At 44.0% G+C, this 72,089-nt stretch overlaps 1 protein-coding gene across 1 annotated transcript; it reads right to left on the bottom strand.

Annotated features, from left to right (window-relative positions):
• Positions 1-32,850: 32,850 nt before the first annotated feature.
• On the bottom strand, positions 32,851-60,734 carry CXXC5 (CXXC finger protein 5). Its single transcript, XM_033154177.1, has 4 exons — positions 60,636-60,734; positions 49,612-49,741; positions 42,318-43,292; positions 32,851-33,805 (listed from the first exon to the last, which is right to left on the bottom strand). The coding sequence occupies exons 3-4, from the start codon at positions 43,098-43,100 to the stop codon at positions 33,761-33,763; spliced, it is 828 nt and encodes a 275-aa protein (XP_033010068.1). The 5' UTR covers positions 43,101-43,292; positions 49,612-49,741; positions 60,636-60,734; the 3' UTR covers positions 32,851-33,760.
• Between the last annotated feature and the right edge of the window lie 11,355 nt (positions 60,735-72,089).

Genomic DNA, 72,089 nt, shown 5'->3' with positions numbered 1-72,089 from the left:
ACAGAAGAACAGCTAAAGGAAGGAGACTTTATTTCACTGCTGTGTAAAGAAACTAAAATAAACTTGGATATATACAGTGGTACCTCGCAAGACGAAATTAATTCGTTCCGCGAGTCCTTTCGTTTTGCGATAATTTCGCCTTGCGAAGCACGGTTTTCCATAGGAATGCATTGAAATTTAATTAATGCATTCCTATGGGCTGACTGGGCTTGAGCTGTGCCTGAGGGGAAGCAGGAGGGGGAGTGTTGTTGCCGGGCAGGCTGCTCTCCCGCCGCCCGCTCTCCCTGCTTGCTCTCCCCGCTCTCCTGCCGCCGCCGCTCTCCTCGCAGCAGGGTTCAGGCTCCCGCGCTTACACGTATGCCTCGTGGATGAATGCCTCGCAGAACGAAACGCCTTCGTTTTGCGAGTCACGGCCATAGAAAATGACGTCTTGCGAGTCACCTAAAAAATCGCAAAACCCTTTCGTCTAGCGAGTTTTTCGTTGCGTGAGGCATTCGTCTTGCAAGGTACTACTGTATTCATATCCAAGAAGGGAGAGAAAGAAGAAAAAGCAAAGGAAATGTGTGGCCACACCCCACCTTTGTGTCACTTTGACCCAGCAGCTCAGTGGCAGCCAGTTGAAGTGCTTTCAGGACTGGTGACACAGGGTTCCATTGGCCTACCACACCTACCAACCTAGCAGATGCTTGGACAGTCTCATTTTGACAGCATAAATTTTACCAAGAAAGGAAAGGAAAGGAAAGATTTAAATGGGCCTACTCCGAGTATGATGTTGGAGATTATCCTTTATAATTAAAACCGTATTAGAGATACAGTCGAAAGATGCTACTGTAGATCTTTCTCTATCTCATTTAGTTGTGAAAGCAATGCAGACAGCCTAAGACCAAATCTGAGGTGGTTTCCTGAAACGTATCACAAGAACGGCATGCCTAACTGCTGTGAGGGGTTTTCTCACATATAACTTTTATGAAAGGAAGAAGGAAAGAAAATGTGTTGCTGTGGGGGTAGGTTGTTTGTTGATAGCAAAATAGCAGAGAAAGTGGTTTTACTCCAAGTTAAAGAACATTTGGGTTTGGGAGGCTGTTGTCTTTAGTCATTGCAATTGCTTCATGAATCTTTTGGGCAGCAATAGGTGCATCATTAGATAGATAGATAGATAGATAGATAGATAGATTTTATTACGGCCATTGGCCCATCGCGCACAATTTTTCAAACAACATATATATACTTAGCCTTTCAACTTAAAACTTTGAGAGAACTTTAAAGTAACAGACTACACAGTAAATTTACAACATAAAGCATCACCCCCTATTCATAAATTTATAAAAACATCAATTAGGGTATCATGTAATTACATCTTGAGTCATGATTTAAAAGGATTGTCCAAGCCGCACAGAAGTCCGTTTTTCTTCTTTTGGGATAGGACGATGATCAGAAATCTGGCAACCGTAAGTGATCTTGGAGGGTCTTCATCATTCAGTAGGTATCTCAGTTTGGCTTCGTTCGAATCATCAGCAATTCCCTTTAAATATGGAGCAAGAAACGTACTCCTGGACGATGAGTGAAGAGCACAATCAAAGATTATGTGATACAACGATTCTGGTGCTCCGCAATTACAGTCACATAAGAGTGATATTTGTCCATTGGAGAATCTATTTCCAAACACATTGGATGGGAAGGTGTTGAATCTTGCCTTTATAAAGGCATATCTATGAGCTGAGGAAGTTAAGGAATTCAAATAATTTGGGAGTTTTAAGGGGGGTAGTAAACCAAGGTTTAGAGGTGAATAGGTACCATTACCCAACACCATTTTCTGCTGCAAGTCCATCACCTCTAATCTACACGTTACTGTTCTTTTAGCAGGAACTATATCCTGCTCCAATAGTTTGAATGGGGAGATACCCATTTCCATGATTTTCAGTTGTAATGTTTTTACCCATGGGCTCTGGAAATCATCCCTCCACATACATTGTATCAAATACAGGTTTGGGAGATTGTGCCATAATGATAACGGTGCATCATTAAAAGTTTTGTGTTAATGTGTTAACTGGGCAGCGTTCATTTAAGAAACGTGTGCAATTTTCCACCCATTTGGATCTTGCGGTGTGAATATCTGTTTGCTTATTCCTTTAAAATGCTTATATCCTTCCTTGCCATATGGTAACAACACGAAATACACAAATTAAAAATAATTGTAAAGCCAACTAACTAAAACAATGACCACTTGACATTGAACAAGCTCTTTATGAAGTTAACTAATTTGTCCAGCAATACTTTATGGCACTGTCTGTGCGGCAGAAACTGAGCAACAGCACTTGCCTCTCAAACCTTGCAGTTGATCCAGCAGAATATATGCACATCTATCTCCGCACCCACCCCACAAGTAGAAAAGCACTTGTGGGGATGGGGGGGTGCAATTTTGAATGGGGGGAAATGGCCAGAGGGAAAGGGGTTGAGCAGGCCCTGCAATACTATTCCTTTGTGGAAACTGGCATCTTTCTATGGTTGATACTGATTTTTAAAAGTTATCTACATGTAATATCTATCATCCCCTGTGTAAATGCATGGTGTGTGTCCTTCTGTTTATATACAACACAAACTCAGTCCTGACCATTCTCGGTATCATGGGTCTGGGGGTGCAAGTGTCCAGTTTATTCAAAATATATGACTGTATATTATACTTTGGAATAATTCCATTGTCTGTTCCTCACACATATGTGGCACAAAAAATTTCCTGTCCTTGTGCTCTGTGTAAAGCTTGAAAATATTGATTGTTTCAGAGAGAGTGGACTAATTAAAAACCTCCTGACTTTTTTTTAAGGCTGTAATTGATTAATAGGGGCGACCAAGGCTGCAATCCTATACACAGAGAGGCTGCTTAAACCCCACTTAAGTCAGTAAGAATTAAGCGGACTAATGGTGTACAGGATCGCGAAATAGTTTTATTTTTAGACTAGAATTGTTTAATTGTGTAATTTATGTCTATTGTAAACCACCCCAGGATCTGCTATGGCTGAAAGGCACTCTAGGAACAGAGTAAAAAATAATTTGTTTCATTGGAATGTGTGTGGTTTTAATTGAGAAAACATGGTGGGAGGAGTCAAACCACCTTCACCTCCAGTCTTGGGGACCTATGACAACTATTTTTAAATGTACACACACATGCATGTGAAGACACGTTTAATGTAATGTGCAGTGCCTGCTCCTCTCATCTTTTCCACTGAGCCAGTGTGGTGTAGTGGTTAAGAGCGGTAGACTCGTAATCTGGTGAACCGGGTTCGCGTCTCCACTCCTCCACATGCAGCTGCTGGGTGACCTTGGGCTAGTCACACTTCTCTGAAGTCTCTCAGCCCCACTCACCTCACAGAGTGTTTGTTGTGGGGGAGGAAGGGAAAGGAGAATGTGAGCCGCTTGGAGACTCCTTCGGGTAGTGATAAAGCGGGATATCAAATCCAAACTCTTCTTCTTCTTCTTCTACCCCTCTCCTGAGAATAGAGGTGATGACCAGGGCTGTTACACCACTGTTGGCTTGTAGCTCCAGGGCACTCCCAATATTGGCTCTGAACCATTGTGCACATGGTTTTACCAATGATGCCGAGATATCCTGTAGTTTCTTGAGAAATACTGCTGTTTGATGCATTCCCCCCTCAAACCAGCTTCAGTCTGAAAAGAAAACTTAAGCCACATTCACTTCACAGTCAAGGTGTTTACACTTCAGACGGACATTGCCCATGCACAGATGACGGCTTCGTGAATAGGAGTTCGATGGGCTGCAGAAGCAGGAGAACCAAGCAGGCAATGTGCATCCAGGTGGAGACATTCCTGCCCCCTCAAATGCAACTTGAAACACAGGGTGGGGTGGGGAGGTCCCACTGCACTTTAAGCTGCTAATGTCTGACTATTTTTCACCAACAAAAATAATTCCTCCCCGTTATTCCAAAAGGGAAGAGGCATTTGAGGGTAATGTGAGTGGCTGCCTGGAAAAGAACAGAAGAATTTGCAAATCTGATTTCCTTCCCCCCCCCCCCTTCTGGTTGCCCATTCTCTCATCTGAGCAGCTTCCACAAACTGACCTTGCTTCTGCTATCCCCCCTCCCCACGCTTGTAAGTTGTTTTAGTTGGTGTTGTTTACCCCCAAAGCAGACACCACATGCACTCTCTCTCTCTCTCTCTCTCTCTCTCTCTCTCTCTCTCTCTCTCTCTCTCTCGCACACACACACACACACACCCCAGTACACAGCACAGATGGCTGCAGAAATGTCACGCTATGCACAGCCTTCCACAGAAAGGGCAGAATTTGCTGGTAAGTGATTATGCACCAATCGCAGACGCTCTCGTAGGAAATTTTTAGCAAGGAGAGCACCAGGGAAAGGTGAAATCGGTGAAGCTGAGGGTGGCAATGATAAACCTCTCAGAGCGCTTGGCAATTAATCTTGTGCTATGAGTCAGAGGAACCCAGAGCCACAACCCAGTCACTGGCAATGAGAGACACACTACCGGATCCAGCTCCAAGGAGTTAATCTCAGCTTTGGGAGCTTTCAAATGCCATCAGGCTTAGAAAGATATTAATTCTGAGGAGGAACAAATGAAGGAGGCACGTTTGAGGGGCACCCTTGGCAATGAGATGTGCACACACGCTGACAGCAGCTTGTTCGCCTGTTGGAAAAGCTGCCTGGGTGTATCAACAAAATATACAGAAGCGGGCCTGTTCCTCCTTTACCTTGGGAACATGAAAAAGAGATTTTGGGTGGAAATGGCAGGTCACAAAAGTGACACTTAGGGGCATATTAGCAGTGAGCAAAGAGATGGCACACTTGGACTTAATTCACAACTTGGGGGGTGACTGTTTCCATATAATTCCTCTTCTCTCTTTCCCTCAATACCAGCAATACTCCCTTAAGAATGACTGTTGCTGCTCAAAACAAACAAACAAACAAAAAATTCTTCCAGTAGCACCTTAGAGACCAACTAAGTTTGTTCTCTAAGGTGCTACTGGAAGGAATTTTTTTATTTTTTATTTTGTTTTGACTATGGCAGACCAACACGGCTACCTACCTGTAACTGTTGCTGCTCAGTTATCTTTCACATGCACTAAGGACAGGAGCGAATGCAGTTTGCACATTTTAACAGCAGATGTCTCTCCTATTATGATTTATCCAAATGTTTAGAATTAATAATACTAATGTATTTATAGGAACAAAATCCCATTCCTCGACAGGCTTGCCCCTTGGGGACTCCCGCGTGGGTCTGTGTCACTGTTGAGCATGCTTCGGGTTTGATATTTCAGGAGTATAAAACTCAAAAAATCCCAGTCAGATATTTGAGCAAAACAGCAGAGTCCAAACAGCGTTAACACACAAAATGTGTTAAATGTTCCAAATGGTGAGAAACTTACTATGGGAGCCTGATTCTACATATCTTGACACCGCAATGGCCTTGCACTTCCATGCAAACATTAGCAGGTTATTTGGAGCCTATTTCTTACAAGGCGGGGGAAGGAGAGAATGTGCAGCCTCTTAAACACTCCCTTCTTTCCCTCTCCTCTTGAACAGGCTATGTCTAATTCTGATACACTCCAAGTGTATTTTCCAGGGAGAGTCCCGGAATTACTAAAGCCAGCTTCTGATTTGACTCTGGAATGTCCCTATTTCTCCTGCCAGCTCCTCTGAGCTCAGAGAGGAGAATGCAGGGGCATCACAAGGGGGCAAGGGGGGCGGTGTGACCCAGGTGCCATGTCGGGGGGGGGGGTGACAAGAAGACAGCCATCGAGCCACCGCAGCTGCATGTGGAGGATCCTCCGTTCGTGGCTGCAGCCATGAGCAGAGAATCCTGCCACCGTCTGTACGGTGTTCAAGCAGTGCCGGCGGCAAACCGCTATGTACAACGCATGTGCGGTTCCGCCGCATGCACTGTATGTAGCAATACCGCACATGCGCTGTACATAGCGGTTTGCCGCCGGCGCCGCTTGAGCGCTGTACGGACGGCAGTGGGATCCCTACGTCGCCACTACAGCCACAAGCGGAGGATCCCGCAGCAGTGAGCAGAGGATCCCTCCACCATCCATACGGCGCTTGGGGGGCGCCGGGTGGCAAACCTCTACGTACAACACATGCATGGTGTCGCACGCATGCGCTGTACATACTGATGCCGTACATGTGCCCTACGTAGCGCCGCCACGCATCATACGTAGCGGTGCAACGTGTGCACAGCCGATGATTTGCCCCGCCCCGGGTGATGGTTAGCTTTCGTTTGCCTCCGGGAGGATGAGCTGGTACTTGTCCCGATCGATGATGATGTGAGTGAGCACCCCGTTGCTTCTTCATGGATGCTCCCATTCTTGGTGGGATGATTCAGGGGAGGACCTTTACAACTGCAATGGTTTTTTTTTCCTTAGTTCAGCAGCAATGTTGCACTGCCAGCCACTGTGGCCATTCACTTTTCTTAGAGTGCTTCGTGAAGAATGCTTGGGGGAGGCACTCTGAGAAGGAAGAATGGCAGCAGGGATCTGCTGCTCTGCCGGCAACTTTTTAAAGTGGGAATACGTTTCTTTTAAAAATGAAACTGAAACAGCTACTCCCATTACAACATCTGTGGATGACGTGGCAAATTGGGGGTGGCTATTTTGGCTCACCCCAACACAGGCATGGCTAAGGGGGAAGCAGCCATCCTTTTCAGATACTATCCACTAACTGCTGACCGCAGTGTCACCACCCAGATACCCATCACTTGTCTCACTCGCTGGATCATCACCTTGTCGTGGTGAGTGGGCTTGCATGTTCCTTGTGAGCGAAGCCACCGGGAGTCTTGTACTCCCAGCAGGGTCACCGAAGGCGGTAAGGTCAAAGGGGAGGAGCTAGACAAAGAATGATCTAAGAAGTCCTCAACAGAAGAACAGGCGGAAGATAACAAGTGGTATGTTAAAACAGCTGTGAAGGTGGATGAAGGCTGCAGCAGATAAGAATCTACTGGTCGTCTTGATACTCATGCCATCGGAATAGAGCCTTACTGCGAAGACTGCGTTGGTCAACATGCACTGATCTACGCACACAAAACAAATTTACACACACGAGTCTTCCCAAAATGCATCCCAAACCCTAAAAAGTCCCATGACAATCAGGAAATGGTAGCGGGGGCAGGACCATGAAATCTGGAAGCCCCCAGTCATGAACCAGCACATGGGCAGTAGATACAGATCCAGTCGTTCTGACTCAAGGAATGAGGCAGTTGAGTAGCTTGGCAGCTGTATCCATGACTGAGCAGTCCTATTTAGGATCTACTGTGCTCACCCCAAAAGGGGAAGGGCTAGAAAAGGTGCCCTAAAGGTAATCCTGACTGGATTACCGTGTCCAGTGGGGTCATCACCCAGCGGTCATAAAAGACAATTTAACTTTGGAACATGGAATATATGGACTTTGTTGGATAACCCAGATAATGAGTGTCCCAAAAGCAGGACTGCCATCATTGCAAGAGAGTTGTGACATTTTAACATCAATATTGCAGCACTTCAAGAAACTCAGAGCGGGAAAGGACCAACTGAAGGAAGAAAAAGGAGGCTACACATCCTTCTGGACAAGAATGTCGAATACATGGAGTAGGCTTGGCTATCTAAAACAATATTGTGAAGCGCTTGTCAGAAGTCCCTACCAGCATTAATGAGCGACTTTCAACCCTTCAAGTAAAACTCTCCAAAAACCAGGCTACTATTCTAAGCGCTTATGCACCAATGCTGGATGCCGATGAAGACATTAAAGAATTTTTTTATTTTCAGCTGGATGCCATCCTATCAGAGGCACCTAAGGGGGATAAAATTACCCCCCCGGGTGATTTTAATGCAAGAGTTGGGCAAGATTTTGATCTGTGGCCTAGGACTATTGGGAAAGAAGGAATTGGCAACAGCAACCAGAACAGAATGTTACTTTTGACTATATGTGCAGCGCACAACCTTGTTATTGCCAACACACTCTTTTGACAAAAAATAAAAATAAAACATCATGGAGGCACCCTTGGTCAAACCACTGGCACCTCTTAGACTATGCAATTGTTTGAGCTGAAGATTGTTGTGATGGGCTCCTTACCAGAGCTATGATGAGTGCCAACAACTTCTGGACAGATTACCGATTAATACGTTCCACGATGGCTATCTAGATTATACCTCAACGCAGGCTTCAAGGGAGGAAACCAAGGAGCAAAATGAACTCTCAAGCCCTTCAAGATCCTATTAAGTGGGATTGCTTCCAAACGACTCTTAAGGACCATCTGCTTTCGGAGTTCCATGATAACATTGGGGAATACTGGACCAAGCTAAAAACATCCATTATTGCAGTCTGTGAACAAACTATTGGATACCAAACCAAGAAACACCAGGACTGGTTTGATGAGAATGATAGTGAGATTGAACGCAGTATTGACAAGAAAAGGAAGGCCTTTCAGATGTGGCAAAGAGATAGAAATTGGTTGTACTACCAACCATCCTGTATGCTTGTGAAACATTGACCACTTGTAAACACCATCTCCAATTCCTTGAAAGATTCCATCAATTTTCGGTGTCTCTGAAAAATTTTACATATCACTTGGGAAGACAGGAGAACTAATGCCAGTGCACTGGAAAAAACAAATATCACCAATGATTCAACATCAACTTTGTTGGACTGGTCACGTTATTCGGATGTCTGATTATCTTCTGCCAAAGCAACTACTCTATTCTGAACTTAAAAATGGAAAGGGTAATGCTGGTGGTCAACAAAAGAGGTTTAAAGAATCTCTCAATGCAATTTTTTTAAAAAGTAGGATAAACACCGACAACTGGGAGACACTGGCCTGCGAGCGCTCCAACTGGAGGACAGTCTTTACCAAAGATGTCATGGACTTTGAAGACACTCAAGCTCAGAACGAAAGGGAGAAACGTGCTAAGAGGAAGGCACGCTTGGCAAGCCCTCACTTTGATCAACACCTGCCCAGAAACCTATGTCCCCACTGTAGAAGGACGTGTGGATCCAGAAATGGCCTCCACAGTCACTTACGGACTCACTGTTAAAACCGTGTTCATGGAAGACAATCTTACTCAGCTATGAGTGATCGCCAAAGAAGAAGAAGAAGACACATCACTTTTTGTCACACTTTTCAGGGCTATCTACTTGAAGCACTGTGAAAACCTCCCAAACCTGTTTAATCAGAATGCGCGGCAGGACATAAACAAAGGAGTGCCCGTAAGGCAGGCAGTGATCTTACAGGCACTCCTTTGAGCACATGCCAACTTGAATAAAATGTCAGAGGAGGGGCCCCACATAATCAATCACATGGCACGCACACCATTTGAATGGTAATGCCCATCAACCTGTGGGGGGCTCTCAAATATTTTATGGGGGGCGGAGACGAAGGGACCTTGCCCCCTAGGAGTTGGCTCCCATGCCTTGGGTACAAAGGCCCCAGGTTCAACCTTTGGCATCTCAATTTACGAAAGGAACAGGCAGCAGGCAATGTGAAAGACCCAGGAGAGCCACTGCTGGTCGCAGCAGACAATACTGGGTTAGATGAGCTAATAGGATAGACTGGGACTGTATAAGGCAGCTTCTTTCTGTGGATTCTCTACAAACTGCTTCCAAGTCTCTGAAATGTTGCCGGCATACAATCTAGCAATTGCTGCTGGTTGGCCACCAACTCTCTCTGTAGCTTCATATTTTGGAACCACACAGCAAGAAGGAGGCATCCCTTCCTCATCAGCTGCACTGTGTGAAGAAGTGGCCCAATTACTGCTTAGTACTCAGCTCTGCGGTTTCCATGGCTTCACAGTATAGTACTTCCATCTCTGGAGGCCATCGGTGCAGGAGCCAGCATCTTATCCTGATGATCTTGACTGTAGCATCCTCCTAATCGGTGCCTTCTGCATCCTCAACAGCTGCAAGGGATAAGATCCTTTTCCCTACAGGAAAGACATTTGCTTCAGCTCTTAAGCTGCAACACAGTCTTCACGGGAAAACCATCACTGGCGTGGAGAAAGAGTGCTGGTGATGTGGAAAGAAAGCCCTTTGAGCAAAGTCCTGTGCCTTTGTTATGCAGTTCATCACTCCATATTGTTGAGCAACCATCTTTTGTGTTAAGCTGATCTCTTGCTAAAAGGGAGAAGTTGAGCTAATGGCTGTGGAAATTTGCCTTAATGTTTTGGAATCTCTCCTCAATCCTTTGGGAGGGGGGTAACATTCAGATAGAGGGAGGAACAAATAAATAAATAAATTTGAGCCCTTAAGAATTTGTTGCAGAAAGAGGGGGAGGAATGATTTTTTAGCAGGACTTAGCTGGATTGGAAGTAGCAGGTGGGGGTAGGGCGGTTGCTATCCTGTTGCCGTCTTGATTCTGTATACATAGCCTGGAGTCTGGTTGGAAAATGTTGATCACATCAGGGGCACACTTCAGTAATCTTTTGTAATATGGTGCCCTGTGTGAGGGCAAAATTTGGCACCCCAAAATGGATCTTCTCAATTATGGATCTTCTCAATTTTGCACTCCTCAGCTTGGCACTCTGTGCAGGGCAGACACCTGCACTGCCTTAAATCCGGTACTGTTCACATTATGGGCTTTGTAGATTTTTTCTTCCCATTATTGTCATAATTTTCTACCAAAGATACGTGTTGAATATGTAGCAAGAGTTGTCCAAATTGTCTAGTCTTGGCACCAAGCCTTTACATGCTGTGCAAGTTGCTCACAGGGCTTCTGTACATAATATAATTCTGTATACAATTGCATGAGGATTTGGGGGCGACCTCAAGTGAAGTGCACACAATATAGCCCATGGGCATGGGCAGGGGGGCAGCTGCCCCCCAGAAATACTTAACTAACTGACCAATCACGTTGGTTCTGCCCCCCCCACCAGCAAAGGTCCTAACCTCCCTCCCCCCCACAAAAATCCTGACTATGCCCATGATACAGCCCATCAACTTCTTGGACCTCAGACCTGGAAGGGGTGAAGATGGCTAAGAATCAGCTCATGTATTATTTCCTCCTTGCACTTGCACACTTGAGACTTGACTGTTACCAAGAACATGTGACTGGATATGCAAGGCTCATCCCATGGGAGAGGGAGGGATGCCATTAGGTTCTCTGGTGTAGGATATAGACCCATCTGCCATTCTGGTGGGAACCTTGGCCAGGAAAAGTATGGCAGGCCTGAGTTCCAACATGTCGCAAGATATCTGGAGGCACTTCTTTGAGTGGCAGTGTCCTTGGCAGTCAAGCCGCTCCACTCCTCTTGGCCGCTGCCCTTAGCATACTACTGGCTGGAGCTGGTTGCCTTGGCAACTGGTGCTGGAGCACTGAATGTTCTGCTCTTCTGCTGTTGGCTCTGGTGGTGGCAGCCCTCCTTGGCTGGACAAGCTGCGGTGCACCATCAAAATAAGAACGAATAAATGGAATCTGAGTTGAGTTCAAGGTGCTGATGCTTAGCTTGGGACCTGGGTGCCTGAAAGATTATCTTCTCATGCGTCAACCTCCCCTGTGCACTGAGATCATCTTTAAAGATCCTTCTCCATGTGCCCCTCCCACCTTTGGTGAGGCAGGTGGCAGTGGGTGGCAAAATCTCCAATGTTGTAGACCCCTCAACATCCTCTGGAATTTCAGAAAGTGTGATATATTTGGGGGGGGGGGGGATGACAGCTCGTGCAGTGATGGCATAATACTGTGCGCCTGTTCAAACACTCCTTAGAGCAGAGCTTTCCAAACTTTTCATGCTGGTGACACACTTTTTAGACGCACATCATTTTGCGACACAGTAACTAAGTTTTACTAGCAAACTGGAGGTTAAATTAACCCCTTTCCAGTCCCAGGAGGAGAGCGGGGAAGAAGAAGAAGAAGAGTTTGGATTTGATATCCCGCTTTATCACTACCCGAAGGAGTCTCAAAGCGGCTAACATTCTCCTTTCCCTTCCTCCCCCACAACAAACACGCTGTGAGGTGAGTGGGGCTGAGAGACTTCAGAGAAGTGTGACTAGCCCAAGGTCACCCAGCAGCTGCATGTGGAGGAGTGGAGACACGAACCCGGTTCCCCAGATTACGAGTCTACCACTCTTAACCACTACACCACACTGGCTCTCATGCAACACACCTGCACACTGCAGCCAACACAGCAAGGTGTCGCAACACACAGTTTGAAAAGCTCTGCCTTAGAGCATATAATTGCACCTATCATGTGATGGTGGAGACACTTTGCTACCTCCATTGTATCCTCTAGTAGCTGTCTGGAAGAACCTTTTTAATAGTGTGAAGACTGCTAACATCCGTCCCAGTTTGTGAGGCTGTGGTTGCCTCAGAATTTCCTTCTGTTGCGGTGGTGATCTTTTTCATCCATGAAATTTAGGGGAGAGATAAATGGCGCATTTTTTATTATACATATGACATGGTCTTGAATTCTTTTAGGAGTGCAATGAGATTTGCTAAGGCTTCCCATATCCTTGTTTACAAATACACACCGGGTTCGTGTCTGCACTCCTCCACATGCAGCTGCTGGGTGACCTTGGGCTAGTCACACTTCTCTGAAGTCTCTCAGCCCCACTCACCTCACAGAGTGTTTGTTGTGGGGGAGGAAGGGAAAGGAGAATGTTAGCCGCTTTGAGACTCCTTCGGGTAGTGAAAAGCGGGATATCAAATCCAAACTCTTCTTCACCAGGTCCCTCAAGAGTCAGATGCAGCATACTTTGTTCTGAAATAGCCAGATGCTTTGAGAAAGCTAGTAATCATTTGTCAGGTGCGATGTTTGATTCCCTGGCATGTGTCTGACTTCAGTGCTAAATCTCTGTTACTGAAGTGAAACTACGTCCCTCAAAATGCTCTGAACCGCTTAAGTCAAAAGATGAAACTGTTACTTAGAGTTCTCTGTTTGTAATATATTGCCCTGCAAATCCATACCTTACAATTAAAGCACACCCATGTGGTCCCCCCCCCAAAAAAATCCTGGGAACTGTGTAGGGTGTTGGGAATTGGAAGCCTATGAGGGTAAACTATGGTATGGAGGTGTCATGTGCTTTAAATGTGCACTGGTGTTCTTTCAATGTATGGTGTGGATCCACCCTGACTGATCTTTCTCGTATCACCTACATTTCTACAGCTTTGAGAGCTGTCCTCTGATTCTTGGTGTGTTCCAAGAAGTATATTTGCAAGCCCAAGTCTCTGTCTATATCTCACGTGCCAACTATGTTTCCAGCCTGCACTCTCATCAATATTAAAATAAATGATTTGTGGGTCTCTTGATGGGTGTGTTGACCCAGTGTGGCTAATCTGCAGTATACTCTCCTTAGCCTTTGACAATTCCCTCCTGTCTCCTGAAATTAATGGGAGAACTTTTGTGGATTTTGCCATTTCATTGTTCATAATAAAATGCATCACGTACCAACCAAGCCTTATGTATGATCTTACAGGGTGTAAAAACAAAACAAAATAAAAAATTCCTCCCAGTAGCACCTTAGAGACCAATTAAGTTTGTTCTTGGTATGAGCTTTCGTGTGCATGCACACTTCTTCACATATACTGAAACGGAAGTATATCTGAAGAAGTGGTGTGTTAGGAGGGGTGTGGTAGATTGTTTCATATTCCTTCCTTTTTTCTCTATCATTCCTTTTTTTCCGATGTCGTGGGGAGGACAAGCGGTGAGCCAATTTTATTTTGCCTTCAAAATGGTGTCTTGGCACACCTCCTTATATGTAAGCATCACCAGGGATATTATTGGAAGTCAGCCTGAAGCACGGGGGCCGATATCTCTTGCAGGAAAGCTGCCATCTCATTAAGGACTATGACGCAGTGCCCAGCCACCTCTGGTGCTTCACAGAGAAAAGAGCCTGTATGGGCCCAGAGACAGAATCATAGAACTGTAGAGCTGGAAGGGACCCCGAGGGTCATCTGGTCCAATTCCCCGCAATGCAGGAATAAATGCAGGATGCAGATGAGGTTCCCTTGAAATGCTTTGATAGGTTTTGATAAAGGTGACCTTTCCCTCCCAACATTGTGGGTGCCCAGCTTCCAAGTGTGCATGCACACGAAAGCTCATACCAAGAACAAACTTAGTTGGTCTCTAAGGTGCGACTGGAAGGATTTTTTTTTTATTTTTTGTTTTTTATTTTGTTCTTTCTAAATTGATAAACTATTGAATTCATTCTTGTGAGACTCTCAATCTCAGGGTCGTGGGCAAAAGATTCCTGCATTGCAGAGGGTTGGACTAGATGACCCTTCTGGTCCCTTCCAATTCCATGATTTTATGATCCTATGAAGAGCTTTGTGAAATTTAGAACAGTTCCATTGTAAGCATCATAAAATTCACCAGCCTCTTCTCTCCCAGTACTTAGGACTCATCTACACTTTGCTTGTTCCACTTATTCGTTCGCATGACCAGGGCCAGACTACGCATCACACAGGAGATTCATCTAACAGGATCACTAATTGACCTATTTTTTAAAAAAAATTAAAAAATGATAATTTCCTCCTCTTGCATCCTGAAAGAAAATATCCGATAAGGAGCTGCTTTTCCATCCAGACCCCAGGCTCCTGTGGCTGCAATTCATTTTGTTAAAAGAAAGTGAGACTATTACACTTGACTTCCACTCTGTAAAAGCTAGTCTGGCCTTTTTGCAAGACAGGGATCCTACAGAGGAAGGGAATAATAATACGGAGCAGGGAAGCGACCTGCATAACCTACCCCGTAACCCAGTTGCTCCTCTTAGACATGTCTGTGTGTCCAGGTCCTGCTACTGCACCCATCTGGACAATAATCAGCATATGCTAAAGCCGCTCTCACAAGGAAGCTTTTTGTCGCTTTCAAACTGCATTTCCCTGGGCTTTCCCACTGCCCAGGCTAGTTACTCCACCCCCCCCCCCCCCCCGTCAGGAAGAGCAGCAGTGGCCTTGTGTGAGAGGCAGCAGCAAATGGACGAAACCCTGGCAGGAAGTGGGCAGCGGCATGGCAGCCTTGAGTGCTGGAAGGAAAATCTTCAGGGCAGCCTTTAGTGCTGTAAGCCAAGCAAATTAAAGGAAACCTCCCATCTGGATTTGCACAAAGCTAATCCACAAAAGTCACAGGATAAAGACTGCTCAGTGCATGGATTTCCAGTGGCACATACTTGCTACTTTACTAACTGTTTCTTGTGTAGCACTTATCTGAACCCTGGTAGGTCTGGCATCGAGCCTCGCTGTCGATCTGCTGGGTGACCTTGGACTTCTCGCCTCCTCTCATTCTGCTTCCTGGTGCACCTTTTCACTCAGAAACATCTGGAGGGAAGAATTTGTTGTTGTTCAGTCATTCAGTCATGTCAGACTCTTTGTGACCCCATGGACCAGAGCACACCAGGCACCCCTATCCTCCACTGCCTCCCGCAGTTTGCCAAACTCATGCCAGTCGCTTAAAAGCATTTTCTGTCTCATCTGCTTGGACTGGAGCAAGACCAAAACCAAACCCAGCCTCCATTCTTCTTCACAGAACTTGACTGTGTCACCTTGGCTACCATCCCCACAGGTATTCTTTATGGATTCAGTGCAGTACAGAGTCCATTGCAGGGTAGTTGCGTAGCTAGCCCAGGGTGGGGTGGGGTGGGGTGGGCTCCGCACTGGAATGGGGGGCAGGCCTGTACGGCAGCATGGTGGCTGCTGTGCGTCAGGGGTTGGGATTCTTGGCAGCAGGTGGGCAACTGCTGGGCATTTTTGGCATCCCTGAAATCAACAACTTTGATTTCCCAGAAAAAAAGCTCAACAACTAGTCTGCCCCAGGCGCCACCAGGGGTTGCTACTACGCCACTGTTGCAGAGGTCTTCTTTCACCTGGAGCCTCTCTAAGTTCAGGACACTTCTATTTAACTTTACATAGCTATATAGGCTGGACTGATCAAGAATTCAAATCTCAGTTTCCCTTCGATATAGCAGTCAGAGATGCTAGACCAAGCTTTCTCAACTCTGGGTTCCCATCATTCATGACTGCTGCTCCTGCTGGCTGTGGATGACAGGAGTCCAATATAATCTGGGAATCCAAATTGAGAAAGGATGTGCTAGATTAACAAAGCTGTTTTCACACATACTGTAAAATTGCTTTCTAGTCTAGCAGATCTCATTGTTTGCTCAAATAAACTAAGTTTGTATCAGTAAAAGCAGATTAGAATAACCAGAGGCAGCTAGGAATGTCCCCTGATAACATATCCTAGAGATCCCTGAATTAGGAGATATATTCCATTTCTCTTGTTGTTTCTTTAATATATTTTTTAAATTCTTCATGGAGGGGGACCTCAAAGAACGATGGAAGATGGTGAGCAACTAAATCTGGCTAAGGGAAGCCTTCAAGAACGTTTCATCACCAAAAAGAGGACATGCATCATCAAATAAAGAACAAAAGAAGATGCAGATTTTCATTTTCAAAAATATATATGCTAAATTTTATGTCTAGATGGGAACATACAAATTATGACTGTAAATTTATATAGGAATACAGTGGGGAACACTTTGGCCAGGTGACCTGTGTTTGCCTGGTCAGCCTGCTGCCCAGGTGCTAACCATTGAACTTCAAGGCCCCTCCTGCTCTCCCCCTGCTTAGGGTTGCTTTTTCTTTAAAGCCAGACTTTGATTAGGCAGTCCTCCAAACAGAGAGCTGCAAAGTAGGAGGCATGACGGCCACTATAGGAAGTCACTCTACCGCCTGCTGACCTGCTTCCAGCCTAGCCAGATGAAATGAAGAGTGGATGGATGTGTTCGGTTTTAATGATTATGCTGAAGGTCAGGGAGCTGTCCATGAAATGGACCCCAAGAAGACCTGCTAAGAGATGGTGGAGCAAGACAAATATGAGAACTGGTAACTCTCTCATAGCTATCTGGGATTGACAGACATGCCATCTAATGCTAAATCTGATATTTTGGTCTTTGATTTGATTTTTGAATTTGCAATCCTACAAGAAGTATACTCTAGAGGCCTACAGCCACGTGTTGATAGTTTTTCTTTCACAGCCTAGACACACAATACATTCCACCCTTCCTCTGGGTAATGGACCACAGGAGTCTTGTCCAGAAACATGTTTTGTCTCATGAAGCCCCAAATGCATGAACCCAAATTAAGTGCCTTCAGCTAGAGTTGATCCTTACTGGATTTGAACCATCCAAAACTGGCATATTTTTAAAAAATCATCTGGGCTGTGAGAAAGTTCACCCTAAATGCTTGCTGAAGGGCAGCTGTTACTATGCATACATTTACATAAATTAACATTTTCAAATGAGACCATCAAATGGGGGCAGATTAACCATAAAGCTTCTAGGGCAACAGTTTTCCTGCCCTGTTATTCTAATGGCCCCCACCAGGACACCATTCTTTTAAATCAGATTATGCCTCTGCTGCAGAATGCAGCTTCTTATTATGTAAAGTGATAGCTCCACCTTGTTGGCATTTAAATAACAGCCCAGTCCTTTTGAGTGACAGCAGGGAAACAGCAACTGTGGTGTCTTACTGAGATGCAAGTTGCCACTAAAGAGGCTAGCAAAGAAGAAGCAGATGGCCACCTGCATAGCCTTTGTATTGCAAATATATATGTGGGGACCTGCTGGGGTGAGGAGAGTGAGTATATGCTCTTATTCGCAGGATGTGTAAGGTCTGTAGCTGGCTGGTAAGTCTGTTGTCTGGTAAGATTTCTGGTACATAACGCCAAGAGAGGAAGTAAGGAGTGCCAGAAACATCTGTATAAAGCGCATGCATGGCTGGCATGGCTGCTCCTGTTTTGGTTTTGATTCTTAAAAAAAACCTGAAAAAGTTGACACCTGCTTCAAGGTTAAATCAGCCTGTTTTCCATTTTTTTAAATGTGAGTGCTTTACCTAAATATATATGTGTGTAAAATCGGCTCCAGATGGCAAGACTACCTGGACCTTGATGGCTCCATTTGATCAGAAATATCTCAAGACACCATGACCATCAGAAAGTCCCTGAGTAACAGTGGAGAATGAGAAATATATTTATTTTATCAGAAAGGCTGGCACTCTACTTTTCCTCTCCAAAATGTTGCTCAAAGCAGTTGTCATTTGTTAACTAGTATAATTAAAGGGAACCTTCATGTTCAATAGCAGTGTATCTCTTGATTTCCAGAATGTGGGGACAAAAAACAGAGGCTCGTACTGTCTCTACGGTTGTCGTATTTCAAAAAGTAAAAACCAGGGACACCCCGAAAGCTGTTGAGCTTTTTCGTTTTTAGGAAACCACTGAAATTGTTCTAAGGAAACCCCCATAATTGATTTTTCAATTGACTTGCCTAAGATCAAGGAGAAAGCTCCATATTTTGGAAATTCCCTCGGACGTCAATTCCGCCTTTAAAATCCTGGATGTATGGCAGGCCCAACTGTCTCAGGCCATTGGTCTGCCAACTCTCCAGGCAGTGGTCAAAATGCGGCCTAGCCGGGCGGTGGGGCAATCCCCCCCCTCAGCAAAGAAATACTGAAAGTCCAAAATAAAAGGCCACATCTGCAGCCTACGCTGAAAAAAGGCCGCAAAATGTGGCCTAGCCGGGCAAAGGGGCCATGCCCCCCCCGACCAGCAAAGAAAATACAAAGGCCGGTACTTACCTGAATCCGGTCACCTGAAGGTGCTCCTGGATCCCAATGTTGAACCTGGAAGGAAAAAAGACCAAGAGGCCTGGCTGACGGGCTCAGCCTCTTTTATTTGGCCATTGACCCCACCCCTGGCCGACTGTCCATTGTCCTACCTGGCCGGGGGCAGGTCAAAGGCCAACCTAAGCAGGTGGGTGGCACCTGCCCAGGTAACCCCTGCAAACCCCACTCACCTGAGGAAGGGAGGGTGGAAATTCCTAACCCTGAGTGGTATTCAACTAAGCTTTACTCAGAGCATTGGCATAGCCAGGGTTTCTGTTGGGAGGGGCAGGACTTGGGGGGGGGCAAGAACTGACCCCTTGCCCTCTTGGCTATGCCCATGACCCATTGCAATTAGATCAATTAATTTCAGTGAAAACAAAATACTGTAAAAAAAATCTTTCCAGTAGCACCTTAGAGACCAACTGAGTTTGTTCTTGGTATGAGCTTTCGTGTGCATGCACACTTTTTCAGTGAGTAATTTCAGTGAAACAAAATAGAAAATTCTTTCCAGTAGCACCTTAGAGACCAACTAAGTTTGTTCTTGGTATGAGCTTTCGTGTGCATGCACACTTTTTCAGTGAGTAATTTCAGTGAAACAAAATAGAAAATTCTTTCCAGTAGCACCTTAGAGACCAACTAAGTTTGTTCTTGGTATGAGCTTTCGTGTGCATGCACACTTTTTCAGTGAGTAATTTCAGTGAAACAAAATAGAAAATTCTTTCCAGTAGCACCTTAGAGACCAACTAAGTTTGTTCTTGGTATGAGCTTTCGTGTGCATGCACACGAAAGCTCATACCAAGAACAAACTCAGTTGGTCTCTAAGGTGCTACTGGAAAGAATTTTCTATTTTGTTTCAACTATGGCAGACCAACACGGCTACCCACCTGTAACTAATTTCAGTGAGTTTACTCTGAGTTAAAATTTCATTGAATGCCAGCTCTTTTCCCCTGGAGATACAGTGGTACCTCAGGTTAAGAACTTAATTCGTTCCGGAGGTCCGTTCTTAACCTGAAACTGTTCTTAACCTGAAGCACCACTTTAGCTAATGGGACCTCCTGCTGCCGCTGCGCCGCCATAGCACGATTTCTGTTCTTATCCTGAAGCAAAGCTCTTAACCTGGAGCGTTATTTCTGGGTTAGCGGAGTTTGTAACCTGAAGTGTATGTAACCCGAGGTACCACTGTATCAGGGATTTAATTTGGGACGTTCTGCATTACAACTGTGTGCTGCCTCTGAGCTACAGTTCCTTCCCTCAAAAGATGGCTCTTTTCTCACTGCGCTGACTCTGTGAAGCTGCCTGATCCTGACCCAGAGCAGAGATCCCTTCAGCAGTAGTGGCCTTTGGGGACTCAAATTTCAGTGACGCCTTGTGCAATGCCAAAATTTGGCCCCCTGCCTCTCGTGCTCCATTCTAAAGCATAGTTGTAGCATCACCTGTGGCACCCCTGAGGCCGAACTGGCTGCACTCGCCTAAATCCTCTTCTGCCTCTAGCCCACAACATGGTGGCATGTCTCCAGGCTCTCTTAGCCCTTTTGCATCTTTTAATTCACAATGCTTGGGACTGAATCTGGGACGCAAAGCATGCATTCTACAATCATGTCTGAAGTGTAAGCATACATTAATTCATCTCTTGCTCCCCTCTTCACATGCAGATTACATATGAATCGGTTTGTCATGCTACTCTGGCAAATATTCTTTGACAACCTCAATTATGGACTCTCAAAGCAAATGTAAAGCAGTTCGGGGTTGTTGTTTTTTTACGAAGTGCATATTTGGCCCAACAAAAGAAAAGAGACCAATATTATTGATCACAAATATAAGGAAGGGGTTAGAATGAACAGCCCCTAACAGGAGTTGTGGGCATGGGAGGCCTTCCTTTAATATATGGATATCACAAACCATTATTAAATCCTTATTTTCACCCGCTGCCCTTTTCCGAAGAGAGCCGCTTTTCCTGACTGTGCAGAAGGCTTGCTTTGATGAGTTTGGGACTTGAGTTGGCAATTCATGTATATGCTACATTCTACCTCTGACACTTGGATAACTGCAGGGTGCATGTTGAAGAATCAAGGTTTTCATGCATTCCCACATAATCAGAATATTAATGAGGAGAGGGGAAATGGCTTCTTCCTAGAAGCCACTGGGCTTATCAGGAATTTGTGCCAGTCACACTTTTTCTCTCCCCGTGATCATAAAGGAAGAGTCTGGGAGCAAAGAAGGAGCCCTGAGGATGCTGAAGCATCTGCTGCAGCCCTCATGAGCAGATGATGAAGCCAGAGGGAAGTGGGCAGGCAAAGGGAGAGGGGGGAGGGAGGGAACATGGCAGCCCTCATCCTGCATGACAATAGCAGTTTCCTGAGAAATACTTGGCTCCTCTGTGAAAGTAATGGGTAGTGTTATCTTGAGCAGGAATTATCTTGCAGAATTGTTTCTCTTTCCCTTTCATATTATTCAGGCACTGGCTCTGGTGGGCTGCCCCCTACAAAACAGCAGCAAAAGCAACAATAATCCAGGAATACTTTCTGGAAACGCTAAACAGAAGTTATACAGAACCTCAACCAAAGGAAACTCAAACAAACTCAAAGCATAAGTTAGCCTGATTTGGAATTTGCCATTTGGGGCTGCAAGATCATGCAGGGGAGCCACCAGTCAAATAGCTGACAGTCTATTCTGCTTTAACACTTAGAAGATTCAGGTCGTAGTTAGAAAATCCAGGGGTAATGGTCATATGCATGTCTAAGTAAACCGATGAAAAAACCCATAAGTCAAGTCACAGTAAAAGAAAATTAAATATGAAACTACAAACTGGGCTGAGTAGTGGTCCAGATATTCTAGGGAGGGAAATGGCTCCTTTTTATCAGCCATTTGAAGTCACATCATGGATGCAGCTTGATCTGTATCACTTTCAGTCGGAAACTCATCACTGAGCAACTTAGCTCTTGTTATGTGCCAGAGCTTTAGCGTGTTGGGGAAGCAAGATGGCACCTGCTCACCAGGCCTGCCACATGTGCCTGTCCCAGGCTGTTGGGTGTCCATGTGGTGGATGTAGCATTTGCAAAGATCATGCGTATGGAAAGCCCAATGCAACAGGGAAATCTGCATACAGGAGGGGAAGTAATTAAATCCATGTTAATTAGAATGAATCCTCTTGCTGCTTGTTGAACTGAGTAAGCTGGAGCCTTAGTGCCTTTCTCTAAGCAGACAGGACATTTAATTTTTATGATTGTAGGGAAGACTCCTTTGCATACAAGAAAAAACCAGGTATCGTAATGTCACAGGTTTGCTGCTCATTGGGAACATTTCCTTGCCCCTTTAACCAGTGTCTAGTGCCTTTACTTCTTCTCTGAGTGTTGGAAGCAGCCATGATATTATGATTATGATTCATTTCATTTGTATACCACTTTATATTTTTAAGGGAAAAAATCTCAAAGTGGTTTACAACCTACATTAAAACATCAAATAAAACCATCCAGAATGGTCTGTTTCCTTTGGAGGAGGTAGCAGTGGCAGTTTTTGATAGTCGCTAATCTGTTTCTTTACAAATGTGAAGGCTTAGCAAGTATTTCAGAAGTAAATTATAGCAGATCCATGGCAACTTCAGCAATCTTTTACCCAACCCACACTCCCCCAAAGCAGCTGGTGCTGCTCAGCTGTCCTTGCAGACTCTTTCCTCAGGCCAGCAGTTGGTCCCATGCTAGGGTTGCCACCTTTGGTTGGGCAAAATAAGGGACAGGTCAGGCAAAATATGCCAGACCTGGAGCTCCTACATGCTTGGAAGCTGCGTGATATTCTGAAGGGGCCTGATACTTGGAAGTGTGCTAGACCCAAAGATAAGGAGTTTTGGTTGCTTAAGAAAACTCCAACAGGTCTTGGGGCCCTGTCAAAGTCCCAAGAGGTTATGGCTAACCCCATAGCTCCAACAAAACACAAGTTTCTCTGTATGTCACCCACTCCTTTGAGTGGAGTTGACATGCTGGGTGATGCCATATTCTACACCTACACACTCCAACACTGCTCGTGTCAGTGGGACTCAAGTAAGTCTCTGAGCATAAAAACGAGTCAAAAATGACAGAGGATTATGGCATAAGAGAGACTTTTGTTACCCTAACAGGATATACCATGACATGCAGTTAGCTTATTCAGTTAACCAAGCTCCTCTTTCTGCCCTGCCTCATTTTCAACTAGCGTGGGACAGCTGCAGAAATGGCTTGGTAACAAGGAAGGTAACAGCTTTTGTTCATCTGAAGAAACATTGTCCATCCTGGTGTGTCCTTTGCCCTTCCCTTTTATCTTAACAACCTCTCTCATGAGATAGGACGAGAGGACCACTTTTCTTTTGCCCCAGAGTGCAACTAGAGGCAAGAAGAAGACTGGGAACAAACGAATCGCTGCAAAAATACATATAAATGGAGTGGCAGTGTAGTTGTCATTTGAAGATTAAAAATTGTGGGCCAGATTCAACTAAGTCTGAGTTCCTAATCTGCAGCACTTTCATGTTGTCTTTTCTGATCATTATTTCTCATCCAGCTATCAAAAACCTTCTGATTAAGGTGTAAAGACCCCAGACGACTGCTCCCAGCTAAGTGTGATATGAAAGTCTTGTGGCATACTAAAGACAAACTGGCTTATTGTGAAATGAGCTTTTATGAATAGACGAGTGCACTCTTTGTGAGTGAAGTGTTAGGACATAGTCTCCACTCCACAAAAACATACGTTGCAATTAAATCAGTTATTCATTAAGGGGGCTACAGCACTTCTTATTTTTGTTGGAATAGGCTAACATGGCTGTCCCTCAAGGAAATAAAAGTCAGAATTATAATTGTACTGAGTTCTATATATCATCTTATAGAATTTGTGGTACTTCCATCTTGCCTTTGTTTTCCCAGACCAATTTCAGATAAGGACCCTGATTAGTTTTATTTACGTGTTGGTAAGATGGCAGATTTAATACTATATATTATATTGGGTTGCCCTTGAATGTAGTTCCGAAGCTTCCACTGGCCAAAATGCAGCCTCTCATGTACCGGTATGTGTTGCAGGAAACCTATTACACCTCTCCCCAGGTTTTCTCTTTGCATCCAGTTACAATTCAATTGGTTCATGATGCTGGTGATGACCTATGAAACCCTAAATGTACTGGATCTAGTGTGTCTTCCTTTGTATCAGTCTTCACTGCCCATAGTTTTCCAGACTCTTCTCTTCTCTTCCCTGTAATTACGAAGAACAAATTGCTTTACTATGTCATTTTGATTGCCAGAAGAGGGCAACCAAAATGGTCAAAGGCCTGGAAACGATGCCTTATGAGGAACGGCTTAGGGAGCTGGGTATGTTTAGCCTGGAGAAGAGAAGGTTAAGGGGTGATATGATAGCCATGTTCAAATATATAAAAGCATGTCATATAGAGGAGGGTGAAAGGTTGTTTTCTGCTGCTCCAGAGAAGCGGACACGGGGCAATGGATTCAAACTATAAGAAAGAAGATTCTACCTAAACATTAGGAAGAACTTCCTGACAGTGAGAGCTGTTGGACAGTGGAATTTGCTACCAAGGAGTGTGGTGGAGTCTCCTTCTTTGGAGGTCTTTAAGCGGAGGCTTGACAGCCATCTGTCAGGAATCCTTTGATGGTGTTTCCTGCTTGGCAGGGGGTTGGACTGGATGGCCCTTGTGGTCTCTTCCAACTCTATGATTCTATGATTCTATGAAATAATAATCAAAAAAGAGACAAGTAGTATCCTAAGTGCCACAGGTCCAGATGTTGTGTATGCCACCTTAAATCAGCCTCAGCCCACATGGGCAATGGTCAGGAATGATGGAAGCTGTAGTTTATAACATCTGGAGGTGGACATCAAAGGACATCTGGAGGTGCCACAGTGACTATGTCGAGGTCACTCCACTTTTAAATAATTAAGGAAGAGAGAGTGTGTGGGAGGGTCTAAGGCAGGGCGTTAAGAAAGTAGAGTTCGTTTTAATTCCTCCTTGTCAGAAAAAAGCACAAAGGGGGCTGTTTGGGAAGGAATAACCTTCTGATTCAAGAGATGCTGCCGATGCAGCTTCCCAAGCCCAAAGTGCTGGACGCAGCTCTTCCTTTATTGCACAACTTGGAAGTCTTCACAGTGATTTGTGGCTTTGCGCTCATCTGCCCCCACTGCACTGATTTTAGCAAAGGCTATCACTTCTACTTGCAGCTGCCTCTGGAACCCAAAGGTAGGAGTGCTTGAAATCAACATGGCTACAACTACACTTGGACAAGATGCTTGCAGCTGTATGACCTAGTACATGCTCTCTCAACCCATCTCACTCTGGCTGCTTTGTGCCAGCAGTGGAAGGTTGACTAGGTGAATCCAGGGTGTAGTGAATGGCAGCGGTGTAGCCACTTCTGAGGAAAACACCCTGGAACCAAAGTTTATGCCAGGTACTGCATGCTCACAACTTCTTCTTTTTTAAAGTAAGGTGACTGAGAGTTTGGTGGCAATTCAGCTGCATACACTCTTCAATGAAACTGATGATCTTGACCCATTTCAGTTTTGGGACAGAAACAACATTTACTGCCCTGTCCCTCTCTTCAGGAGAGGGACAGGGAGATTGTGACCCTGTTGATTCTTCTGGATTGCTCAGTTGCATCATATATTGTTGGCCGTGGAATCCTCCTGGATGGTCTCCATCAGCTGTAGATTGATGGCACCATTTTATAGTGGTTTCACTCCCACTTAAGGGGAATGTTCCAGAAAGTAGCATTGGGTTACGGTGCCTTCACTCCCTGACAGTTCAACTGTGATTTTGTCTGAAATGATATTGTATTTATATGAAGCTACTGGGGGCAGTCATTAGCAGATCTGGGGCAAGGTGTCACCACTACGCTGATGATATCCAGTTTCATCTCTTTGTAATATATGAAGCAGGACAGGGTGTGCATGTCCTAAACTGGTGTCTGGATGTAGTCATAAACTGGATGAGGGCTAACCAACTGGGATTGGATCTTGAAAATCCGGAAAGGGCAGACCCTGTGGATAGGTAAAGGTAAAGGACCCCTGACCATTAGGTCCAGCCGCGGACCCTGGGGTTGTGGCGCTCGTCTCGCTTCATTGGCTGAGGGAGCCGACGTATAGCTTTAGTGATCAGCATGATTAAGACGCTTCTGGTGAACCAGAGCAACCCACAGAAACGCTGTTTACCTTCCCGCCGGAGCGGTACCTATTTATCTACTTGAGCAGGGACCAAGCAACGGGAGCTCACCCTGTCACGGGGATTCGAACCGCCAACCTTCTGATCGGCAAGCCCTAGGCTCTGTGGTTTAACCCACAGTGCCATCCACGTCCCATAGACCCTGTGGATAGGTGGTACCAATGTCTGGAACCTGGGTTGTGTACCAGCTCAGAAGGAGCAAGTGAGTACTTTGAGGTGCTTCTGGTCCATTGCTGTCACAATAAGCCAAAATGATCTCAACAGTTAAAAATGCCCATTACCCATTTCTGTACAGCTCAAAATGCCCATTTCTTTACAGAGAAAGCATTGCCATGGCAGTCCATACATTGATCACCTACAGTATGCTGTAAGTCGGGGTGCCTTTGCACCCATCTCGGAAGCTGCAGACAGTGCATATCTGAGATTAGAATGCATCCACATCTTGAGGTCACATATGGATACTATGATCCTTTTGCAGATTCATTGACTTGGAAAGCTGCCATTTCAGTTGAACTTCCACAAAGTCACTGTGCTTAGATAGGCTCTCCAAGAGTTTGCTGTTCAATATTTTCCAGCATTCCTCTATTGGCTTGTTTAAAACATTAGTATACCACCCTGCTAGATTTCAAGGCAACCTACAGAATAAATAATGAGGCATGGGGAACAGCTTGGTGTAAATTGGATCACCAGAATGTTTGTGTTTGTGTGTGGTGATGCTGTTGTTTAGTCATGTCCAACTCTTCGTTACCCCATGGAGCAGAGCACGCCAAAGCATGTCTTCCACTGCCTCCCGCAGTTTGATCAAACTCATGTTGGTAGCTTCAAGAACACTGTCCAACCATTTCGTCCTCTGTCGTCCCCTTCTCCTTGTGCCCTCCATCTTTCCCAACATCAGGGTCTTTTCCAGGGAGTCTTCTCATGAGGTGGCCAAAGTATTGGAGCCTAAGCTTTAGGATCTGTCCTTCCAGTGAGCACTCGGGGCTGATTTCCTTCAGAATGGATAGGTTTGTCCTTCTTGCAGTCCATGGGACTCTCAAGAGTCTCCTCCAGCACCATAATTCAAAAGCATCAATTCTTCGGCGATCAGCGTTCTTTATGGTCCAGCTCTCACTTCCATACATCACTACTGGGAAAACCATAGCTTTAACTATACAGACCTTTGTCGGCAAGGTGATGTCTCTGCTTTTTAAGATGCTGACTAGGTTTGTCATCGCTTTTCTCCCAAGAAGCAGGCGTCTTTTAATTTCGTGACTGCTGTCACCATCTGCAGTGATCATGGAACCCAAGAAAGTAAAATCTCTCACTGCCTCCATTTCTTCTCCTTCTGGCTCAAGGTCAGCAACCACACTACCTGGGGTGTATGAGATCCATATCCTTCTGGTATAATTCCTCTGTGTATTCTTGCCACCTCTTATTGATGTCTTCTGCTTCTGTTAGGTCCTTTCCACTTTTGTCCTTTATTATGGTAATCTTTGTACGAAATGTTTCTTTCATATTTCCAATTTTCTTGTACAAATCTCTGGTTTTCCCCATTCTATTGTTTTCCTCCATTTCTTTGCATTGCTTGTTTAAGAAGGCCCTCTTGTTTCTCCTTGCTAATTTTTGGAAATCTGCATTCAGTTTCCTGTATCTTTCACTATCTCCCTCGCATTTTGCTTGCCTTCTCTCCCCCGCTATTTGTAAGGCCTCATTGGACAGCCACTTTGCTTTCTTGCATTTCCTTTTCATTGGGATGGTTTTCGTTGCTGCCTTCTGTATAATGTTGCAAGCCTCCATCCATAGTTCTTCAGGCACTCTGTCCACCAAATCTAAATCCTTAAAACAGTTCCTCACTTCCACTGTGTATCCATAAGAGATTTGATTTAGATTTTATCTTACTGGCCCAGTGGTTTTCCCTACTTTCTTCAGTTTCAGCTGGAATTTTGCTATAAGAAGCTGATGATCTGAGGCACAGTCAGCTCCAGGTCTTGTTTTTGCTGACTGTATAGAGCTTCTCCATCTTTGGCTGCAGAGAATATAATCAATCTGATTTCGATGCTGCCCATCTGGTGATGTCCATGTATAGAGTCGTCTCTTGTGTTGTTGGAAAAGACTGTTTGTGATGACCAGCTTGTTCTCTTGACAGAACTCTATTAGCCTTTGCCCTGCTTCATTTTGAACTCCAAGGCCAAACTTGCCAGTTGTTCCTTTTATCTTTTGACTCCCTACTTTAGCATTCCAATCCCCTATAATGAGAAGAACATCCTTCTTTGGTGTCATTTCTAGGTGTTGTAAGTCTTCATAGAATTGGTCAATTTCAGTTTCTTTGGCACCGGCAATTGGTGCATAAACTTGGGATGATTGTGATGTTAAAAGGACTGCCTTGGATTCATATCGAGATCATTCTATCATTTTTTGAGATTGCATCCCAGTACAGATGTTTACACTTTTTGGATCAGTTATGGATTAGGACATGTTTGCAGTTTTGTGTTCACTTCCAGATCTTTCCTTGGTCTAGATATTTAGTTGGTAGCTGCAGTATCCCATGCATTTGGTGAGAACTGCATCTAAACATGAAGGATTTGTTCCAAATGCATTTTATTTCAAGCACCTGGACGTCCTTGCCACCTGTGTCTCTGCTTAGGTGGTAGCTGTGACCAGGAGCACCTTGTTGATTGCGCACCTTCTTTATCCTTGCCCCATGCCATTCAGGCCATGGTAACTTTTGAGATGGACACGGGTCTGCCCTTGAAGACTATTTGGTGCAGAATCTTACCACTTGCCTTTTGGTTGAAGTGGACATCAGGAGGACTATGCCTTGGTGCAGTGACTCTGCTGAACCAGGTAACAGGCAACAATGCATTGTGAGAGAGGCAAGCGGGCTCTGTGTCAACACCAGGCCCAGTCTGCAGGAATAGCACAACCCACCAGTTGTAGCAACTGTGCATGTAGGTTTCATGCCTCTCACCCCACTCTTTCCCAGAGCTGCAGAATGAAACAAGGCACTTTATTTTGCCATTAAACTAGTGGTGATGTATGCTTGATGCTGTGTACTCAAAGAGTGTGCTGGCTGGATGCGAGGAGCAGAAGTGGATAGCCCCTGCGAGGAGAAATCCCTTCCCCAATATGGCACATTTTTACTCTCTTGGCTAGGCCGGTTTGAGCTGTTTGAGAAAGATAAGAGAACCCATGAAAATCGGCTTGGCTTTGGAATGTCACCTCTGGAGTTGTCAACACTTGAGCACATACAGTATTGCATTCCATCCCAGAATTGCTGTTTCAGGGACTATGGGGAAACTACCACTGCTCCCATCATAGCAAGCCACTCCCTATATCCTAGTAGGGACATGGCATATTTTAATTTTTGTTACAGTGGAAGATACTGCTCTGATTTCCATGGATTATGCAACAAGAGATTCACTCTGCACCTTCCATACAAATGGCGCCACTTGTGCCATCTTTATGATTCCTTGTCTCCATGAGTTTATTGCTCTGTGCAGCACAGCAAAGCTGGCCCCGGGACTTGCTTGCAGAATCCCATAGCCAACCTCTCTTTCAAGCAGGAACTGAACGCTTTGTTGCCAGGATTCGCCAAGTGCTTGAGTCAAGCAAAGTCCCTAAGAAAGCACCATAGCCATATACGGTAACACCAAATACATTTGTGGTTTTAGTGGGGCTTGTATGGATGTCTTGTCGCTTCAGAATCACAGCTGCTGGAAGGCGGGCTGGACAGACTGCGTAGGCATTAAGTTACATTAAATTAATTAATCAATGAATTAACTAAATGGCAGCCATGCCTGTCAATCATTGAAAATAGCAAAGCAGCAACAGCATTAAGCACCCAGTTGAACAACCAGCCCTGCTGTTGATTCTCCCGAGATGAAAAGGAGAAGCATGAAGCACCACAAACTCTCCCTTAACATGCATCCAGGTTTTGAGTAGTGACTAGAGGCCACAGCCCAATGTTGCAGCTGCTGCTTTTCATTCAGAAAGCCCTAGGTTCATTCTCTAGGGCAGAGGTTCCCAGACTTATCCGACCTACTGCCCCCTTTCCCGGTTTTTTTTTTTCTTTGCACCCCCCGGAAACCTGCCTTCTTTAAGCGAACAAACAGAAAGATGCTGCGACAAATTTGCGTTCTTTTATGTATCTTTATAATAAATAATAAAGAAAATGCTGTTGTATATAGGACACCTTGAAGCTTGGAATTTTAAACTTATTTATTAAAACCAACCATAACAACATTTGCATTACACGCAGGGTTCACCCAAGCCCGGGAAAAGCCCTCGCCTCCAGCAGGACCATCGGATCCAGGGGAGGCCTTGTCGCCATCCTGCAGCAGCGCCCAACCTGGCAGTTAACGTCATTATACAACAGTTGAACGTGTATGAACGGTTTTTTGAAATTTTCTTTTCTTTTTTCTTTATGCTTCCCCCGCCTGCTTATTTTTATCCAGCGCCCCCCCCCCAAACTGCACCTGAGGCTACTGCTACCTCCCAAGATCCTTCCAGAGCCCCTCAGGGGGCAGGACCGCCACTTTGGGAAACACTGATCCAAGGTTACCAGTTAAAAGATTCAGGTAGCCTGTGTCATGAAGGCCTCTGCCTGAAACCCTGGAGCAATTAGATCATCTGAACTGGTGTAAAACGGGTTTCCAGTGTGGTAAGCATCGGACAAGAATTTAAACACACTTGAAACATGCTCTTGGGCCAAGTTTGAATAGTTGAGTGTGTAGGCCTAGCACAGGAAGGATGTGGTGGTATAAACTGTGTCAGCACTGACTAGGAAACATTTCCCACATAATTGTTTAGCAGAGAACACCATGAGCACTGCCAGCAAATATATTTTGTAAAGATTTATACGCTACTCTTCATTACAGATTCCATGGAAGCTTGCTGAGAAGTCAGCAATTTCTATCTGTGACAAGTGCTCGGTGCAATTTGGAATTCCTTTGCAGCATCATTTCGTATAGCTTTTAAGGGGAGGATTCATTTCCAGGATGCTGTGGATGTAGAATGGGTAACTGAATTTTAGTCTTGCTTTGGAAACCCAAAACATTGCATCACAAGCATTCCAAACAAGCTGCGGCAACCTCTGTGAAGGAATCACAGATGCGCAACTGTCCTCTCTGTGGCATGAAAAGCTGCTCACACCCCTGTAGTTTATCTGGTATTAAAACAGAAATCTGTGGGTGGAGGTTTGGCCACCCAGCTGCCTTTATTGCCACCAGCCACATTCTACCATCATCTTATTCAGAGGCCGCAGTGTTATCTTGCCTATTCTAAACCATTGCAGGTCTAGGATTATGGAGATCTCGTCTGCTTGCCCATTGTGTCTGAAAGCTGTGTGGTGCGGTTTTCCCGATTATAGAACACCTCTCTCATCCGCAGCGTGCCAGGATGTCCATTGTGTGATCAGAAACGGTGCTTCTTTTCTACGATATTGCAAGACCTCTAAAAGAGTACCCATTCCTTTAAAGTCTGCGATACTGTTCAATCTGTACCTAACAGAGCTGTGTGCATTTCTGTGGTAAAAAAAAAAAATGCAAACTACATGCACTAAAAATACATGCACTTAAGGCACTACAAATTCTGTGTCAAGAAAATGAGAATTCTGAAAGCTGCATGCCTTTGCTTCATAAAATATTCTGTCTTTTGCTAATCCTGGCACCAGCAGACCTCAGGAAGCAACAGACTTCCAAAAATTCACCACCTATTTCTGCATTTTGTTTTTGAGGTACGGTACTTCCACAGGATGGTGGGATGCCCAGTTGAACCAAACGAAATGGTTTGGTGGCAAGCAGGGTTGGGGGGACCTAGTCAATGCTCACCTGAAATTCGGTTTTCCTTGCATTTGTTTATTTTGTGTTGCTAGTAGTAAATCACAACTTGTTTCTCTAAGACTGTGAAGCAAGAGGAAATTGCAAGTGGTGCTATAGCTCAAAAGTATGGCGTATTCTTGGTGGTCCTGTGACACAGCATTTGCCTTCTTCCATCCTTACGTTTCCAAATCAATTTATACTTTTGATTTCCTTGAATTGCATGAATTCACAATATTATTTGCAGCGACCAAATGGCAATATCGGCACAAGTTTGCTTCCTTGGTGTAGTCACTTAGGAAATAAAATAACCCCTCTCATTCACCTAATATTTTTATTTTTTACTGTTTTATGTTAATGAGATTGTCTTGCCTTATGCAAAACAGAGGTAAAGCCAAAATATCAAGGAACTCAAGAGACAGCAGCTATGAGAGAAAGACTATTTCCAAATCCTGCCCCTCGTTTGCAGTAACTGACAGCCCTAAATAAACCAATATTCAATTTCTTCCGGGCTGCATCCAGTTGTGTCTCTTTGTTGACAAAAAAAACATTTTTTTTTGTCCTCTGCCCACCCCTTCCCATCTTCTCTGCGGGGGGGGGGGGGGGGGGGAGACTTTGGAAAAGCATGGGAGGTGGCCTAGGGAGCTGTGGGAGAAAGGGGAATTCAGTGAAAATGCGTGGAAGCCTCCAGCGAGCTTTCCATATATGGAGGGAAACAATTGTGTATAACCCTGAATCTGGGGTAGAAGAAGAAGAGTTTGGATTTGATATCCCGCTTTTCACTCCCCTTCAGGAGTCTCAAAGCGGCTCACATTCTCCTTTCCCTTCCTCCCCCACAACAAACACTCTGTGAGGTGAGTGGGGCTGAGAGACTTCAGAGAAGTGTGACTAGCCCAGGGTCACCCAGCAGCTGCATGTGGAGGAGTGGAGAGGCGAACCCGGTTCACCAGATTACGAGTCCACCGCTCTTAACCACTACACCACACTGGGTAGATGTTGTTGCACTATAATTCTCATCAGACCTCTCCCCCCCCCCAAACATGGCTAAAGATGATGGAATTTCCATTGACTTTCATCATCCTTGACCACTGGCCAAGGTGGTTGGAGCTGATGGGAATTGTAGTTCAACAACATCTGAAGGGCACCGTGTTGGCTACCTCTGCTCTTCTAAAAGAGGCCATTTTTGTTTTGCCTTAGTACTGCCCCACCCCCAGGGCAGTCAACACGTAAACAAAGCCCCCCCCCCCCCGGCATGCAACCAAAACAGACAGAATAATGGAAATGTAAACCATGACACAAAACATGCTTTCATTTTTATTCACAAAACAGCCTGAATCGCTAGAACGTTACAAACAGCCTTTCAGTTAGTGATGGTCAGAAAGCAGGGAAACAAGGGCTTTGAACAGAAGAAAAAGACTCATATATGTTTCCAACACGGGTTCTGCAATAGCTTTATATCTGAATTCCAGTAATGTTTTTTCTAAAAGAGAATAATTGCAGTTAATTCCAGGTTTATTCTAGTGTGCAGTTCTTCTTGGTCTAAACTTAATTATCATTTTGCTTTGCTTTAAAAACTTGCCAGTTTTGCAGTACATTTCCACTTTTTTCATACCAAACATTTTGCTGATTAAACCTTAATCTTATGTGTATGTTAGGGAAAGGGAAACTACCTTATTTTAAACATATTCTCATTTATAAACATGAAGTTGAGCGATTCTAGAAACTAGCCACACTATTTTTCTTTAATGATGGAAATTAATCAAACAAAAATATGAATGAATAAACAGATGTGCTAATTACAGTAGTGCTTATTAGTAACTAGATTTAAAAGGTTACTGTAAATTTACATTCTCTACACAAAAACTGCATCTTCCACACATAAACAACATCAACACCAAAACACAGGAAAATAAATTGATTGTCCATACTCTATTATGTCTTGTTACTTTATGGATTCTTTTAAAAAAAAATATCTGAAAAGCAGTTAATGTTTTGTTTTTTTTACTAGTACTCGAAGATGTTAAACAAATGCAAAAAAAAAAAATAATTATAAAAACAGGAATGAAATCTGCGAGAAAAATTTTTTGGTTCTAAAGGAGACACAGGCGCATCCATTCATTTCCGCCAAAAAAATGCCTTGCCTGAGACAACACAAGCAAGCAGTGACATTGCACTGGATGACAGAGCTTTGGGATTCTTGTTCCTACTGAAACCACCGGAATGCAGCGCCTGTAGGAAGCATCACTTTCTGCAGAGACACAAGAGAACAGAACAGGGACACATGATGAGCAGGGAGCAGAAGACCAAGCCCCGGGCAGTCAGCAGCTTTGTGCCTTTTAAGGAAAGTCCAGAACATTACACCACACACAATGCCCTGCCATTCAGTTTCAGTGTGGCTGTTCTTCAATGCTAACCTCACACCATTACATATTTGTAATTCCAATTACGGTGTCCTCCCCTCCCAAATCTATTTTTCCAACTTTCTTCTCCCGCAAAGGACATATTTACAACTTCACATCTTCTCTATTAGCAATTCTTCATGGTACCCAATACTGTAGTCTCTTGAGAAACCTTTTGGCCAAATGCTTTTGCTGCATACAACCTAAAGAAGCGTCAAACTGCTCTTTTCATACTTTCAAGTGGTACTTTTTGGCAGGGAGTGGAGAGAAAGTGGTTTGAAGTCTCTTTATATGAACACAGAAATAAGTCCTCACTGACCACTGGCCTCGTGTCATGCAGAGTCCACTAAGAATACATTACAATTCCCAACTGACCATTCCAATAACACAGCAAATGCATATTGTGGCGACGGGACTGGTGGCTGGCAGTTACATGCTCAGGAGATACTTGTGCGTGTTTATTGTGCTTGTTACTTTTGTCAGTCACATGCATACATATCCTTAACCCTATTAATAGAGAGCTTCAGGGATGCACATTAATCTCCCCTAAGGTGGGGCCATAAAGAGTTGCAACTTCACAATCTGGAAGAGTGGTAAGATAGGACTACCTATCTTTTAAAATTGACTTCGCCATGCTGTGGCGTGCAACCTTTCCTGCTGCTGTAACCAAGCCAGATGAAAGAAAGAAAGAAAGAAAGAAAGAAAGAAAGAAAGAAAGAAAGAAAGAAAGAAAGGAAGGAAGGAAGGAAGGAAGGAAGGAAGGAAGGAAGGAAGGAAGGAATCAAAATTTCTTGAATAAATCTAACAGGAGAATGGGGTCTGCTGGAACGAAAAGCTTTGCTAATTACCAAAGACTCCTGGAATGTGTTGGTTGCTGTTGTTGGGGTTTGGTTTCACTGGTTGCTCAGGATGCATCTCAAAGATGAGGCGGGGAGGGAGGGAGGGAGGAGGCATTATCTGTGGCTGTTGCACAACGGTATAATTCCTTCTCTCTGGCCAAAGCATGAGTTATCTTCCAGGAGTACCGTAATATTTTCTGTTATTGAGATATTTACCTTCCAGCCATTTGGCGTGTTATTTTGATGTGCCCATTTTATGTCTCCGGGTATAAAACTATGGAGGCCAGAACTATACAGAAACTTTTGATAGGCTAGGAATGGCATTGTGTGGGAAGAAGCTCTCCTTCCCAATGCAAGGCTGGCAGAACAGTTTAGTATTTTATTGGCTCACTTCTTTTTCGGGCACAGAGGAGGTGAAAGCCGAGGAAATTGCCACCAACCTGCCCAGCCGTGTGATGGTTTTTAACAGCCCGAGAACTTTAAAAAGCCACAATATAAAGGGACTCCTTGTTGACTTTTTAAACACAGCACCATTTCATCCATGACTGGTGGTGAAGGGATGGACATACCCGTCCCTCTCAAAGACGTCATATTGCTGCTTCAGGACTTCTTAATATTGCTGGGTGGAAGATTAGGTAGCCCTTCAGTGTCCTCTGACTAAAAAAGGTCTTATAGACTAGGTAGTAGAACTCAGAATAAGTCTTAGTCCAGAGAGACTTGCAATAAAGTAGCTTAACATAAAAAAATGCTCAAGAAAATAACATCCGGGCTTCCCTTCCCTTTTAATCATCGCCATCTTTCTTTTCTACTTTATAAAAAACACTACATCTTTTGAAATAATTAAGAAAGAGGAATGAAAAATATACCACTTCCAAAACCGATACATAGTTTTGGAAGTGGCATTTTATTCATTCCTCTGTCTTAATTATTTCCAAAGTTAGCAACTGTTTTAGTAACACCTTTAAAATATGAACGTTCTTGAAGCGGTAAAACATACCACTTGCACATGCCATTAATGGAGTGTCCAGGAATTGCCACTTGGAGCAGCCTTTACGTGTCATTTCAAAGAATAAAAAATGATGGGAGGCAGGCAGTGCAAGTGTAGTGGAAATGGTCTGAACAAGCTTTTGCTGTCCTGAAAAGAAATGTTCAGAGTGTAGCAAATGTGCCATTGAAAACATTTCTGCCACACATTATGTTTACCTCTGTCCTGAAAGACTACCAAAGCAACAGGGAACCGATGAAATAAAACATGCAGGTATTTCCTAACAGCTAGCTTGGGCCTGATAAACATGTGGCCTGGCCTTATGCACCTGTACTTAGAAGTCATTTATACTGAATTCACCTGGGACCAAACTCCTAAGTAAGCATGTTCTGGATCACAGCCTAAACCTAGTATCTATAGCGTAACATTCCCCTTAGGAAACCGATTGTCCAAAAGCCAACATTTTGGTTGCGCTTATTAAAGGCGCCCCTCATCAGAGAAACACAAGTGATATTTATTAATGGTTCTGATTATGAATCAACAGCTTCCCCCCCCCCATAATAGTTGCTCCTTGTATCCTGCAAGTTGTTGGCATTTACCAGCTGATGAACCTAAAGGGACAGAAAAGGATGCTTATTTCTCACTACGGCGAGCCATTATGAGTTGTTCAGGGGCGATTCCTGCTGTGAGGAGTTCTGAGGTTCAGTTTGCTGTTGGAACACAACTCTGCGACAATGAGCCGGGTTTCCCGTGCCTGCAGGGTTAGCCTGACCTGTCACTGAAATATACACACATTGTAATTGTACTGGGAAAGAACCACTTTTTAACCTTCACAGGCTTGCCTCATGAGTTTGGCGAGTCCATGAGAAAAGAGGAAAGCGGGCCTTGGAGAAGGCAATTTCTGAAAGGATATTTAAAAAACGATCTGGAGCAGGTCCTCTGCCATTGTTCCATTTGTCCTCTCAGCGTTCCAGATGCAGCCCAGCTGACTCCCCTGCTCCTTCCGCTGTTCCGGATGTCAAATGCAAATAGGCTGGGCAGCTGTTCCCAGGTCTACTGGCAGAGCAGTGCTGATTTCCTTCTTGCTGCCCATGAATGAGCCTGCCCCTAAACCGGCCTTGCATATTAATATGGGGGGGCCCTTAGATGGAGAGCTGTGGAAATCACAACAATCACCAAAGCCCAAATCTCTAGGATTAGAAAAGGAGGCAGGAGGAACAGGTTGGGGGGGGGAAGATACCTGTCGTTCTCCTTCAGCATGGATACAGATGCAAATGCCAAGTTTAATTCATAGGGCAGCACACTTTTAATCTTTTTGCACTGTGCTAGCCATGCTAACATTCAATGATCTGTACAGAAACAGGCAACATCCCTGCAAGTTGGCTTTTAAAACAGAATATTTACTTGGAAAATGGCTAACAGCCATCCATGAATAGGCATAAATGATAGCCTTCACATACAAGTGCAGTGTATCTCTAAGTTAACAGATGCTTTGAGTACCTTTGATGCCCTGCTTGTGGTATTTCAAAGGCACTGACCTGCATCTTATTCAAAACAGACTCTTGGGTTAGATGGACCTTGGTCTGATCTGGCAAGGTGGGGCTTGAGTTTTGGGGACTGGGAAGCAGGAATTGGAGATACTACCTAATTTTAGTTATTTAATTTCTATCCCTTCCTTCTACACAAAGGAGCCGAGGAGGGCAGAAAACCAATGGCCGGTTGCCTTTACTCCAGAGCAGCTTCCACTGACATCCCTTTGATTGCTCCGGGGCAAATTGTTCAGCAGTGGGGAATTTCACCAGCTCCAGAGTGGGAGGAGAATATTTATGCTGCCTGTAGGATAGTAAGTTGCGTGGGACTCAGGAAGTCTGCTAAGGTGACGAAGACTGAAAGATGGTGAGACATCAGAATGTGTTTGTCACTCATGTAAAGTAAGCAGGGTGGAAATCCTGCAGTGGGCTGTGAGTGACTGCAGATTATGTAATCCTGCACAGATGATATTATTAATACTGAAAGGAGTCTAGACACAATTCTACTATGCCTTAAAATGCTGAAATATCTCTTTTTAACGTGTCCTCCCCCGATATGAATGGGATTACCCCAAAGAACCCAAAGCAACATTAAGTTTCTTCAGAGACCCGTGGACTATTATAGAATCTCTTAATCTCAGGGTCATGGGTTTGAGCCCCACAATGGGCAAAAGAGCCCTGCATTGCAGAGGGTTGGACTAGATGACCCTCGGGGACCCTTCCAATGCTAGAATTTTATGAATCGATGAAGTACAGAGATGATCAACAATGCCTCTGAAGAAGTTTACGAAACTATGTTGCAGGAGATCCTTAGATATAAGCCTGCTTTGCCACCTATCTGCATGGTATCTTTCTCAGCATCCAACTGGCCTACGCACCATGTTCCATTATCGAACGGGATAACTGAAATTATTTCTTTTTCTTTTTTAAAAAAAGCATTCTGACAAAAATAACTTCAAACGCAAGTCAAACATTTTTTTTCCTATTCACACTAACCATTTATCTCATATATATATATATATATATATATATATATATATATATATCAGTTTCTATCTACTTATGCAGCCTCCTATCTCCTATGCATGCTCTCTCCAATGTCAGTCCCACTGTGTTCACTGGGGCTTGCTCCCAGGAAAGTGTACACAGGATTGCAGCATTAGATATCGAAGACCGAGCGGGTTTCTCCTTACATTATTTTCATTTATTTCATATAAACCAGTAGCAATGAATTATTAGCTCAGAATACGCCTGCCACTGCATGGGAGATGCTAGTCCTAACTGTCCCAAAACCAGAGCAGACTTGCTGTGGATGGAGCAAGTCCCATCATATAATTTGAAAGCAGTTTCATTTATTCCCATTTCCTAGTCAGCAAGAGAATAAAAAAGAATAAACCGAGCTATAAAGCCTCCCACAGGTTCGCTGTGTCACTTAACTTCCCCCATAATGCAGAGAGAAATGAGGGGAAACGCGGCAGCCTAATATGCACTGTGGAATCCTTTCCCCCACTTTGGGTCTCTTCAGGAGATGGACTTTCCCCTTTCCCCTTTTCCAGATCACTGACTCAGCAAATTAGAACAGGAATATAATTTAGCAATATGGCAGTTTGGGAAAGATACCAGCCCCTCATATCACCCCCACCCAGAATGAGCCCCACCCCAAGTATGCATTCCAATCTGATGCTAATTGAAGAACGTTGAATGTGGCTAATAAGGAAGAAAGTTATTACATTCTCTGTGCAATGTATTGCTGTCTTCATTGAGAGTGTGATGCCTACAGCCTTCACTAACTTCAGAGAAAATAACTTAAGCAGCATAACCAGGGGGGGGGGGACTCATTGCCCCACTGCCCAATATAAATGGAATTGAAGGGGGCTAGGTTCCTCCACCACCAAAAATTGAAGCTTTTCGAAGATTAGCCAGCTGCCTAACAAGAAAGGGTTTCAACCTGGAGAAGGGGCCTGCATCGAAGAGTTGTACAAACATGGGTGCTACATGCCTTCTCTCTCCTCCTTCACCACCAAATAAGGAACAAGGAGGGAGGTCAAACGGCAAAGGAGACACAATGCTTTGCTTCCCTCCATTCAATAAAGCTAGCTAGCTTAGGCCCAAATGTCAGCAGTGCATATTTTCTGCTTGTGCTTGCAATCAAATGGGGCTCAAACAAGTGGGTCAATCTCTCCAGCTTCCTCCTTCCTTCTTGAGCACTGCTTGGTGATGGGGAGATCAGCTCTGCCATCAGCCAAAAAAACCCCTAATTTTCAAAGCTACAGGATCCTTCTTTCGGTTGTGACCTGACAACTTTGCAACTCAGGAATAGCAAGGCGTCTCAATAGAACTGATCCATCACCTAAAGCAATTCTCAATCAAGACTGCATTGTTTATATGAAACAGCTACATGTTACATATGAATAATGATGGCTGCTGCTTCTATCAAAAAGCATTTTGGAAGGGAGCAGTTTTAAGCAGAGGTGCTTAACCCTTTCCCCTGCATGCTACATTTCTCTAGCAATTCCTCTCCCCGGCTCTGCTGCTTTTTCTCCCGTCAGGCTCCAAATATGTGCTTATATTTTGCAAACAGGCACCAGGAACCCCACAGAAGTGGGCAAGCGCCCATGGAAGAGGTGATGAGTGTGAAAACAACACGTATCAGAAGGGTTAAGCATCTCTCCCCATGGCTTCTCCATTCTGGATTACCAGTATCAAGCTTCTCAACAGCACCTGCTTTCCCCCCTATAGAAGCAGCAAACACCGTGGTTTTTGGTGCACACATTTGCATGTAACATGCAGTTCTGCCCAAAGGCTACTGCTTCACTACCTTAGCTTGGCTTGCATTCAGCGCTGCTTGCATTTGGCACTGAATGCTACCCACACATAATGTCATATGCCAGATGGGCAGGCCGGCCCACTTGTCAATGTGGCTTGCAGAGAGTTGGCAACTTTGGGATTCGGGGCCCTTGCCTCAAATCCTCAGTCCCCCAACCTGCTCTAGTGTATGGAATGAACAGCCCCAAACCTTTCCACATCTCGGAAACTGACCGATTAGCAAAGTAAAATTTATTCTGCATCTTAAGATGCGCTAAACTTTCCTAAGATAATTTTGTTTACTGACGGTGTTGCATCCTTACCTTGATCTGCTTGCATTTCATATGCATCTGATTACTCATCCTGTTCTTTCACTTTCCCATCTTCCATGGCATGCCTGTCATATGTTACTTCACTGCGTTTTGCTTTGTTTTTACCAAGAACCCCCTTTCAACTAGGCAGAGGTCTGTAATCCTTACTAAGTCACATCCCGTTGACAAGAACTGTTTGCACCAATAAAGGCACTGAGTTTTCAAGAATCACAGCTGATAGGCTAAGTCAAGACAGCCCAACATCTGTGACAAGACACACCTCACCCCTCCCGAAGGGACTTCCAGGAAATAAAAACCCACTCAACTTGGCATTTTGCAGTTGGTAGTTGGGCTGGGAAAGAAATCTGCCCAAGACCTTAGAAAGTGACTAATAGTCAAAGTAGGTGGATCTGTACACAGAAGCTTCATATACTAAACCTATAAAGTCAAGAGTTTGTAATTGGTCAGTAGAGGTTGTTAGAAACCTTCATGTTCAGCAAGATCCGAGTTTTGGAGAGGCCACATTGTCTGGTACGTCACTCACGAGTATTAGCTTAGAAACGTGATTAGAACATTTTGAAATGAAGTTCACCTGCTGTAAATTGGTGATTGGCCAATGGTTAAGAAGAGGAGACATGTTCTCTCCCGATGGTATGAAAGACTTTGGCATTAAGGCCTAGCTCTCACAAACGGCAGCTGAAGCGATAAATCTTTGTCCAACTCCAAACTGTACCACTTCTGACGTCTATGCTTCCTTGCTGAAGTGGGGCAGGGGAACACCCATTTGTACAAAATGAGAACTGGTGCTGCGTTGTGGTGAAGGAGCCAGAGCTACAAATCAGGAAGTCCCTGTCATTCAGCCAAGCTACCACTTAGGCAAGCCACTACGTATTTCTGAATCAGCCTCCCATTTGAAATATGGAGACAATAATACTCATCTACTTAATAGCTGTAAGAATTGTGAGAGGCAGTGCTTTTTTCAGCCAGCGTACCACCACCACTATCCCCCCCCCATCTCACTGCTGCTGCTTGCCCCCCCCCCACTTGCTCCCTTCTCTGCACCTTTGCTACTTCCTGGGAAGGTGCCCGATGATTGTAAAAAGGGCATGCCAGAGAAGAGGCCCTTTTGGAGCAACACTTGTGATCACCTTCCCAGAAGGTGCCTGGCTGCTCTGGCGCGACTTTTACGATACTCAGGCACCTTCCCAGAAGGCGCTTTGTCGGTCATAAGGGTCGCGCCAAAGCATCTCCGGGAGGCTGTGACTTCCGCGGGAAGCAGCAGCAATGGAGGAGCAGGAGGAAGTGGCAAAGGTGGGGAGGGGATGAGGGGAGGGCATGGTGCATACCGGCCCCCATTTTCTTAAGAAAAAAACACTGGTGAGGAGATATAACAGATATGGAAACACTTTGAACAATCAAAAGCATTATGTACATTATTATAATTACATGAAAAGCAGCATGTCAGGGTTCTAGAACAACCCCCACACTGTCATGCTAGTTTCAATGTTGGGGATTATTTTATATTTCCCCCCCCCCATGGAGGAGTGTTTTAAGTCCTGCGAGATCTCGGGTGCAGTCTGAGATAATGGAATCCAGAAACCGATTGAACACACCACCAAGCTATTTGTAAGGAGTCTACAGAAGGCCTCAGAGAGCCACTCATATCACCACAGGAATGAGGGCCAATCTGAGACAAGTTTCTTTCCCAATTATTAATAATAATAATGGTCTGTGTGTGAGAAGACTGAAGCCAAGTGGAATATAAAAGGTAAGAACTGCTAAGAGATTCAAACCCCTGACATTTCCACATCCAGTCCACATAAATTGGCATTGTGGTTCCACACAGAGCAGCTGAGGGGGAACCATTAAGCTGCCTGACCAAACCCAATTACCTCCAGTGCAGCAGAAGGCTTCTTTTTAAGTTCCTCACATTTTCGGAATTTGCAAATCTGGTGCCCAGTTTTACGGTTCCTACAACTGCTGCACTGCTCGCAATTTATCCGTCTTCTGCAAGGAGGACACATGCCACACCGTTTCCGTTTCTTTTTCCCTGAATTGATGGCAGATGCCAATTCGTTCTGCATTGGGTACTCTGCTAAGCCAGCCATATGGAGTGCGCTCTCTGCCAGAAATACACCAGCAGGGGTCATAATGAAAAGGCCAGGGTTGATGGGAAAAGCCCCCAGGTAAGGAAAATCAGATGGGCTGTTCATTGTCTCTGCAGCCGAGACAGCTTCCATGTCTGAGATGCCCGTCCCGTGGTCATTAGGCAGGGGAATGTGCTCCTGGACTACTCTTTTGAGCAGCTCTGTCGACTGAGCAAACTGTTGCAAGATGCTCTGTCCTTCTGCAGAAATATCTGATTTGCTCAGCATGTCGGAGATGCTTTTGTGCTTTGAGGTAGAATTGCTTTTATCCATAGTTGCTTCATTGCCGTTGGCTATGGGGGCACCTTTCTCAGAATGTTCACTTAATGAGCTGGTGCTACCAAAAGTGGAGTAGTGGGAGAGTGGTCGAGACTTCTTAAGACTTTTGTTCAAAGGTTCGCTTATTATCCCACTTTTGTTCCTCCTTTCTGAATTGACTGAGGGCTGGGAGTCATCTGGGTTGTTGTTCTTCTTCTCCAACAGGCCTGGCTTGGTACTGGCGTCTTGATGAGAGCCAGTTCCGGACATCTTTTTTCTTAAAAAAAGACGAGACCAGATAAAGCAGCAAGCCCACTCACGGTGGAAAACAACACACCGCCACAACAGTAACAGTACCAATCACAAATGATGGCCGGGGGGCGGGGGGGGGCAAGGTCCGTCTTCAGTGCAGTTTCAAGGCCATTACAACACGTCCTGCAGTTTCATGTACAACAGGTGCCTCTGAAAGTTTAAAAAAAGGGAAGAGTGGATTAGCGGAGAGTTAGGTGTCTGCTGAAACAATTGCACCCTGTTGTTTTTCACTCAGCCCCCCCCCCCGCGATAAAGTCAGCTCTGTCCTCATCACTACAACCACTGCCAAACCACTTGACCTGAAGGTATCCTGGATGGGACGGTGCCTCTTCTACAGGTAGCTTAAGGATACTTTCCTATGCGTGGTATACAACAACCTTTTACTCAAAAGTACTCATTGAAATTAATGGACCTACTTTATTTAATATTTTTATATCTCATCTTTCTCCTAAGCTATCCCAGGTGGTTTACAACATTAAAAAAAAACCAAAGTATAAAATATAAACTAAAAAAAAAAGGCAAAGGGGAAAGGCTCAGTCAAAGAGCACGTGATTTGCACCAAAAGGACCCCAATATTAATTCCTGGCAGCTCCAGACAGGTTTGGCAAAGAGATGCTACTAGTCAATGTAGTCCAGGCTTGGCTCATCTGGTGTTCTTGGACTCCAGCTCCCATAGCTCCAGTCAGTGATAATGGGAGTTGTAGTCCACCAACACCCGGAGGGTCAAAGGTTAGCCAGACTTCATGTAGCCAATACAGACCTATGGCCTGACTCAGTATAAAGCAGCTGTCTGTTTGCAATACACCCCACTTAGAAAGGCAAAACAAGCAGAAGTGTGATCCAAAAGAGCATAAAACAGTACTCTTGCACTGATGGGTACAACCTCATTGCATACAAAACAGCAGTCCAAATAGGGATCTACAAATATCTGGGTGTGTCCACTCTTGAAACAAAAGCAACATTCATAAAAGTAGGTTTGAGAGTAGTACTGGATCCATTGGGGGGGGGGGAGTCTGTACAACCCTTAATTCAGACTTGCATTAATTTCTTGTCCTCCCATGGCAACAGTGGTTCAGTCCTAGCTGCTCTCAGGACAGCAGAGAGCCTTTCGTGGGCTCTATCTTAAGTAGGAATGCACTGACCAAAAGCTGCATGTGACATACCTTTTGATGCAAGGGACCCACTCCTAGATGCTCAGGCTTGTTACCGATTTAATTATGCAAACAACATCCATTTTAAGTCTATTTGCAGAAACGTTTTATCTCTCTAGCCACTTGGAGAACTGGTGTCCAAAGGCAGAGTGGCTACTGAGATAATGAAATTTAAAAAGGCCACTTCACTGATTTCATTTGCCCTGTGGACAAATGACAAGGGCATGTCTCCTCCCACCCACCCTGTTCCTTCTACCCATCAGACACTCAGAAGGACATAAAACAGGTTGTGAGGCGGGAGAGGGAGGATTTGAGCAAACCTCTGAGGCTGCTTGGCACCTGTGTGGGTCCTGTGATCGTGCTGATAATGGTGACTTGGCAAGCTGGCTTCTACAGATGCTTCCTCCATGCAGCTCCCTCGCCCACCGCTTGTCGATGCCAATTGCTGGTGCTGCTGGCACCCTCTACTCTTGCTCTTAACAAATGACTGATGGCTGAGGGTTTTCTCCTCTATTTTTCTAACTGAAGAGTGAACCAGAGCTGCTCTCTTAAAGCAGATCTCACAGCCAAGACACAGCGACGGCTACTGATGGTCAGCTTCTATGGCAGTGCTTTTTTTCTGCTTAGCTTTGAGCTTTCTTCTACCTTCCTGATGAGTATTACTAACACTCCTCTGTGCCCTTCTCCGTGTCCGAGAGTTACAACTAGGAACAGCTATTAGCCTGGGCTAGTTGTAACAGCGACAGCTTCTTTGGTGAAGGCACGGGGATTAAGTCAACACTTCTCAGCATTGTTCTTGTCCACAGACCATGGGTCAGATCGAAACCTACAGGTATCAGGAGAGGCTCCAAGTGTCACAACCACCTCTCATTCTTCAAAAAGCACAACCGCTGATAATCTAGACCGAGACAGTTAATACACATAGAATCTGTCCAAATCAGAAATATCTCACTGATAAAAGCTTCTTTGAGGTGAAGCAGGACTAATGTGCCTTCTGTTGCTTGTCAAGCTCAGTCCCCATCCTCCTCCTCCCAGGCCATCCAAACTGTGTGAACCAGGGGTCAGCAACCTTTTTCAGCTGTGGGCAGGTCCACCGTCCCTCAGACCATGTGGTGGGCCGGACTACATTTCGGGGGGGGGGGGATAATGAATGAATTCCTATGCCCCACAAATAACCCAGAGATGCATTTTAAATAAAAGGACACATTCTACTCATGTAAAAACACACTGATTCCTGGACCGTCCACAGGCCGGATTGAGAAGGCGATTGGGCCGGATCCGGCCCCCAGGCCTTATGTGTTGCTGAGAAGTTGCTTGGTGTTTACATTGCAATATACCAAAGAAGAATCCTTGCAGGGCTCCGCTCTCTGAATTCTGTCATTATTTTGTGCCACAAGGGCCAGGAAGCCTTTGGATAACAAACCTGGGTCCCACTTTTGGATCTACCACTCCACTTTCTAACAGACAGGAAATACATCTCACGGCCATTCCTGTGAGATTCTCCATGAACACTCTGCAACTAATTGTCTGAGAAACCTTGTGTCCCAGTGTTGTAGAGGTTGTGGAGCCATTCCAGAACTGGAGGCAGCCCAGCCATGCCAGGTGTCAGAAACGAAAAGCAACACCCATCATCCTTCCAGTCCAGAGAGAAACGGACCCTTTATTAGGGGGTGGCCTGAGGGGCCCATGTACCACACCATGGGTCTGACAGCAGTGGTTGCAGGAGTCAAGCGTGGAAGTAGCACTGCACCACCACTCAGCTATGTGGCCGCTGGGGAGGCCAAGGCTACTGACCTCCTCCTTAATGTCAAAACTCTGCCTCTCGTTTCAATTTCTAGCGATGGTGTGTTTGTACAGGAAACAAATGGGCTGCAATTTTCTCTCTCTCTGCCCAAATTCAGTTCCCCTGGAAATGGAAACTCGTGGCAGAGTTCCCACACCGTGGCATGTGGAGCAGCCAACTAGCAGTGCCCTGTTTGGGGAAGCCCTGCCACTGCCTGGGACACCACTAATAGTGTCAAGCTCCCTCCCTGTCTTGACCCAGACAGCCTGTTCCATCAGCTTTCTCCTCCTTTACCCAAAGCTCCCCATCATCCTTCACCAGGTGCCAACTGAAACATTTTTGGTGCACAACATTAAATAAGCAGCAAATATGTCATCTCCAAGGGTGGACTGGACAGAACCCTGTCAGCTTCTCCATAAATGTGTCCAAGGAAGAGATCAGTTTAAACGTGAAGAAGGGACAGGGTACACAGGAGTTCCAAGCACAATCCAAAGTGTTGGTGCTGACCTTTAAAGCCCTAAACGGCCTCAGTCCTGTATACCTGAAGGAGCGTCTCCACCCCCATCGTTCAGCCTGGACACTGAGATCCAGCGCCGAGGGCCTTCTGGCGGTTCCCTCACTGCGAGAAGCAAAGCTACAGGGAACCAGGCAGAGGGCCTTCTCGGTAGTGGCGCCCGCCCTGTGGAATGCCCTCCCATCAGAGGTCAAAGAAATAAACAACTACCTGACATTTAGAAGACATCTGAAGGCAGCCGTGTTTAGGGAAGTTTTTAACCTGTGACACTTTAATGTATTTTAATATTTGTTGGAAGCCACCCAGAGTGGCTGGGGAAGCCCAGCCAGATGGGTGGGGTACAAATAATAAATATTATTATTATTATTATTATTATTGGCTGCAGATTCGCCACCTTGAGAATGGCAACAATGGATAGGGAATGAGCCCAGAACAGGGTGTCTACAGTGTCCTGTTGGGAAGTGACTTGACTGAAATCATCCCTTTTCTCTCTTATGCCTTCTCTCCCCCTTCTTCTCAAGACAGTCCAAGACAGCCAGTGGTTCCAGCACAGAGATGCTGCCAAGCCAGATGCTACCAGTATGATCTGAGTTACTCAGATCAACACCCGGGAGAATTAATTAAGGATCAGCATAATTTATTTAAATGCGCACCTATACCTACAAAGTAGCCCTTGCAAATGTTACACCTATCTGTGTGTATGGGCCTGCGCCTTGTTATCTTTTATGTCCTTAGCAACACCTCTAACAACAACAAACTAACAACAACACAATGACCGGTGTTTCACACAGGCAGCTCCTTGCTGATAGTAGTACCTCTGGTTAAGAACGGGATCCTTTCTGGAGCCCCGTTGGTAACCAGTGACATCTGTATCATGAAGCGCCGCGTCTGCGCATGTGCGCGATTTGGCGCTTCTGCGCATGACGTTATTTGATGCGTCTGAGCATGCGCAAACCCCCAAACCCGGAAGTAACGCATTCTGTTACTTCCGGGTCGCCGCAGTGCGTAACCCAAACGTACGCATCCCGCAGTGTACGTTAACAGGAGGCATGACTGTATTGCTCTCTGCATTTAGAAAAGGATTAAAACACACCCACATATCATGGCCAGAGAAACACACATTTGGTCACAGAAGACTTGAGAGGGGGCTGCCTGAGGGTGTGCTTGGCTCGGAGTCCTCATGACCACATGCTAGGCCATGAGCTGGAATTCAAGGGGAAAACAAGCACAGGGAGAACAGCTGAAACCGGGAGAAAATCCATCCGTTATCAGAGCTACCAGAAAAATGGAATCCAGCCACTTCCGTTGGCATAAGGCAATTTTTGTGAGTTCCCTCTATGAGCTCAATATATCATAGCACAAACTGGCCAGAGGAAGGGATTTTTATTAAGCTTCCCAAGTTCCATTCACACCTCAGGCAAAAAACTGAAGTTTTAAAAAACATTTGTCTATGAACTATATACTTAAATTTTTTTGCAAGGCCCGACCCTCAAATTTTGCAGCTGGATTCTACCAAGTCTGCAGGTATCATAAAAAATTACCTGCAATATTTTGGATAGTTTTTGGAGATTTTTGTTCTCCCTCCTTCCCAAAGAAACCTCTCTCCAAATCTTTTTGTTGTTAGCAATTTGGAGGGTGAAGAATGAAATGAAGAGGGAAATAATTTTTCAGATTTTTCTCCACAGTCATATGGATTAAGTGGCATCTTCTTCCCGCAGCCCAGAGAGATTGAGTTTGTCCTGATTTTGATCCAAATGGCATTAGAAGTGATGATGACCATGCCAGGTGGAGCAATTGTTGCAGCTGGATTCTGTGTGTGCTTACACAAAAATAATTCCCACCGAATTTCAACAGGACTTACCTTAAGTTAGTGAATATAGCAACCTTACAAAGCAATCATTGGTTTGTTTGTTTTGTATGCACACACACACACACACACACACACACACGTAAGTATGCATAGGGCTGTAAAAAGGTTAAGGTAAAGGACCCCTGACAGTTAAGTCCAGTCACGAACGACTCTGGGGTTGCGGCGCTCATCTCGCTTTACTGGCGTTTGTCCGCAGACAGTTTTTCCGGGTCATGTGGCCAGCATGACTAAGCCGCTTCTGGCGAAACCAGAGCAGCGCACGGAAACGCCATTTACCTTCCCGCCGGAGGTGTTTATCTATTTATCTACCTGCACTTTGACATGCTTTCGAACTGCTAGGTTGGCAGGAGCAGGGACCGAGCAACTGGAGCTCACCCTGTCACGGGGATTCGAACCACTGACCTTCTGATCGGCAAACCCTAGGCTCAGTGGTTTATACACCACAGCACCACCCACGTCCCCTCATAGGGCTGTACCTGTAGTCAATTAATGCCACACACATAATACTCTGTATTAATTCAGTATAGCCACCACAATCTGATTCTGTGCTCTCCATCATTAATGGAGAGTCCCAAATTCACTCCAAGAATGCGGACTCCACATGGCCTTGCTAACTGCCTTGGACTATTTACAGGATGCAGCATAGTCCCCCTTCATTCATTGCTTGTGTGAATGGAGCATCATGGAATACTAGGAAGGAGTGTTTAACTCCTGGCCCTGGTAGCAAGCCTGCTGCCTTGCCCTTATTTAAACATATGCATGTTTGTGTGGTTATCTGCAAAGAAGAAGCCTACACATGAATAGCTGCTTGTGGACAGGATTTTTCTTTGCAGACCACCATGCTGACATCTAGGGGCAGGGTTGGTTAGCTCTTGTGCTATCCCCTTCACATGTGACTGGGAGTGGCCACCGAGAACATGCAACACCAGTCCTAAATGATCTTCATCAACAACCAGTGCCTTATTTAAGATTACAGGTAGGTAGCCGTGTTGGCCTGCCATAGTCAAAACAAAATTAAAAATTTCCTTCCAGTAGCACCTTAGAGACTGACTAAGTTTGTTCTTGGTATGAGCTTCCGTGTGCATGCACACTTCTTCAGATACCTGAAGGTTAATCATTCGTCTGGGTCTTTGATCATAGTAATAATCTACCTTAGGATTTCAGCTTGAACAGAAAAGCAGCAGAAAGGTGGGTGGTCTGTTCTTCTACGGACCACAGCAGATCGCCACAGGCTAAATTATAATCCACGTGAAAGTCATCAACAAATCCATGGATCTGTCCCTGGAAATTGGAACACAGAAAAAAAATGATAATTATGGCAGCAATCATGGAAGGGGGAGGAAATGCTTGTATGAAGCATTTGCTACTTATCTGCAGTGTGCAAAGGGCCAATTCTCAGTTTTTATTATTCACAGGGGCCTCACTCTCAAGGGTTGCCAACTTCTGAAGCATGCAAGTCCTGTAGTTGCCTGTTTCACAACAGCTTGGTATCCAGACGTTAGTAGGTGATAATGTTTACTGCCATGCTATGAAAAGCTTTACCTGATGATTTCTGCAAATCAAACCTTTGTTTAAATACTCAGGAGCAAACCAGGCCATCTTTGTTTCCTCCCATAAAACCATTCCTCACCGCGATATTCCTGGTGGGGGGGGGGGGAGTAAGATTGTGTGTTCTTTTTTTCAAATCAGCATCATAATCTCAAACTCAAGAGGAGGAGCATCACTCAATATCCCATGTTAAGGCAGCTACTGCACCCCCCCAAATAAGGAAGAGATCCCACAGTAAAGCAGGCAAAATTTAGATTTGTCCCACAAATAGTGCTGCAAAAACCAAATCAAAGACACTGTAACTTGAATGAAGGACAAAATATAGGTTAAACAAAGGTTACTGGTTACCTTTCCATCCAAAAGTGTTTTGTCTCAAAGGAATCTAGATAGCGGAAAGGAGCCAGATGATGGTTGTGGTGGATGGGATGGGGCGCAAAGGAGGCCATATGGAGAGCTGAGTACATAAAGGAAGGGTGGATAGAGAGAAGCAGAGGGAAGGAGTCTGGCGAGAGTCACCAGTAACCTAAAGGTCAGTCTACATATTCTGTTTATCATAGAATAACTGCTCAAAACATGGCCTGTTTCCTGGCTCATCACATGAAGTGTCTCACACCAAATGATATTAAACAATGTACAGCAGCCAGGGTGGATTTGATTTAAACCAAACCTCTCCATTCTCAAGAAAATCGGCCCTGAGTGGTCACTGGAAGGACAGATCCTGAAGCTGAGGCTCCAATACTTTGGCCACCTCATGAGAAGAGAAGACTCCCTGGAAAAGACCCTGATGTTGGGACAGATGGAGGGCACAAGGAGAAGGGGACGACAGAGGATGAGATGGTTGGACAGTGTTCTCGAGGCTACCAACATGAGTCTGACCAAAACTGTGGGAGGCAGTGAAAGACAGGCGTGCCTGGCATGCTCTGGTCCACGGGGTCACAAAGTGTCGGACACAACTGAACGACAACAAAATGTACAGTATAATTTCTTCCACAAATCCTTGGAACCTCTTCAGTTGTTTTTTTCAGAAGTAGAATAGGAAGCAGCCGAGATTTCTATTGCATATTGCATGGAAAAAATTCTTGGGAATATTCTGAGCAGAAATAAAACCACACATAAGCTACATTAGTTTGCCTTTGGACATACCATACCAGAAGGAGCTGACAGAGCTGTTACAGTCTACCGGACCGATAATCCACAAACTAAGATGGATTCATTGTACATGGCAGATTGTAACAGCTCCAAAGAAGCCATTGCTACCTGCTGCATTTATTCACTTGCTTTCTCTTTAAGGAGCCCAAAACATGGGATTTCAAAGATAAGGTGCACTAGTTGTTCTGATCTGCTGCACACATAAACCCTGCCAGGAACAGGGGGGGAAACACAGCAATCTCCAGACAAAAATAAGCACTATTACATTTTCAGTGTTCTGCTCCAAGGATTGAAGTAACTATGGATGACCAGAGATGGTGGATGCACCTCTGCTAACTACAAGAGTTTACAGATCCATTTCCGCTGTGATATTACCACACAAAACACATGGGAAGATAAAAAATAATTCTACTGATTTCGCCAAGTATTTGCACAACTATGGCACAGGCTTCAGTTTGTTCCATTTGGAAAAAAGAAGCAGGCTTATTTACCGTATTTTTCGCTCCATAAGACGCACCCCCCCCTAAAAAGTAAGGGGAAATACCTGTGTGTCTTATGGAGCGAATGGGGGTCCCTGGAGCTAAATTGCCCAGGGGCCAAAAGCAGATTGTGCTTTTTATTTTACAAAGAGAAAGGGGGGTGTTGAAAGGACCCCGCTCAGCAGCTGATCAGCAAGAGATCGGGAGAGAGATAAGAGTCCCTGGCTCCCTTTCAGCTCCGCCCTCCTTTGTTGAATGTGCTGCAGAGGGAGGTTGTTTGTTTCCCCAGGACAAGTGAGTGGCTGATTAGATTATCTGTCTGGAAACAGTAGAAACTGCTCCCTTTCCTTAAGATTTTTCAGAAATGTGAGTTGAACCCCATAAAAAAGGGGCTTTTCCTCTTTGCTTTTCCCCCTTTGCAAAAGGAGCTTTGCTTTCCCCCCTTTTGCAAAAAAAGCTGCAAAACTTTTAGCTGATCCTCAAAAAACAAAACAAAAAACAAAAAAACCCAGGGCTTTTCCCTTTGCAAAAAAGCTGCAAAACTTTTAGCTGATCCTCAAAAAAAACCAGGGCTTTTCCCTTTGCAAAAAAAGCTGTAAAACTTTTAGCTGATCCTCAAAAAAACAGGGCTTTTAGAGGAGGAAAACCAGAAAAATATTTTTTTCCCCTGGTTTCTTCCTCTAAAAATGAGGTGCGCCCTATGGTCCAGTGTGTCCTATGGAGCGAAAAATACGGTACTTAAATCAAAAGAATTTGAAACTGGTCTGTTTCCCTGCAGCACCTTCAAAGTTAGTTTCATCATAGGTCTAAACTCCATTCAGGGTTGTCATCCACCAAAATTAGGTTAAAGGGTTTATTTTGAACACATACCATGCTTTTAAATGTTTATCTTGTTTGTAAAGCTGTCAGGCTCAGGGCATGCAGCTGCTACATGTAAAGGATCTTTCTTTTAAGACTGGAACTAGAACAATTGCATACCCTTATAAAGATGTAACATTTATTCTGTATTTAACAAAACAAAACATTTATAATGCTTGAGTTTAAGAAAACCTCTAAGTGGTCTACAGAACTATTTGAAAAAATAACATTACTGCAAAAACCTGTTAGAAATAGGTATTTTAAAATATTCAAAAGTTGATTAAAATCAACAGCAGCTAAAATGAAACAGAAGACATGTAACTTCTACATGTGTGGATAGACTTCTCGAAACAAAAATGTTTTAAGCAGCTTCTGAAAAGAGCATAGCGAAGGCTCCTGCCTACTGTCCCTACATAGAGAGTTTCAAAGTGTAGGTGCTGAAAGAGTGATTTCTTACAAGTGCAGAATCAGTATTATGTGGTATACCTGTAAAAGTGCCAGTTCTACTTGGTCCCTCAGGTAAGCCAGAACCACTCTAGCACAGTGCCGCAATTCTCATGCCACAGAACTGCCCCAGGTTCGTGTGAGGTGTTTGCAAGGGAGGCGCTCTTAGCAACTCAGAAGTAATTCCCGTTGCGTTCCATGAGGCTTAAAGGTAAAGGGACCCCTAAGGGACCCCTAACCATTAGGTCCAGCCGCAGACGACTCTGGTGTTGCGGCGCTCATCTCGGTTTACTGGCCGAGGGAGCTGGTGTACAGCTTCCGGGTCATGTGGCCAGCATGACAAAGCCGCTTCTGGCGAACCAGAGCAGCGCACGGAAACACCGTTTACCTTCACCTATTTTATCTACTTGCACTTTGACGTGCTTTTGAACTGCTAGGTGGGCAGGAGCTGGGACCAAGCAATGGGAGCTCACCCCGCCGTGGGGATTCGAACTGCCGACCTTCTGATCGGCAAGCCCTAGGCTCTGTGGTTTAACCCACAGCGCCACCCGCATCCCCGAGGCTTACGCCCAGGTAAATGCATATAGGATTGCAGTTTTGATTGAAGCCAGTTTGAAAGAAGATTCTTCAGGCTATGGAGCATAAAAACCAGGAAGTACTCTTGGAGGTGATAGATTTTATTCCCACAACTGCCAAAGTTTTGCACAGTTCCCTATGCCAACGTACACAAATTGGGATTATGTACCCCAGCTGTAAAGAAGAAGGAACAGCTACTAGTTGAATTAGAATGCCCACTTTCCAAGGTGAGTATCTCCCAGGAAGGGAACTATTGCATTGCCCCATGAAACAGGATAACCACCACCAGAATAGAATAGGATTTTCTGGCCCTGTACACTGAATGCGGATTGGTCCCTCCAACCCACTGAAAGTAAGAGGGCATAGATTTGCATTAAATTTGCATATGATTTGAGTCCTATGTAGATACATGTCCAAAAGTATCTAACAGACAGACTGTGAACCTGCGAAGCTTCCGTACTCCTAACACAGGCATGCAAACTCTACAAGCTTAAATGATCACATTTTAACAATATACTTCCCTGTATCGTAACCCTAACAGAGAGGCCACAGCTCAGTGGTTGATCACATGCCCTGGATGCAGATGGTCCCTGGTTCAACTCGGTATCTCCTGTTGAAGTTTCTCATGGAGGACACCTCTGCTTGAGGCCCTGCTGGGCCTTGCGCAGTCAAAGATGGCAGCACTGGGTTAGCTGGACTAACAACATGATTAAGTAGAAGGCAGCTCTATAGCGTAGCATTTTAATAAAGATGCAGCTTGTACTACGTTACAGAAATTTGTTGGCTATACACAGCAGACTACAAGCCAAACCTAGATACTTATAAGCTAAAGAGAAGATCTCCCCAGTCTTAACCAAATGTTAAGGCAAACAAGCAGCAACAGTGACTGTCACGGCCTGCTCACCTGCTGGCTCTCTTGAGTGAACTGCGGCCATGACGATGGAAGCGAAGAGGAGAAGCGCCTGCCTGCTCACTCTGGGCCGGTGAGCAGATAGCAGCAGCAAAGAAGGGAGCCCACGGGGCAGGGGAGCTATCCAAGAGGGCCCTCAACTTGGCATCAGCTCTGGAGAAGCGGGGAGAGCATGTTGTGCCAGAGCTCTTGCTCTTTGCGCTATCCTGAATGAACAGTGGCTTGTCAGGTTTGGGGATGGAAAGCAGAGAGCAACAGGAACTGAACCGGCATGCTGGTGATGAGCTGCCAGCCAGCATTATGTCTCTTTGGGAAGAGTGGGGGTACTAAAACGAGTGCCAAGAGACTTCATGAATGTGCAGGAAAAACAGCTGCCTCTTGCTCCACAAACCATTTACTGGCCCTAACCCGTCAATTGTATCAGCTTCCCCTTCTCCTCAGGATCCTGTGGGATACGATCTGTTTGCACCAAAAGCGAATTGCAGGTAGGGAGGCATGGTGGACTGTGCCTGAGGGGAAGAGGAAAATAACGGAAAATCTGATCTACCAAACAGGAAGACAACATCTTCTGTGATCTGTTCAGTTGTAATGTGAACAACCTTCAGAGTGTAAAGCCACCTAATGGGGCATCTCAGGGAGACACACTCAGGGTAAACACACTTTGGCCGGGTTCCCATCTAACACAAAACCAAACCACGGCGTACCATGAACTACTGCGGCCACAGAACACCTCTTGCAGCCCTGCTGCTGACCCAGGGTGCAGTGACTGCTGGGTTTAGCACAAACCCGAGCTTGTGATTTGTCTCACACCAGACCAACCATGAGCCTGGGTTCAAACAGCACACTATGCCAAACCATTACTTACTCCCAAGGAGTGCAGTGGCCACGATCTTCACCCTAGGAGCCCACACATTTGCACTTAGCCATGATTTGGCTCAGCATTACATGTGAACACACCTGCAACATTCGGAAGCAGAAACAACCGATGAGGGAAATGGCTTGGTGGAGGGGGGGAGCCTCCCTACCCTTCCTTTTCAGTGCCAGGAGACAGCAGTGGATGTGGGGGTGTCGCAGCTAGCACTGCGTAAGTGTGCTGTTGTTGAGTCACCACCCAGCTGATTGCAGCGTTTGCCCTCCACAACTATCTATTCAGCAACACGCTGGCTGAGATACTCCCATCTGCAGCCCATTGCCAAGAGATGCAAGCAGGAAGGACTCTCCTCCCCCCCCCCCAGCAGTTGCCTCATCAGTCACAGTTTTCACCTTCTCCTCCTGACTGCTCTTTTTGCCATTCCTAGACTACCAAGGCATTGCCTTGCATTTTCAGACCCTTTAACTAAACATGCTCCGCTCAGACTTTCTGAATCCTTACTCACCCTTCCCCATTATCGTTAACAGCAACACTCCACTTAGATTTTCCTCCAACAGCCTGCCTTTCCTGACCAAAACACCCACCCACCCAATATCTAGCCTGTGACTCATTTAAGTCTCCAGGTCCTTGATTTGGCTCTCGTCCTAATCTAAGTACACTGCAGACGGCCAATCTAAGTACACTGCAGACGGCCCTCTGTCGTGAAATGCTAAGATGTGACAATTGACATTCCTGAGTGATGTTTCACGACATGATCAGGCAAGTGGATAAGATAGTGTTTGTTGGAGCAAACATGTCACAACTGGTAGGAGGATGGAGGTGTGTTCGATAAAGCACATGTGATGAATGCAGGGGTGATTTTTCCCCCACACCACACATAGAATCATAGAGTTGGAAGAGACCACAAGGGCCATCCAGTCCAACCCCCTGCCAAGCAGGAAACACCATCAAAGCATTCCTGACAGATGGCTGTCAAGCCTCAGCTTAAAGACCTCCAAAGAAGGAGACTCCACCACAATCCTTGGCAGCAAATTCCACTGTCGAACAGCTCTTACTGTCAGGAAGTTCTTCCTAATGTTTAGGTAGAATCTTATTTCTTGTAGTTTGAATCCATTGCCCCGTGTCCATTTCTCTGGAGCAGCAGAAAACAACCTTTCTCCCTCCTCTATATGACATCCTTTTATATATTTGAACATGGTTATCATATCACCCCTTAACCTTCTCTTCTCCAGGCTAAACATACCCGGCTCCCTAAGCCGTTCCTCATAAGGCATCGTTTCCAGGCCTTGGACCATTTTGGTTGCCCTCCTCTGGACACGTTCCAGCTTCTCAGTATCCTTCTTGAACTGTGGTGCCCAGAACTGGACACAGTATTCCAGGTGAGGTCTGACCAGAGCGGAATACAGTGGTACTATTACTTCCCTTGTTCTAGATGCTATACTCCTATTGATGCAGCCCAGAATTGCATTGGCTTTTTTAGCTGCTGCATCACACTGTTGACTCATGTCAAGTTTGTGGTCTACCAAGACTCCTAGATCCTTTTCACATGTACTGCTCTCAAGCCAGGTGTCACCCATCCTGTATTTGTGCCTTTCATTTTTTTATTATTTTTTTGCCCAAGTGTAGTACTTTACATTTCTCCCTGTTAAAATTCATCTTGTTTGCTTTGGCCCAGTTCTCTAATCTGTTAAGGTCATTTTGAAGTGTGATCCTGTCCTCTGGGGTATTAGCCACCCCTCCCAATTTGGTGTCACCTGCAAACTTGATCAGGATGCCCTCAAGCCCATCATCCAAGTCATTGATAAAGATGTTGAATAAGACTGGGCCCACCACCAACCAGGACTTCCTATCACATGCCAAGCCATTTCATGGTCCACATGGAAGAGACATCTTTTTAGGAAAACTGTCCTTGTCTGAAGCAGCCCCCAAATAGTGACACTTCCTTTATTCTGACTTTGCCTTTCCCAGCAGCTTATTCTGCATTTATCCTTTTCAATAACAAATGGAGACAGGACAAAGATCCAAAGGATAATGCTGCTGCCTCACACTCCCCTTGTCCTGCTGATACAGAATGTTTTGCCAGCTCTCCTAATGCAATGCGGAGACTCTCAGCTCAGCTGAATAAAGAGATGAGATTCAGCTACAGCAGGAGGTGGGAAGAGGAGGGAGAGAAGGCCTTACCTCATGAATATTCAACTGAAGCTCCAGGCCCCCAGCTAATCCTTAAAAAATTTCACTCCAGAGGGATCTCAAGAGTTCAAAATAGAAAAGGCCGTATATTACGGATTAGTAGACAGAACCCATCCCTTCTGCTGGGACAGACAAGATCCTCAAGGTGTGGCCTGCTTCTTTATTTTGTTACTCAAATGCTACCTTTTGATATCCCACTCTTCAATATTCTCTATGGACTCAAGTATCCTATTATTGCAAATTTTAATTATGGGTGTTTATCTTTTAAAAGTTTTAAACAATTCTATTAATTGTGCGCCCTAATTATAGTTATTTATATTTTAATGCTTGCGTGACATTGGTTTTGAAACTTGTAAACTGCTTAGAAGGCTATTTTGGCATTAAGCAGTATAAATAATAATTCTTGCCTATTATTTCTAAGTCTGTTGGTTCTCCCACTGAGTGTCATGCAAGTTTGCACTTACCGTACAATCATAGTCATATTGGGGCCCAATATCAAATATTGGGTATAATATACAACTTTACTCATGGGAAAAGTTGTGGAAGGAGGATTAAAAAATTACGGCTTGTTGTAGATTGAAAGAGAACTATATGAAAATGACGTATCGTTGGTATTTGACTCCTATAAGATCAGCAAAAATGTATAAAAACACTTCCAACTTACACTGGAAGTGTAAGGAAAAAGAAGGCACATTCTACCACATGTGGTGGACATGCAAAATAACGAAAGAATTCTGGGAAATGATATATAATGAATTGAAAAAAATGTTTAAGATAACCTTTGTCAAAAAGCCAGAAACTTTCTTATTAGGAATAACAGGTGATGAAATACCAAAGGATTTGAAAAGACTGTTTATGCATGCATCAATAGCCACAAGAATGCTTTTTTCCCCAGAGATGGAAGGAAGAGAAAGTCCCAATCAAAGAAGAATGGATAACCAAGATGATGGACTATGCTGAAATGGGAAAAATGACCATGAAGATCAGACACCAAGATGAGAAGAAAATTAGTAAAGAATGGGGGAAAATTAGAGAGTACCTTAAAGATCACTGTAGATATTTAAAAACGTTAGCAGGATTGTTATAACATTTATAATGTAATAAGGTTAAAGATAAAAGAGGATATAAAATGAATTTGGAAAATGTAATTAGATACAGTAGAAAAAATAGACAAGTATTGGAAAGGGGGGCAGAGGGAAGTCCGAAGATTCAAGTAATCTCAGATGAGTGAAATTTGAAAATGATTTAAATATAAATAATGCTGTTAAAAAATGAAAAACATTTTTAAAAAAACATAATCATATTGGGGTAGGTGAAAAACCTTGCTCATATTTACTTTGTAAAAATGAGATCTAAAACTAGGTGCACTGCATTTGCAGCTCCCACACAAGCACAGGGGTGATCTGATGAGCCTTTCTGGGCAAACCAGTGTTAGCAATATTTGCAAACAGTTGTCAAAATAAATCCAACTTGGATATTCCTGATTATTTGGGAGCAAGACCAACGAAACATATGCAATATCCAAAAGTGAACTTAAATTGGCAAGAACATAAAAAGAGGCTGTTGGATCAGACCAATGGCCCATCTAGTCCAGCATCCTGGACTAAATGGGACGTACCCATGGGAAACCCGCAGGAAGGACCCAAGCGCAAGGGCACTCTGCCCTACCCTCCTGCTGTATGGTTTCCAGCAACTGGTATTCAGAAGCATTATTGCCCCTGACCGTGGAAGCAGAGCATAGACATCTTGGCTAGCACCCTTATCCTTCATCAATTTGTCCAATGCTCTTCTAAAGCCATCCAATCTGGTCGAAGCCCACACACATGCACAAAATTGTGTGCTGGTTTGGGGATGACGCATGAGAACATTTAAATTAGGTAGGCAACCTAAGGCTGACTGTGGCCCAATCGCCTTCCCAATCCGGCCCACGGATGGTCCGCGAATCAGCATGTTTTTACATGAGTAGAATGTGTGCTTTTATTTAAAATGCATCTCTGGGTTATTTGTGGGACACAGGAATTCATTCATTTCCCCCCCAACCCAAAAAAAATATAGTCTGGCCCACCACATGGTCCGAGGGACGGTGGACCAGCCCACGGCTGTAAAAGGTTGCTGACCCCTGATTTAAATGGCGACATGCATTTTAAATAGTACTTTTGCCGGGTTGGAACTGAAACTCAATTTTGCAGATTTGACGTTCAGATCTGAATCTTCACATTTTACAATAACTGATAATAATCACTGTTAACTTATGGCGGCATGTTTTTTGTCAAAGTTTGAACCATTAAGACATGGGTAGGCAAACTAAGGCCCGGGGGCCAGATCCGGCCCAATCGCCATCTAAATCTGGCCCACGGATGGTCCGGGAATCAGCGTGTTTTGTCATGAGTAGAATGTGTGCTTTTATTGAAAATGCATCTCTGGGTTATTTGTGGGGCATAGGAATTCGTTCACCCCCCCCAAAAAAAAATATAGTCCAGCCCCCCACAAGGTCTGAGGGACAGTGGACAGGCCCCTGCTAAAAAGGTTTGCTGACCGCTGCATTAAGATGACGTGTTAAACCTTTCCAGTAGGATCTCTGCCACTAGGCATTTCTTCATTTTTGGTGGCAAAAATCATTCATGCTGGTTCAGTGTAAAGCATTTAAAACCCAAATAAAACCTTCTAGGAAACCCCAAGTGTTAAGGCACAGCCTTAACAATGCACACATTGCAGCTTATTTTGGAAGGAATAAACAAAGAGCCATGGAAAAACTGAGTTACAGAAATGAGAACTAACAAGCTAGAAATTTGGAGTGCAAATTCTGGCCCCTTCTGGACCCTCAGCCCAGGCCCCTCCTTCCACATCATCTTCCGGCTTGGGTCACTTAGAATGGTGGGCGGCTGCTGTGTGATTCCTAGACCAAGTAATCAGATGGAGCGAAGCTGTTTTGCTAAGATCCATTATTGATGGGCTGGCAGATGGTAATCAGATTTCCTGACCAAGAGTCCCTTAGTTAGGCTAAAAAGAATTTGAGAGCTCACCTCCCTCCTGTTGAAAGTAGTGGCAAACATTCCATTGGCTTCAAGCAGAGCCTCACAGAGACCAGCAGGTCCATTCTGCTAATTTGCAACCCACATTACAACAACCAAGACTTAAAAAGTCGCCTACCACACTTTGGTTGACTGTTCTTTCTTAACTGAAGATCCTCTTTTGCAAGCAATATGTCCTTGTCTCCTCTCTGTAGTTGCTTACTTGTACAGTGCAGAGCTGAAACAAGGCAACAGATTAGAAATTTAATAAATTTCAGATTTAAAATTCTTTAGAATTCTGAAATTATGGCTTTGAGGTATATCTTTTTTTAAAAAAAATGTACAGTGGTACCTTGGTTTAAGAACAGCTTAGTCTAGGAACAACTTGGATTAAGAACGCTGCAAACCTGGAAGGTGTTTTGGTTTGTGAACTTTGCCTTGGAATAAGAACATACAGTCATACCTCGGGTTACGTATGCTTCGGGTTGCGTAATTTTCGGGTTACGAACTAACCCAGAAGCGCAACCCGAAGTGTGCGCGATTCACACATGCGCAGAAGTGGTTTTTTCGGTTTGCGCATGCGCAGAACGGATTATTCGGGTTACGTCCTTTTCGGGTTACGTACTGTAACCCGGAACGAATTAAGGACGTAACCCGTGGTACCACTGTATTTCGCTTCCTGTTGAGTGAGTTCCATTTGGAAATTTGAGTCCCCCACTGCTATGGGAAAGCACAGCTTGGTTTAAGAACGCTTTGATTTAAGAACAGACTTACGGAACAGATTAAGTTCGTAAACCAAGGTACCACTGTAATGTGTTTTAAGATAATGTTTTAAGTATCGATTTGCTGGCTCTTTGCTTTTTCCTAAAATATTCTAGTCCCACAGCATGCCTAACTGCTGATGTTGGGGTAGAAATCAAATTACGAGAATATGCATTTGAATTTCTGCAAGCAAATTAAGAGTTAGGAGATTCTGCTTGAATATTTCCCTTGAAAAACTCATTACCACTCTAATGTAAAGTAAACATCATCTCCTTCCAAGGAACTATAATGGCGTCTTCCTGTCTTCCTGTCTACCACAGGGAAGGCAAGGACATTTTCAAGAAAAGTCCCCCTGTTTGCTACATTATGCTGTTATGCAATCAGCACTAACAGCACCACCTACTGCCAGTTTATAAGTATCACAAACATTATGCTACTACAGCATAAAACAGCAGGCGGGTGGCGGGGCGAGGGAGACTTTGTGGAGTTAGATATTTAAAGAAGTCTGCGCCCTGGGGCCAGGGAGCCAGGCACAGAAAACGCCTTCTAGGGTGGCACCCAATTCAATGATAATTTGCCCCAAGTTGCATCACATCACCAAAAGTATTCACGGAATGGATAACTATGCCCCAAAGCCTTTAAGGAACAACATTAAGGTGATCAGTTCAGGCAGGTAGGCTGGTGCAAAGCAGGTTGGTACTGCGGATAACGTTATTACTGTTTACTCAAATGTTATTTCCTGCCCTTCTCCGTTAGATCCCGGGATTAGTTTACCAACTAATTAAAATCCAGTATGAAAAACAGTTCAAAACTGTACGTCACAGGGTTCCTGAAAACACACATTCGGTTGTCAAAGACCAAGGTGAGAGGCACAGGAAGGACACACTAAGAATGGTGCCAGACACACTTAGTGATGTGAGAATATTCTCGCGAATGAGAATGTTCTTGAGTATGAGAATATTCTCTGCTAGAAAATTCTCGGGGAAATATTATCCACAAATTGTAAATCCTAATGAAAGAACCAGTGTTACAACCCACATTTAAAAATCTAGTAAACAGTAAGTCAAGCTGTGATATTGTCAGTTTAAGTAATGAATAACACTGGGGAACATAATTTTTTTTTCATTTTCTGTTGCATGAGATTTTTCAACTGTTCTTATATGTTCTTTCAATGCTGATTTCAAATCTGAAGTCGGTTTTGCTCTGTAAGCTCTAGTTGTTGTTTTTTTGCAATTCATGATTTTCACATTTCACCATAATCTTCGTTTTTCACAATGCAATAATTCAATATTTTAATTATGTTTTTTGCATACCTCCAACTGTACATAGATATACATGTCATTTTCAATGCTATACATGTCAGTTGCAAAGCTATATAAGTCACTTACATTTATACTCATATTGTACTACTTTGGCTATGCGTTTAATAAAATATTGAATTCTTGAATTGTGAAAAACGAAGATTATGGTGAAAAGTGAAAAACATGAATTGCAAAAAACCCTAGAGTTTACAGAGCAAAACTGACTTCAGATTTGAAATCAGCACGTTGAAATTAAGTTAGAACAACTGCAGGTGTCAAAGCAAAAAAAAATTGTTCCCCAGTGTAATGATTTTTTTGATCCAGCTACATTACTGGGCATTGTGTCATTCACCATTGGCAGTTCTGAAATGTGAGCTACAGAAAACCTTTTTTTTTCTTTTATAGTTTTAAAAATGCTATTCATTTAATTTGATGAACATCTGAATTCGTATGTATTTCAACTATATGTAATAGCCTTTTTCTATTCTGGTGTGACCTTATTCTTAGCAATTCTATACCCTTGGCCATACAGTGTGTTTTTTTTTTTTTTTTTTACAGAAAGTAACTTTAATGTTTTCTACACTTAAAGTACCTAGGCCTATACAGTTATGTGTAACAGGATGTGAGGTGGCCTTGATTTAAACAGTTGACATTTCTATATGTAAATATGCTTATTAAAGCATGTACTCATGTAGCAGACCTGAGCTTTTTTATATTCCTTTTACTTTAAAAGCTACATTTCATACATACACAACATAATTAGAATTCAAAGTTGATGGTAAAACATACGGTAAGTGGCAGGCTTAGTGATTAACATGAGTCACACGCTGAATTTTAAATTTCAAGTTTGGTGCAAAAAAAATCAAAGAATGTGAATTCCCGTCATTGCCCCATTGAATAGAAGTATCTGTACAGTTTTTGGTTGCCATCTGAACAAGTTTACCCATGAATAAACATGTATATTAACTAATTATATCATTTTCAATGCATTAAAATGAATATTCTCCTATTTTAAATGAAAACTCTCTATTCTCATTAATCGAGAATATCACTAGACGCACTTTTGTGGGGAGAGAACTGCACAACCCAGGACCTGGCGTGGAGACTGCCATCTCCCCAACTGTGCTGGAAGTGCCAAAAGGGCACCCTCAGAGGATCTGATCCCCCAGAGAGAATGTCGGGAAGGAGGCCATCTTTCAGGTTTCTAGGGCCCAGATCATTTGGGGCTTTAAATACTCCTATGAGCACCTGCTTGCCAGTTTTCTCCTTTTTCAATTTAATTTTTATTACAGGTTTTCTTGTACAGTATAACAAAGGTACATATAGCATCTCCGTTTTCAATTCATAGTCTTTTTCACAGTTCAGTTCCATTCGGTGTGAGACACTGCTGTTGCAGACATCATATGCGGTTGGGGGGGGGGAAGAGGCAGGGAGAGAGAGCAAGGGAGAAAGAAGGGGAGATACCGATCTTTCATTCTATTGCACAGTGTCTGTGCAGGGTTTCTGTGTCAGGGTCATGTGAGTAGGTCCTTCCTTCCTTCCTTCCTTCCTTCCTTCCTTCCTGCCTTCCTTCCTTCCTTCCTTCCTTCCTTCATTCTTGTTGGCAGTGCAAGAGATTAGAGGGTCGGTACACACAGGTGGCGCTGTGGGTTCAACCACAGAGCCTAGGGCTTGCAGATTGGAAGGTCGGCGGTTCAAATCCCCGCGAGGGGGTGAGCTCCCGTTGCTCGGTCCTAGCTCCTGCCCACCTAGCAGTTCGTAAGCACGTCAAAATGTAAGTAGATAAATAGTACTGCTCTGGCAGGAAGGTAAATGGCGTTTCCGTGCGCTGCTCTGGTTCACCAGAAGCGGCTTAGTCATGCTGGCCACATGACCTGGAAGCTGTACGCTTGGCCAATAGAGTCGTCCGCGACTGGACTTAATGGTCAGGGGTCCCTTTACCTTTACATGCTTGGTACATTGGGTTGGTTGCAATCTGGTTTGTTTGTATGTGTGAAGCGGGGGGTGGGTCAGATTAGCCATATCGATGTGTATGCTGCTGAAGGGGACATGTCATTGTCTTGTTGAGCTGCATATGTGATAAAGGGGAGCCACACTGGCGTGAAGGCATCCTCTTTTGCTTGTGCCTGTGCTAATTTAATTTTGTTGGTTAACTTTTCTAGCAGGGCAGTTTCCCATACAATTTGGTACCAGTCATGCCCACCAGGCAGAGAAAAATACAAAGCAGCGCTAGGATGAATGTATGTATCTGGGTTTGAAGACCAAAGGCAGACCGGCTGGCATATTGTAGTTAAAGACAAGGTTGCCAATTGATCAAAAAGGAACTTGCCTGGCCTGCTCTGTAACTCAAGCAGGAGGTAGAACTTTTCACAAGAGTGGATTGGAGCACAATCATTTGTCAATGTTTACAGGTGAACATTAAAAATAGAGCAACCCTGGCAGGAGTTTGAACTCTGCTACTAAGTTTGATTTTATACGTAATTCTATTGTGCTTCTCTCTGATCTTACGTTTCTTTCCTAACAAATAATGTTTCTGACTGGTAGCTAAAAAACTACTGTACTGTAGCCAAGCTACAGGGAACCAGGCAGAGGGCCTTCTCGGTAGTGGCACCCGCCCTGTGGAATACCCTCTCACCAGATGTCAAAGAGAATAACAACTACCAGACTTTTAGAAGACATCTTAAGGCAGCCCTGTTTAGGGAAGCTTTTAATGTCTGATGAATTACTGTATTTTAATATTGTGTTGGAAGCCGCCCAGAGTGGCTGGGGAGGCCCAGCCAGATGGGCGGGGTATAAATAATAAAATATATTATTATTATTATTATTATTATTATCATCATCATCATCTTCATCATCATCATCATCATCCATGATGTTCAGTAACTTTGGTTAAAGTTATCGGTAAAAAATTAAAATAAAAGCTTTGTCCTTTGCCAGAACATGATATCACCTTAGTGACTTGCATCTTCCTAAGAGTTAAAGGTTGGTGCTATTGGAACTACAACAGTTTAAGTGCTGTTTTGGGCCTCACGGCAAAACTGTATCTGTTATCATCTAACAGCGATGGCAGCAGATGGTGAGGTTAAGGAGATTAGGAGTAGGAAGCCTAAAGTACATCACATCCAGCTCTCGGCCTGTCAGGCCTCCATTTTGGGAGATAGAGCTAATGGTCATTGCACACTTCCAGGCATTCAAAGATAAATCATCCTGTTTTACTCAACCAGTTTCAACTAAGATGAATGGGCAATGCCCAGCTCCATATCCCAGACCAGAGGGTCAGAAACACAGGTTGTGGAAACACAGACTTTTCAGATGTGACCTCTATATTATGGGATGCACTCCCTGACCTATGGTGCAGCAGCACATTGCCTACCCAGAATACAGAAAAGCATCCTAGATATGCCCCGATTTTCTCTTTACAGTAATGGTCCTTGCGGCTAACATTACAATTACAACAACAACAACAACAACAACAACAACAACAACAACAACAACAACAACAGAACTATGTCAGAAATAGGATGAGTAAAAGAACTACTGAAAGAAAATTGGGAGATTGCAAAGGAACTGGGTGAATTATTGGCATTAGTCTTCACAGCAAAAGATATTGGCGACATACCGACACATGGATTGTTCTTTCCCGCTAGGACATTGGGAGAATTATATATTGAATAAAAGAAGTAACAAGAGATGAAGTTCTACAGAAAATTGATGAAACAAAAAACCAGGCATGGATGATCTATTCCTGAGAATTTTGAAAGAATTCAGAAGTAACATGGTTGATTATCTTAACAAAAAATATGCAACCTGTCAGTGGCTTTCATACCGTTAGATTCGAAAGTAGCCCATTTCACACCAAATTTGAAACAGTGTTCTGGGGAAAGCCAGGAAATCACAGGTCCATGCACCTGATGTGCTTCTCAAGTAAATTGGTAGAAAGCACTACTCAAGTTTAAAAAAATGAAAACAAAACAGTGTCTGAAGAGAAATCTGCAGGACTTCTACTATGGGATGTATGGTCCAACGAGCGTTTTTTAATTGTCTGAAGGGGTTCTCAAACATGTGCATCAGCTCACCTCTATCTACATTATAGTCTTGAACTTCTCAAATGTTTTTGCTGAGTTTCCTCACCAGAACTTGCTGAATAAACAGGATGGGTTATCTTATGGATTGACACTTGATCAAAGAAAGAGGAAAAAGAGGGTGGGGATAAATGGACAGTTCTTGCAACATAAGCTTCGCGGTCCCCAAGAGATATATTGGAATTAGTTCCATTTAATTAATAACAGAATACTGAAAACCAAGCATATTGTGAGGAGCAACAAAAGGACTTCTCCAAACAAAGCAAACAGGCAGCAAAATGGCAAATAAGATACAGGGCAAGTGTAAGGTAGGGCTGGGTTTGCAATGCATCACCAGCCAAACATCTAGCAATACACTGTGATGTTGAATCCACAAACTGTATCGGCCCCAGTCCACAAGGTGCCACAGCTCTCACAGACTTGACAAACAACTAAATGGCACCATGAGCAAAACCCCTTAGAGCGAGAAAAATTCTGTGTTAAGTGAGGATTGGGCCTGAAATTGTCAACAGCTCGGGAATTAAACGTTTCAGAAATCCATCAAAGCAACGCAGAAACAACAGGAGAATCTGTAGACAAAAGTCAAAATACTGTCTCTTCACCAAACCTGTTAATAAGAAGAACAACTGCAGTCAAAGAAAATGAGTTTTGCCTGCGCCTCACATCTTCCACATTTGAAAATGACTATTCATGGCAATCTTAAATGAATTATCACATCAGCAACTTTAAAAGTACGCAGTGCTTTCAAGTAAAATGAAGGGGACATTTTTGTTGATTGTCGACAGATGCCCGATTAACTACCTTTTAACATATTTTAATCACCCCTTTTGTTTTGCAGACAAGGGGGCTGAAGAAGAGAAACAGTGCAGACATTTCCCACTCTTCCAAGGAAAAAAAATTGCCTTAGAAGAATAAGTTTGTTCTAGAATTCATTTTTTGAGAACACACCAGGTTAAGTACTGCCAAACCGAAGACCAGATTCAATAGAATAGAAAGGAGTGAGCAAAATTGACTCAGTGACATTGTTGTGTTTCCACAACCGAGGGGGGGGGGGTATTACTTCAGCCCCTTGACCAGAACAACAGGAAAACCAGCGACCACTCTTCTAAAGCTGTTTGACACTTGGGGGGATAGGATTTGGCCCAAAATCCAGCGTATAAATAAACCTTGACATAACAAAGAATGAAGCAAGGATGGTGATAATGAAGCAAGAGCCAGAATTATCTGTGTGGGTTTCTGGCACAGCACTGCGTCCCTCTTCACAAAACTAGGCTGCCATGACTGCCTCACATTAAGAGGTGGCCGAAAAGGAAAGCCGCCGCCCCGCCCCCCCAATCCCACCTGTATCATGCCAGGCCTTAGGCAGCTCTGCCTGGGGGTATCAGGAACTACAGCAATGCTTTGAGCAAGAAAATGAAAGCCTGATAATATGCAATGCCAACAAAATTGCTTGTGCACTGGAGTACCTTGAAGATACGCTGGCATTGGGGGCAGGGTGGATAAAAATCAATGGTTTTTAAAAAAAATAAAAAATAAAAAAGGATATTTTGATTTAAATCGGATTTTTTAAAATAAAACGCTTTTTGAGGAAAATATATTACCATCCAAAGGTTATCCAATCATGAAATAAAGATTAGTTTTTTAATTATGTAGAATAAGGCTGTATGTTTAATTTTTTTGGTAAATAAATTCCATTAATCCATTCACAATGTCATTTATGCTCTTCCAGAGGTTTTTGTAAAATTATTGGGCAGTTTCTCTGCCTACAAGATATTTTTGTAAAATTATTGGGCAGTTTCTCTGCCTACAAGATATTATCACAGATGCTTGGTTTACTTTTGCAGTTCTCAAAACTGAATTTGACTCAGCAGAGAAAATGTTATAACATGAACAGAGTTGAGAAAAAGACCTTAATACTATTGTTCTACAAACCTATGAATACAGAATCAACCCCTTCAGTGCTAAGTTTCAAGAAGTTCAGTGAATAGAATAGAAACAATATTTTTCTGATTGTTTGGAGTGGAATGGAAATCTATTTAAATTGCTATTATTAAGGTAATGATTATTTTTCTCATTTCTAAGTACAACAGAAAAGTTGTCCAAATATGAATGATTAACCTGTTAAACTGGGGATAAAAAAAACTAATATGAAAAGTTGTTATTCTAAAAATCTTCATCTACTTGCATATTAAAGTTATACCAGCAAGAATTAGTCTTTATGTAGAAAACTGTGATTTAAATCAAGCCTTACTGACTAGTGATTTAAATCGTGATTTAAATCAAATCCACCCTGATTGGGGAGCCACCAGGGTTATGCTAATGTAACCCTGGCACACCTCCATTAGCACAGGAGCCGGACTTGGGCAGAGCTGGGAAAGGTGCAGGTTACTAACAGTCCTGTCCCCAGTGACAGCATAACATGACTCCAGCAAAGAAGAGTCGCATTATTTCCCTTCAGAGCCCAAAATAACGTCCCCATCACTTCCCATGCAGCCACGACTGAACTTAAGATTTCTTCAAATAATAATAATAATAATTATTATTATTATTATTATTATTATTATTATTATTATTATTATTATTATTATTATTATATCACACCTTTTCCCCAGGTTGGGACTCAAGGAGGCTCACACAAATTAAAGCAGCAGTGATAAAATACAAAAAGCTAAAAGAATATAAAAGATAACGGTCAAAAAGGAATTCAACTCTTAATAGAATTAGAACAGTATTAAAACACAAATCTAGTAAAATATGGATAATAAAAACGGAACTAGAAAAGCCCTTTCCTTAATGCAAACTCTGTAGTTGGTCACAGCTCGGCCTGCAATATATAAACCCCAGACAGGTAAACCAAATTGCAGGTAATAAATAAGTAAATAAGCATGTTTAAAAAATAGCAAGTGAGAGTGTGTTGGGCTGCATCACTGGCCTCACATGCCTAGAGCGCACAAAGGGGAACTCTGGTGAAAAGGGACTTTACACAAACAGCCTGGCTTGAGATCAATGTGCTCTTCCAACACTTGTGAACACTGATTTTTCTAAAGCCTGTGAGGCAGGATGGGGAAGCTCTATCCTGTAGGCCATGGGTAGGCAAACTAAGGCCCGGGAGCCGGATCTGGCCCAATCACCTTCTAAATCCAGCCCGCAGACAGACTGGGAATCGGCGTGTTTTTATGAGTAGAATGTGTCCTTTTATTTAAAATGCATCTCTGGGTTATTTGTGGGGCATAGGAATTCATCTTTTCCCCAAAATATAGTCCGCCCCGCCCCCACAAGGCAGGGTATATTTGATTTAAATCACTAGTCAGTAAGGCTCAAGGTGGATTTAAATCAAAAAAATCCACCCTGAGCCTTACTAACTAGTGATTTTAAATCGTGATTTAAATCGTAATTGAAATCAGTTTGATTTAAATCAAATCCACCCTGCCACAAGGTCTGAAAAGGTTTGCTGACCCCTGCTGTAGACCCAATGAGGGCCTGCATGGGTTGCAATTTGTCCTAAGATGCTGTTTTCTCCAAACCACACCCACCTGCGCCCCACCCAGAGCCAGCCCAATGCAGTTTGGCACCTGAGGCAAAGCACACCTTGAAGATCTACAAGTACGGATAAAGATCCACTCTGGGATCTGCTGTACCTGTGGGTCCTGCCGCATGAGGCAGTTGCCTCACCTTGCCTCATGGGTGGCCGGCCCTGCCCACACCTGCTGACATCAGCTATGAGGCAGGTAAGAACATGGCTTCATAATGTTAGCAAGCCCTGTTATGAAGCCATGTTCTTAGCTGTCTAGAGTCAACTGTGAGTTAAACTGGCTGCACATCAAGAACTCCCCAGTCCAGCTGAGGAGACGGCACAGCTCTTTCAAGCACCAACATCATTGTGAGCAACTGGAATCCCTGTGCTTTCCAAATACCATGGAAACACCTGCAAGGGTTCTGAAAGTGCCAACGATCAGCCGATCATCAGGGGTTGCAAAGGGTTGTGCACTTGCCATAAAAACCATGAGGTCAAAGGAAAATGAGTCGCCTGACGTCATTGTACTATCAAGTGACTGACAGGTTGATGGTGCTGTCCATCTGTCAAAGACGGCCCACTGGTGGAGGACTAGACCATCCCCATTGCAAGGCTTCCAGATCTAGAAGTCCTGACACACAAAACAGTGAACAGGAATGTCCCCAGGACTCCTGCAAACTGGGTGGAAGGACTAGCATTCCACACAGGTAAGCAAGCAGGGAGCACTCAATATGCATAATACAGTGGTAGCTTGGTTTAAGAACAGCTTAGCTTATGAAAAGCTTGGATTAAGAACGCTGCAAACCCGGAAGTAGGTGTTTTGGTTTGTGAACTTTGCCTTGGAAGCAGAACATGTTCCGCTTCCTGTTGAGTGTGTAAATTGAGTCCCACACTGCTATGGGAAAGCACGCCTTGGTTTAAGAACGCTTTGGTTTAAGAACAGACTTCCAGAACGGATTAAGTTCGTAAACCAAGGTACTACTGGATACAGAAAAGCGGGAAGACAGCTGTTTGGCATAAAATATATAACATGCAAGAAAACGACAGGCTAGTCACTGAAAGATCATAGAGAACAGCTCATATACACTCTAGTTAATGCAGGGACCATGATCTTTTGAAAACAATGAGCGTGTTCATTGTTAATATTCCTGAGAAGCCCAGAGCTGCGTTACAGTTACTTGGGCTGAGCCTGAAGGGCCATTCCATTGTCACGGGTGGGACACTTTGACCGTGTTTTTTGGTATTCACACATGTGTAACAATGTAAATATACATAAAAATTAACAACCAAAATTTAAACTATGTTCTTAATAAGATACTGAACATTTTACTAATTTTTTATTATTTTTATGGATATTTTTGACAATTTTATTAAATGTTAAAAGTGTTGTCACGGGTGGGACAAAAAAAGGACATGGAGCTTGAGATAAGTTTGATTTATGGAAAAACTCTGAGTTGGGAGATGAATCAATGATAAACTCAGCATATCTGTTTAAATCAATGTTTATTGGTTACAACTATGCAATCAGGAATTAAGTTTAAGAAATTTAACGATACAAAATTAAGGAAAAAATGCTGTCACGGGTGGGACAATCATCAGAAAACTTTTAACTTGAACACTTCTGTGAAGACTACGTGGGTGGACTTTTGAAAAGAAGGTCCATAAAATAAACTTCTTTTGTCTTTAGCTTTTAAAAAAATGGTTAGACTGCACGTTTGGAATCTTCCTCACCAAAGTCCAGCGCTCATCTAGCATTCTTATCAGGCTCATTTTTCATGGAATGGCCCTGAAGTAAAAGAGGTAGTAAAAGAGGTGGTCTTCTCTTCAGCGCTCTCCAAGATGGTTCAGAGCAGTCTCTTTAGAGCACTTAGCTCACTATTCCATCCATACAGACATCCACATTACAAAGCCACACAAAATTGCATTATTGGTCC

The sequence above is a fragment of the Lacerta agilis genome, chromosome 7, assembly GCF_009819535.1.
Source record: "Lacerta agilis isolate rLacAgi1 chromosome 7, rLacAgi1.pri, whole genome shotgun sequence".
Classification (NCBI taxonomy): Eukaryota; Metazoa; Chordata; class Lepidosauria; order Squamata; family Lacertidae; genus Lacerta; species Lacerta agilis.
Note: the sequence above shows the minus strand (reverse complement) of the source record. Positions and strands in the feature narration are given on the sequence as shown.

Coding starts and splice junctions, on each gene's coding strand:
- CXXC5 (XM_033154177.1), bottom strand. CDS start 43,100: ATGTCCGGAACTGGCTCTCATCAAGACGCCAGTACCAAGCCAGGCCTG. Junction 33,806..42,317: donor AGCCTTCTGCTGCACTGGAG/GTAATTGGGTTT, acceptor GTGTCTCTGCAG/AAAGTGATGCTTCCTACAGG.